Source organism: Nelumbo nucifera, chromosome 3 (genome assembly GCF_055504915.1).
Source record: "Nelumbo nucifera cultivar China Antique chromosome 3, China Antique-T2T, whole genome shotgun sequence".
Lineage (NCBI taxonomy): Eukaryota > Viridiplantae > Streptophyta > Magnoliopsida > Proteales > Nelumbonaceae > Nelumbo > Nelumbo nucifera.
The window spans coordinates 23,823,909-23,895,136 of NC_142651.1; the positions used below are offsets into that span (position 1 = coordinate 23,823,909).

Here is a 71,228-nt window from a genome sequence, read left to right on the forward strand (position 1 = left end):
TTGAAAAATATTTGTGGACCCCATAGTGATGGATATGCATATGCAGACTTAATGTTGGGCCCATTTATGGTAAGTGCACGAGGGGCCCACAACTATGAAATGCATGTTGACCTGTATGTGGGTCCCACATGTGTTAAATGAATGATTTGTTAGCTCACACATGAGACATTCATATATACATAACACATATTTTCATGGAGTTACCAAACGATCTTCCAGCTTTTATGGTCTTTTCGAAGATCTATTAAAAATGTTCCAACCAAACAGTCTTTGGTCTTCTAAGATCTACTTGCAAAAGCTCATCTGGCCTTTTAACCATCAGATCTTGCAATAGATCTTTTGAAAAAGACTTGCCAAATAGGTACTTAATCTTTTTAGTGTATCTTTTTTTTTTTTCCTGTTCATTTATCAAAAAAAAATGTAAGATTTAAATAGAGGGAATTGAATGGGGTGAAAAGTAATAGTTCAATTTACAATTTAAACATCATAATTAAATAGGGACTAAATTCAAAAATGAGTATTTTAGTCAAAAGAAAGTTCCACAATCTTATTCATATTTTTAATAGTGGTGTAAATATAGAATTATAGATGTGTTTAATTTTTTTCTATAACTTTTTTTTGTATTTTTGTGTGTACAAATAATTCTACTATGTCACATATTATATAGATAGATAGATAGATAGATGATGCTAGAAAATATATGATATCAAAAAAGGATTTGACCAATAAACCCACTTATTAGTTACCACTTTTATGATGTCAATTAATTGGTTATGAATTTTTTCACTATCATGTTTTTTTTTACATTATAATTGAATCCATATATCATATATTATGCCACACATAATATTATTAGTATCATGAGCCATCCTTTCACATGTGATATCAAAAAGTGATGTAAGGGAGTGATGTGTGGCAGTATACAAATTCTATAAATGCATTGTATGGTAAGTGTTAATGGCATATATTTTAGGTATATGCAATAAGGGTGATCATTTCTAACGTAGGATACGGGTAAGCCTAGGCTATGCCCCTTATCATAGGTGAATCATACATGCTAAAAGCAGTCCAGCCGAGCCTATGTGCTCACCCCCCCCCCCTAATTTTTGTCATACATAATAGCAAAATTTCTATCCATTTTTTTACATTTTTTTATGTTTTTGTATATAAAAATAATTCTTAGTTATCATATTTTTTAAACATGGATTTTCTTTTATTGTAAGTGCTTGATATAAATCTAATTAATAGTGTGTGCTTATATATAAGAAAAAAGAAACCTTAAATATAAAACTTAATGAGAAAAATATCATAATGTATAATGAAAAGAATCTCTCTTTCTTTTTTTAATGCCGCATTCATCCTCCTCATGCACTATCTTGTTGTAGTAATAACAATAACTCAGTAGCTTTTCAAGAATGGTTCTTTGCCAAAATTTATCTCTGCCATTCCAATCCTAAGTCTTTTTGGATTCTCTTTTAATAAATCCACCTCAACACAAGCTCTTATAAACACAGTACATATTAACTTCATTGTAGTAGTGTCAATTTTTAAGGCCTTTTGCTACCACTTAAGCTATTAAACAAATGGATGACAATTTCATCATACAAGTTTACAATTAATTAGAGAAAGAGTTCAACCAGGTTCATTCACTAATATTGGTTGCACGTTAACTCTAAATCCCAACTAATCAAGTTAAAATTAGCTTAATTTTTATTTGTTCACATTTCACAAGTGTACTTTCATATTTAACAAGGCGTACATACTATTGCATTCAACACAATCTAAAATAATAATCACACAAAACAAGATTCATGTAGCTAACTCCATATAATTGGGATAAGGCATGGATGATGATGATGATGATGATATTACATGGATTCAAAGAAGTAATAACAATACTCCTTTATAGTTGAAAAGTTTTGGTTAAGAAGTCTTTGATGGGGAGCATGATCGCACTTCTTTATTTGAACAAAATGTAGCGGCTGGAAAGGACTTTTAAATCTCTTATTCTAAGAACAATGCAGTAGGCTTCCCACCCACCGTAGAGGATTTCTCCACAATCTCCACCATGCTATGCACTATCGGAGTAATAGAAGACCATCTAAACATTGCAATAGGAAGGTTTGAATTAATGGATTCCACGAGGATCAATGATCCAAAGAAGAGAAAAAATTGCATTAATCAATTAGTAAGATTGCAATTTGAGCATTACGGCTATCAATGGGTTCTAAAGTCTGAACTCAATTCAACATCCAATCCAATTATCTTGGATTCAAATGATTAATCTACATAATTGAATTGAATCAGATTTTACAATTTGCATATGATTAATAATCAGTTCGGATGTAAATTTAATCTTATGTGATCCAATCAAAATCCAAGTCCATTTATATACAATTATAAATATAAAAATATACACTTTTATATGTTATACTATATATAAATATAAATTTAAGTTAAAAAGCAATTAGTTTTTTTTTATATTTTTATTCCTTTTTATTTCAAGAATATGAAGTGGAGTCGAATTAAATCTGAATCCAATCCAAGTACAACAGGTTTCATATCTAATCCAAGATTTCAAATCCAATTAAACTCAGATGTTGATGAACGCAATCTGAATCTGACCCAATTGTAGCCCTATTGAGTGCATTTATATCATTATTATCATTGTCGTCGCCGTCATCATCACCATCACCATCATGATTCATCAATACCTTATCCCAACAATATGGGGTTGGCTACATGAATCGTGTTTCATCAATCTGTTATATTTAAAGTCATGCCAACTATTAAATTATTAGTGCTTAAATCATTTATTACTACTTATACATGTGTCATTTTTTGTCTTTCCCAAGCTTTTCTAGCTCCTTCAATGTGTAACAAATCACTTATTCAAAATGGCAGAGTTGGTGGTATTCTATGCATGTGACCAAACCATCTTAGTTTACTCTCTCTCATTTTATCACCTATTGGAGTTACTTCTAGGTTCCTATGGATTGATTTCATTCATTTCCATTTTTTTTTAATTCATCAATCTTAGCATCTCCATGCAACATAGTTGGCCTTGCAGTTGTTTTTATAGAATTTTCCTTTTAATCTAAGTAGTATTTGCTTATCACTTAAAAGTCCAAATGCATACCTTCATTTTATCCATCATGCTCTAATTCTTTAGGTGACATCCTCCTCAACATCTTATTTGAATCAAGGTATCAGAAAATGGATAAATTGAATTATCTCCCAATCTCCAATCCTAAGTGTATTTTCGTCTATACTCATATTATTACTAAATTACATGTCATATACTTTGTTTTAGTCTTATTTTAGGACCTGTTATTTGTAAGACATTTGTCCATAAGCTTAATTTTGCATTTAATCATTCATTAATTCCATCAATTAAAACAATGACATCCACAAATAGCATGCACCATGAATTTCCTCTAGAATATGTTTGGTCAATTCATCTATGATCAGTGCAACTAGATAAAAAGCTAAGTGCTAAACTTTGATGAAGACCCATAGTAACTATAAAATCTGAAGTCCCTCTTAATGGTGTTCTAAAATTGGTTGTTTCCTTCTCATACATATCCTTAATTAGGTTCATATACCTACTTTGAACCCATTTATTTTCCATCATAAAAATAGCTTCCATGATTGATTTCCCTTGCATAAAGTCAAATTGTTCTTCTGATACTATATCTATAATAATATAGTAATGCTATATAGCATCATATACCATTGATATATGCTTTGATTTTCATGTAGGTCATAAAAATTAAATAAAAGTATCTTAAGATATCATATCATAGCATATGATGGTACTCATTGGGTGAATTGGTTAAGCATTTAGCTAGTTGAAGTAGAAGCTTGGGATCAAATCCCATTATCGCCAAGGTTCCAGGGATTATGGGTGTCACCAAGGTTGCATGGATTATGGGCAATGGGGCAAGGGAATGGGCTACACCCAATTATTTAGCCTAAAAAATGCATAAAATCATTTAAGATTAGTACTTTTTTTTTGAAAACAAATTTAAGATTACTACTAATGTAAGTTGTCCAAATTTTTATATTTAACTACAATCACTAAGTTAATATATTTAAAAGAGTACAATTATTATTTTTCATTAATGCATTAGGGTAAGTTTGGTTTCATATAGGAATTGGAATCAAAATCAGTTAAAATGAATTCTCATTTCGGAAGGAGGGGAAGGTAATGACTATTCCCTCAGATATGAGAATACCATTTCACCAAGAATGAGAATGGATTTTTTATTCTACCCAACCAAATGGTTGGAATGAAAGTGAACATTCCAAACCCCAATTCCTGCAAACCAAACGTACCCTTAATTCTTGAAATCGGGTGGTCTATTTATACCCTCATGCTTTATGACAAAAATTGCATGGAAACTAAAATAAGATCTCATCCACAACTTCCAAAATGCCCACCTTAATGTCCATAAACTGATAAAAGACCTATTTAGTGCGGGCCCCAAAACCATCATCCAAAACTAGAAAATGTGGGCCGCATGAGGCCCACCCAAACATTGTCAGAAGAAGATCCAGGCCCCTACATGGCCAAGGAGGCAAGGAACCAACGATAATGAAAGGGGGGCAAAAGGATTTCTAGATAAGCCACGAATATCCTCCTCTATATCTCCCACCTTTATTTATGACCACTTAAAAAGGATGACACGGCCAAATCCATCTGACCATGCGCTCGATTCGTCAAAGCACATATAGACCCGATCCACGTACTTAAAAACCCAATTAAATTGAACAACCCGGTTTAGCTCCGACTCTGGACCTGCTTCGCCTCACAAGTCACAAATTTCATCCTCCATCAGTCTTATCCGGGTTTGATTTCTAGATTCTTTCTCATTGCGTTAAGATCCGGCCCGAGTTGTTGCACTGCACCAACAGATTAGGAACTACATGCAGGGTCATTTATGGAATTAAAAATAAGATATCCATCCAAAATCTATAACAGGGAAGGGAGGAATTTATTGTGTTGCGATACTGGGAGTCGGATAGACAATGGCCACCGCACCAAAGGTTACCTTTTGTTCTTCGAGCCTTCATCATCTGTGCAGGAAGGCACCACCTTCTCTCGCACCGAGATCTCTGTCGACCAATTCCTCGACGTGCTTCCAGTTCAGAACCTTAACGTCTGTCTCTGATAGCCGTCGTTTTTTCATTGCGTGCCGGCGGTTTACAGTTCGGGCGGAGTCTGAAAACGGCGCGGAGCCTCGACACTACGATTTCGACCTTTTTACGATTGGTGCCGGGAGCGGTGGTGTGCGGGCGTCGCGTTTCTCTGCAAGTTATGGTGCTTCTGTTGCGATCTGCGAGCTTCCGTTTGCTACTATTTCTTCCGATAAAGCTGGTGGTGTCGGCGGAACGTAAGTTGCATGGATTTGTTTACTCCTTTTCATTTTTGGGATTTTGAGTTGCCACTGCTTTAATCTGGTTTTGGGTTTTGTTTTATTGTTGTTGAGCTATGTGGTTTCTAGTTGCATGGATGCTTTAGTTTTAGATAAGGTGGACGAATTTCATCTCTTATTTGTTTATTTATTTCTCTTGGGGAGGTAGCGTTTATGGTGGGTTAGAAGGGGAAATGATTCCTCTTTTCTTTTTTTCCAGGCTTTAGAAATTTATGTTTACCCTCGGAGGTAATATCATTAGAATCGTAGTATCCCGTGTGGATCAGATGGGAATTCCAAAAATTTTAGTTAGAGAAGTAGACGTCAAAACTGAGAAGTTTGGTTGTGATAGGTGAAGAATCCATTACACTGATCAGGCTCTCTTTCCAATAATTTAGTGCTGAATAGTCAGTATTAAATTACTAAGGCTCAGTTTGGAAGCAGTACAAATACAAATATGTAGAGTGCAAAGTCTTGTATTTTGTATTATTTTCTATGTATTTGTACTGTACATATTTGTATTTGTACTATTTCCAAACTGAGCCTAAACTACAGTGTATATTGTTCTTACTAGCTAATCATCTTATGTTGAAAGTAGTGTTTGATCAAGGTGGAACTTCATCCAGGGGATGGCTGCATGTTTTATTCTGATAGAACAGCAATGAAGTAAAAGTAATAACTGTTAGCAGATATTATTCTAGTTTCTATACTGATGTTTGAAGAAGATTAGCATCATGCTGATAAATAGTTTAAATGCAAGTTGTTATAGGAAAATATGCAAGACAAATTGAATTAATACCAGCTTAACCCAGGACAATATGCTCTTCAAAGGAGGAGATGCTTTTGATCTTTGTATACCAGGAATTCTTTTTCGAATATCATCTATTTGCCACTCTGCTATATGTATGTTTATCAGTTTGTGTCTGTGGGATTTCATATTACCTATTGGCTATTGGCTAACATGAAAGGATCTTCTGTCAATTAGCTAGGAAGTTTCAAAGAAATCCCCAACCTTATTTTTCTTTCCTTTTTTTTTTCAATAAGTAACACAAGAATACACAACAATACAATTTTATTAATAATGGGGAAAGTAAGAGTAAGTCAGATAGAGCCCCTGCCCCTGTGCAGTTGTCAAGAGCAGAGGATACCAAACTGACAAAGATGATTCAACTCGAAGTAAAGTGTATACAATTAACAACCAATTAAAAATACTTAGTTTTAAAGGCACTAAGGTGTGGTTAGGCATCAAGGGGGGGGGGCCTTTTCGCCTAGGCAATGGGTTTTTTTTTAATTATCTATAATCTTCATATAACATGGTATAAATTTTATATTAAAACATAGAAATTTAACATATGCATGAGCAGAAAAAGAAGAAAGAAAAGAATATTCAGGAAATATGGGGCCAACCCCCTGTTTTTGTATTAGGAAAGAAGAAGAAAAATGTTTTGATTGGACAAAATTTTAAGTTTTCCTTGCTTATCAGTTCAAGTTTTAAAGTCTTTGAGGGTTTAAGACAGGCAATGGATTTTTTTTAAATTATCTATAATCTTCATAAAACATAGTATAAATTTTATATTAAAACATATAAATTTAACATATGCATGAGCAGAAAAAGAAGAAAGAAAAGAATATTCAGGAAATATGGGGCCAACCCCCTGTTTTTGTACTAGGAAAGAAGAAGAAAACTGTTTTGATTGGACAGAATTTTAAGTTTTTCCTTGCTTATCAGTTCAAGTTTTAAAGTCTTTGAGGGTTTAAGACAGCATACACCAATATGCATATTGATAACAAACAAGAAAATAATGAAAAGAAACTGGTATATAAACCCACAAAATGAAAAATTTAGTTTAATAATGTCTATTTTATTATTATAATCTCAAAAGTAAATAATATAAGTATATTTCAAGAGCCATGTATAAAATAGCTAGGTGTTTAATCAAGGTAACCCTCCATGGGTGTCTTATTGCCAAGGTGTGTTGCCTTGACAACTATGCACACTTGCACAGTACTCACTTGAAGGAGCTTTTGAGGCTCAAGGCTGGTCCTTTTACTTCTCTTAGTTGATGTCTCAAGGGCCATGGGATTTTGATGTTATCTCACTTCCAACTAATTATCACACATTCAGACTACAATCTATAAGTTGTTCTAATCTAAGGAGTGAGTGATCTTGAGTCCTTGTAACAGGGAAAGCAGTACAATCCTGAAGGAATTCCCTTCTCCTATGAGCCTTAAATAACTCACAACAATAGTTCCATGGCTATTTGTAGATACATGTCCTAAACCAGTTGATCCTGGATTGCCTGAATTAATCAGCTACCATTTAAGTTTAGTTCTTCTTAAATTGTTCCCAGGCCTGAACTATATGCTTTCTTTGTGGTGTGCATAAGCAGCCTCTTGGTGCATATGCCACTCTGTTTCATGATATTCTATCGATTGCATATACATATTTTCTTGGGTGCCATTAGTGACTTAAGGAAATACTTTTTGGTTCTTAAATATTCATTAGTTATATAGTATCTCCTTTTGTTTATGTATTTTATCTTATTGTAAGTGTGGCAACTCATCCTTTTTTTTTCAGAAAAATGAAACAAGTATCTATTTTTCTTTTCTAATGCAGATGTGTACTTCGGGGATGTGTTCCAAAAAAATTACTTGTTTTTGCATCCAAATGCTCCCATGATTTTGAAGAGAGCTGTAACTTTGGATGGAAATATGAGGCCAACCCTACTCATGATTGGAGCACCTTGGTTGCTAACAAGAATGCTGAGTTGCAACGCCTTACCGGAATCTACAAGAATGTTCTGAAAAATGCAGGTGTAGCATTAATTGAAGGTCGTGGAAAGGTTGGCTAACATTCTCATAAAAAGATAAGTTTTAAACATAGTCATGATGATCCTATTCATTGAGTAGATCTTAATGCTTTCCGCAGGTTGTAGACCCACACACTGTAGATGTGGATGGGAAACTATACTCAGCAAGACACATACTAATAGCAGTTGGTGGACGGCCGTTCATTCCTGATATTCCTGGAAGTGAGTATGCTATAGACTCTGATGTGGCCCTTGATTTACCCTCAAAACCTGAGAAGATTGCAATAATTGGGGGTGGGTACATTGCTTTGGAGTTTGCTGGCATTTTCAATGGTTTGAAAAGTGAGGTGCATGTGTTTATCCGGCAAAAGAAAGTTTTAAGAGGCTTTGATGAGGAGGTGAGAAAATCAGAGAAAGATTAGTTTTATTTGGTTAATGCTTATGGGGATGTCTATTTATATTTATTGGATTGATGATTATATGGTTTATGGGGAGATGGTTAATGTTGGCCCTTCAAGCATTTGTTGGTATAATGGTATCTAAATTCATTAATAATGAATTAATAATAATATGCAATTTAAAAACATGCATGCTATATTTTACAATCCGTGATGCATTCCAATATGCTAACTAATGGATAAAGTATTAGTTGCTAAAGAATGCATTGATGAAATAATGAACTTAAATATCTGAAATGGACAATACCAAGGGGTGTTGATTAGTCACTACCAGAACCTGGCAAGCTAAAATTTAATTATGGTTGTAATTTAGGTAATCCTGGTGATTTTGGTGTGGGAGGGGTGGTAAAGGATGATGAAGGAAGAACGATATTGAGCTTTTCTGGGGCTTTCAGTTTCATAATCTCTAAGATCTGAGATGTTTCCTGTCATCCAAGGTCTGAAACCAATAGCACAGCAGAACCGAAAGATATGATACCATGAAACTTTCAAGTAGTTATATCTTGGTTGACATCAATGGAGGAACCCCCATGGTGGTTTAAGATCCCTTGTTAGGGGAGCCAAAGCAATTGGAAGAAAACTGAACTACTCACTCAGGTGAATTCCCAGTTGGCAATGCTTTAGCAGACAGACTAGAAAAAGCAGGGGTAGGTGGGCAAGGGTGTATTTGGGGGTTACTGGGACCTGGAATTGAACTGTAATTTCCCAGTTTTTATCTCTAACTTCTGTATGCCAGCTAAATTTGGCATTTTTTATTGTTTCTGCTGTCTTTATTGGATAATAAGGGTTGTGTTTTTTATGACAATGAATATAATACATATTTGCTTCTCTGTTAATTATCAAAAAAAAGATAAGATAAAAGTTTCAAATGTAAAAATGTGCTATGAAACCCTAATACATCTTTCAGGCATTGCCTAAATTCAAGTTGTACATAAGTCTAAGACTTTTGCCCCTTGTACTCTTAATTTATGCAGATCAGAGATTTTGTTGCAGAACAGATGTCTGTAAGAGGAATTGAGTTCCACACAGAGGAATCACCCCAGGCAATTCTAAAATCAGTAGATGGTTCACTATCTCTGAAGACCAATAAAGGAACTGTTGATGGTTTCTCACATGTCATGTTTGCAACAGGGCGGAGACCAAACACAAAGGTCTGATATATATTTTTTATTGAATTGTGAGATTTCCACTCAAATAATGGGTAAACCTGTCTAAAGTTGCCAGTTACTTATTGCATTCCAGAACTTAGGACTGGATATGGTTGGGGTGAGAATGACCAACAGTGGAGCAGTAGAGGTAAGTTCTGATTTGATGCTTTTTCTTATATTCCTTGATATTAGGATTATAATTTGGGCATTCCCTCTTTTTAACTTATAATTTTCTTAGGTTGATGAATACTCCCAAACATCAGTTCCTTCAATTTGGGCGGTAGGTGATGCTACTGATAGGATAAATTTAACTCCAGTTGCATTGATGGAGGGGGTAGCATTTGCAAAAACTGCTTTTTGCAATGAACCAACAAAACCAAACTATAGGTAATCTCTCTTCTTGTCAGTTGATATTTGAATGATCAATGGAGAGAACATATGGTACCAGTTACATTGAAACACAACTGGAAAATGCTGGAGCATGCTCCACAACAGCCATTGGCCCTTTGAGCACAAAAAGGAAATACATATTCAGGAGCCTATTCATAAATACCCCCTGAACAATGTATTACTGGGGAACACTTGATTGTGTTTCCCTGATTTTGTGCTTAAAAGATTCTTGGCCATCATAGCCCATGGAGCTAGCATTTCTCAGAGAAAACTGTACCTTAAATTGGTGCTAGAGTTAAGGTTTTTCCCTTTTGGAGTTAGAATTCTGTTGAACATTGAGACCCCTTTTGGACTTTACTCCTTTGTAAATACATGCTTTGCAGTGTGCATGAACTCTTGGAGCCAGTTATCCAAAACCAAGGTATCATGAACTCTTGGAGCTAGAATGAAGGTTTTGGATTTGGAGTGTTCTAGAACATTAGGAGCTCTTTTGGATTGAACTCCCTTGTAGTGTGCATGTTTTTAGGTAATTGGCATTTGCATTGTCACATATCTTACATCTCATGGAGTTTTATTGGCTCCTGTAGAGTCAGCTGCTTGACTATGACTATCATTTGGCTTGGATTTGGTCAGAAAGAAAGAAATTTCTATGGTAAACTTTTAATTTGTGACTACCTTTTCTGTCAGAGCTGTACCATCTGCTGTTTTTTCCCAGCCACCTATTGGACAAGTTGGACTTACCGAGGAACAGGTAAACTGAATTGTCTGTTGTCTTTGAAAATGTTGGTATCTTCCTCTTATTATTTTTTAAATTATTTGCAGGCTATCCAACAATATGGTGATGTTGATGTCTTCACCTCCAACTTCAGGCCGCTGAAGGCAACCGTATCTGGACTTCCAGACCGGACCTTCATGAAACTTGTAGTCTGTGCAAAGACAAATAAAGTTCTAGGGCTTCACATGTGTGGAGAAGATGCACCAGAGATTGTGCAGGTTTCTTCCTTCCTCTTTTCCCAGTTTGGTGCTTTACTAAGGGCTCGTTTGGCACGTCTTTTTGGGAAGATCTTCTGGTAGCTCTGACAGTCAAAAGACGCATTAAGCTTTTGTATGAAGATCTGAGCAGCCTGAAGCATGTTTGGCAGATGCACGTCTTTCCATGTGTCTTTCCGTATCTTCTTGCATGAGAATAAAATGCGAAAGACAATGAAGCTTCCCGAAATCAGCCCAAAATGGGCTTTTCGCGTCTTTTTGGCGTTCCATCTTTTGGCGGCTAATTCTTCCGCGTGCCAAATGGAAATAGATCGAAATTTGGTCTGCCCGGCTTGTAAACAGCCGAAAGACCGCACGGAAAGACATGCCAAACGGGCCCTAAATTTATGTTTTATGTGATCTTAAGTCATATCTTCCCAAAATTATAGGGGTTTGCAGTTGCAGTAAAAGCTGGATTAACTAAGGCAGACTTTGATGCCACAGTGGGTATTCACCCCACAGCAGCTGAGGAATTTGTTACAATGAGGACGCCTACTCGAAGGATCCGAAAGGACCTTCCATCAGAGGTTTGTCTATGATGCTTAAATGAGTTGGTCTTAACATTATAGATCTAGTTTTGTGATCTTTCGCCTTGTTGGTTAACCCATATCAGTATTTTCTATCATGGTTATTATGAGGATATTTCTGTTAATTATCAACCAATTGCTGCAACATATTTTCAAAACTAACTTCTTTTATAATTAGTCAGGATATTATTAATTAACTTTTCATCATTTATTGAAGAATTTTTTGTTTCTTTTTTTTCAAAATTTTCTGCAGGGAAAGATTGATGCAAAGGTCAAAGCCAAAGCGAAAGTTTAGCATGTATGTATTTACTATCATGGTGATTATGTATGTATTTATTTCATATTCCTATTGATTTATATCTGGAAGTCAAGGTACTTGGCTTTTGGCCAATTTGGGCTAACAAATGGACAAAAATCTCATGCTCATGACATTTCTAGCCAAAAAAAAAAAATTTCAAGTTTGTATGGTTTACTTTGCCTTTCTATTAAATACCTGACCCCCCCCCCCCCTCCAACCAATAAAAGAATAAATAGAAAATAACTAAGGAAAATACATAAAAACTAAAACACCAGTTATTCCCAATGTTTTTAAGACTGAACCAGGTCAAACTGTTAAAACAGGAGATCCAACAACCTCTGAAGAATCTGGTTCTGTTCAAACTGGTTCGGCCCAATTTTAAAACATTGGACTACCCCACGAGCAATGCTCCCATGGTAAATCATCTATGCTAAGAACCTACTCAGTAAGATTATATCTGGTACAATTTTTTTTTCTCGTGTATTTTTTTTGTCATCCTTTATGACTCAAAGTTAGATCAATATAATATAGATCAAAGAGGAACTTTCTTCCAGCCAGATTTGTCTTTCAGCATTTATGTCGGACCAATCAAATAATTTCAACTGCAGCCTTGGAAAATTTCTGCATATAGATGTATGCTGATGATTTACCTGGCAATTACTTTGCATTTCTTCTTGCATAAGTGCAATTTCCTGGCTTTCTGGGGTTACTATATTCCTTGGATAAATTGCCCAACAGTATAAGGCACATGTATAATATTCTTAACTATTTTTATTTTAGTTAAACTGTAATCTCTTGCAGACAAGATGTGGAACAGAAAGAAAGATATGGATTCTTGATATTTGTCTTGATTAAAATTTCTGAGGCCTACAGTGTTTGCAGACATATTCTTTGTTGTGGATTAAAGATACTTGTAAAATTGCTCTGATTATGGGCCTTGCACTTTTAGATAGAGCATCATCCTGGAAATTCCTAGATGGACTCGAGCAAAAGAGATTCTTGAGGGAAGACTTGGATACCATCTTGTACAGGAAGGGAGATGTCTTGGAGGAGTGATGAGATGCAAGTTTTACTGCAGAGTGAGAAACACTACCTTCTATGACATTGCAGAGTAAATTTTATTTACTAGTTCCACTTTGCCATTGCACAAGTTGGCCTGGTGATGATATTCCATGAAACAGAACTGCTGAGATGTAAAGCAGCCAATCCACAGTAATTTATAAAATTATACTCCAATAATCATGTATTTCTGATATGATTTATATTATTCCTGATAGAACCAATTATCTGCATTCTCCATTTTGTTGGATTTCAGAACAATGAATTCCAAGTAGCTCTACATGCAATCAACTGTTTGAAAGGTTTCAAATGCCCAAATACCCCAAGGCTTACCTCACATCTCCTCTCTCTCATGAATATCATTGGCATACCAGTATTTTTCTATAGTAAATATGGAAGCGCAAAATAACTGTTTTGCCATATAGCAGAGGTCCATTCAGCGAAGGCTTGCTTAGAATTGTCATTGATCCAAATTCAAAAATTGCACATTTGCACCTGGGATTTGCTTTAAAAAATGCTGTAAGCAAGTGTCGTCTCTCAATGGCCGGTGGCTGTTTGGATTCGGTGGGAATTTGTTGCCTGATGCTCGTGTTTAAATGTATGACAGCTTCTGATAGGCAACACAGCGCTGTCTTAACATCATTTGTCCACAGAATATTGTACCAAGATTATAGACTGGCATTGTCTTAACACCAAACTCCAAACTAATCCAAGCCCAGCCACCACATTTCATTCTCACTCTTTCTGGTGACGCGAGGCATGCTGGTTATTATTGAGTTTATGCACCTTACTCGTATTTTTCACCTATAGATAAGTTGGGACCAGTGAAAAGTTATGTCCAACTTTGTCTGGAAGTATTTCATTTCTGATGATTCTCACAATCTCCAATGTAAACCAAAGGGTCGTTTGATTCGTGGTAATAGTGGTCTAGAATTGTAATCGGAATAGGCCATTTTCGATTCCAATTGTTTGGTTGGGCGGAATTGAAATCCTATTCCCATTCCTGATGGCATTCTCTCGTTTGACTCTTATTCCCCTCCCCTCTTTTGGGAATAAAATCTCAACCTAGTTGATTCTAATTTTCATTCCAATTTCTGTCTGAACTCTGAATCCCAAGTGTTGCATAAAATCTTATTATTATTAGTATATCCTGATTTAGGCTATGACACTGTTGAACAAAGCAGCACGAGGAAGGCCTTTTCTGTTGTTATGTAGGCTTCATTTACTCGTCAAAAAGGCGTTTCTCTTGAGTCCAGTTTTGCTGTTGGGAATAAATGGGTTCAGCATATTCAACAAATGGGTCCAACTGAACTCAAATCTCTTGAAACCATGAACGATTTTTTTTAGTTTGTTTTCATTTATGTATTTCCTTGAAGCTGTTGCTGCTACAAGAAGGCCTTGCATCCGGAAGAAGAAAAAAGTAAAATTTAATTAAAAAATAAAAATGTACAAAATGGATCCACTCTGGGCTCAATTCTCAAAGATGTTTGATTGTTTCCTAATTCAAGTTTGAAGTTCAGCACATTAACTATAATAGAAAAACCAACATAGAGGCTTTTTATTAAGGGAAAATTGCAGGGTAGTATACTGTACTTTGGGCTTAGTTTCACTTTGGTTTTCGAATTTTAAAATGTGTCAATTTAGTATGTAGACTTTCAAAGCGTGTCGATTTAGTATCTACCATTAGTCAATCGTTAATAGTGACACGTGAAAAGGCACAAATGCCCTTTGGGTTTCATCTAATTTGGGTCACAGAGCATTGTTTCAGTGATAGATTTTCATATTGATGTATGCATTTGGTTTCTTATGGCTTCACGCATTACTTAATGCAACTGTACATTGAAGACAATGAACAGTTTGAAAGGTAGTTTTAATATTTTAAAAGTTTTAAATCGCATATGCCATCATGTGACACAGATAATTAACGGATTACTAATGACAGGTACTAAATCGACACGTTTTGAAGTTCGAGGACCAAAGTGAGATTAGACCCAAATTACAAGATACTAATCTGCAATTTTCCCTTTCGTTAAAGAAGTAAAAGAAGAAAGACAAATGTGCAGGAGGAATAATCTTTTGGATCAAATTGATTAATCATTTATTTTAAGAACAATCAGTTTTCTTAAACAAAATGGTTTTAATTTATTTTTAGAACTGCAATATGAAAAATAATTCACATTGTAGAACATCCCTTTTAGGCTTGGAAAGAGTACAAAGACATACAAAAAAATACAAAATAGTACAAAATACAAAGCTTTGCGCTCTACATATTTATTTTTTACACCTCTTCCAAATGGAGCCTAAGAGAGCAAATCTGATTTATGTCCAAATGGAACCTAACAGGAGCAGTAGAGATATCTATTCATTGTTCTTTCTCTGTCGTAGTTCGAATTGTTTTACAGTGGAAGGAGGAACGGCTAGAGAATGCGAGGAAGAATAAGAAGAAGAAACAGTTTATGCATTGGAGCCGCTACCAGCAGTTGACAATGATGACGCTGTAAGGGAGTTGCCCGAGTCTCCATTGGATTTGAGCAACGAAGATGACTGTGTGGATCGAAGAGCAGAGATGTTCATTAAGAGGTTTTATGAAGAGATGAGATTGCAGAGGCAAGAATACAGAAATGCTGGACAGGGGTTGCTATCAATTCTGGATTGAGCTTTTGGTCTTTCTTCATCTTTTCTCTACAGGAGTTTTTAGACTGTGGAGAGGGTCTTTACTCTGTTCATTAAGAAGTTACTTTTATTATTATTATTAATTTTGTACTTTGGTCTGTTTCATCGTTCTATTTGCCAATTCGCCGTTGAATCTTCAACTGGTTATGTTTTGTACTTGTGTCTTTGCATGTTGGTATTCTGCATTTTCTACTGATTTCCAAAAAAAAAAAAATTCTGCATTTTCTACTCTAATTTAAACTCGTATTTGGACCCCACGTGTGTGGAGTTGATGTGGTGAATTGTGATAGGTTCAACATTACAGGTTGCAAATAAGTCGGATCAGATCCGGGTTAAATGAGAATTCGGTCCAGTTAGAGCCAAATTTGGATACCCCTTACCCGAATAAATCGAATACAATCGGAAGTCAATCGATTTTAATGTCTCTCATGCCCATATTAATTACTTAGAATTTTCCTAATTCCAACTTTAAATATGTTATGAATTATGATATTTTTTTTTTTGTGAAAGTTTTTAAGGGTTTATTGCGCAAATTATAAAGACCCCTTTTTACTTATGGGACAAATACTCCCTCAACTTTTATTTTGCAACAAATACTCGTTGAAATGCATTAAATTACCAAAATTTACACCTAAAGTTTCCTTATTTTCCTTTTCTCGCCCATCTTAAACTTTAATGGACCATAAATACCTCCATTTTTCCCAAATGAAACAAATAAAATAAGAATCATTTCGTTGGCATAGTTTTTTTTTTTAATTCTTCATTTATTTTACTCACATGAACATCTTTCCTCATCTTAAAATATAAAAATTATTCACTCCTTTTTTCAATAAAGAAAAAAAAACTAAATAAAACAAAAAAATTGTATTTATCAAAAAGAAACCTCTATGGTTTCGTTTGAATATTGAATACGCCAGAAATCAATAAAGATTTGTTGGACCAACCAAAAAAGGCTTCAATGTGCATATTCACTAGTGTTTAGGAACTCGAATTGAACCAACTAATCAAATCAGTTAAATTATGATCCGTGCTTATGCCCGGTTCGAATCTCCCCATTAATAAGGGAGATATTTTCAATACATAGGGTGTAAACGGATCAGATCAGATTTAAATCAGGATATATACGACCCTAATTAACATTAAATCCGATCCAAAGATCTAATCGAATCTTACAAAAACATTGATTTGAATTCAAATCCAATGAAAAAGTTGGATATTTGAATCTGATATGATCCGATTTACTTAAAATGAGAATATTAGAGTCTGACAAAATAGAATCGACTTTCGGATCAGATCAGATCAGATCAGAAACCATGCTGTGTTAGACGGATCTTGGAGAGAGAACGTTTTGTCTCTCTTGCAGTTTTTTCTCTTAATATAAGGGCAAAAGGGATATTTTACCATTTCCATTATGATTTAACGACGATGGCAATTGTCATAAAAAATAGGGGTGGTTTAAGACAATATGTAAACAGTAGGTAGAGTTAGTCAATTAGCTAAATAGTAAATGTAATTTAAGAAATTTGCCCTTAAATGTATTCTAAATTTTTAACTGTCTTTCTCTATAATTTGTTATATTTTGCCAGAGGAAGCAACAACAAGCATCATCGGTTCATTCCCTTGTTTCATTGGAGATAGAAGTCAAAAAGGTTCTAAGTATTGTTGGACTGATGCCATCTTCAACTTATTCTAAGGTAAAATGGTTATATGCACGATATATTTCATGGTTAGTGATGAGGGCGGATTTGGCCCTCCAAGGATATTGTGACACATGGCATCTCGGAACAACTAGATGACACCCGGAACCACTTAGGCAACAATTTGCCTTAGCCAAGGTGATGGTGTCCCAACTGGTGGCCTGGCACAGGCGCCGACCTAGCGACCTGCGAGACGTGCTCGCCGACAAATTCGGCATGCATATCCTAACACTCCCACGATCCTTGGAAGTTGACCCACATGCCAAACGATCCGAATGGTGGTCAACGTGCATGGCGGTTGCCTCAGGGAATCTCGAACCACTTAAACGATTTCTCGGAAATCTCGGATGCGGTGCATGAAGCCCACACCAAACTATGCCTATATAAAGGCACCAACCCCAATGGCATAGGGGGGCAAGTAAGCATATTCTAGCTCTCATACTTTATGATTTTTATCTCACAGTCTACTATGAGAGTACTGACTTAAGTTTCAGAGCGACCTCGCCGGATTAGCCACCTCGGGTCCTTTGACATTGATTCCTTGCAGGTCTCTAAAGAGCTACGAAGCTCAATAATCAATCCAGCTCACCACCGGGCAGCTCGGCACCTGGTCAGCTCAGTACCTAATAGGCAGCTCGACACTTTGGTCAGCTCAGCACCTAATCTGCCCCCAACTTAGCCTGGTCAACCCGGCATCCAAGTCCTCATCCTACAAAAGTTCTCTACTTCGGCCTCTGAGTCATCGGCCACTTGGAAGCAGACCAAATGACAAGGTACTTAGCACAAAAAATTGATACTTCACAAAAAATTGATTCATCAATTAGAAAGTAATCTTGGATTGGGCTTCATACACCAATTGCCTTTTCAACTGGCAGGTTCTGCAGCAATTGAAGGATAAATCCTTGAAAGAGTGGGATTGACAGAGGATGACGTGTTAAAGCTGTTAGAGGAAAGAACTCTAGCAAGGAAAAACAAGGATTTCACTTAGGGTGACCAGATTCAGGGAGAATCTGGCTATCAAAGGCATTGCTCTTATGGACATTGGCAAAGAAACAATATGGAGACCTTGTGTCTCAGTTGCACAAGAGGTACCCCCTTCAACTTAGTGTTCACAAAGAGATCCCGCGCCTTACATTCCAATGGCTTAGTGGTCTATGAAATTGGATTGATTACCATTAACTTGAAGATAAAAGTCTGTGTAAGTTTTTGATTTATGGGGTCAAGATCTGTGGCATCCCCCATCACACCCCTTCTCTTTTATTTATCCTCTTCCTACCATACCACCTTGCAAATGCAAGATTTTGTTTTTACTAGGTTAAACTAGACAACATAACTTAAGGTTAAAATTACAGGAGGTATAAGATGCTCACTAATCACTACCCATCAGCCATGACCTGGAAGTGAAGTAAATGAGCAAAGGGTTTTGCAGTTTGGGAAAAGGAATTCCCCCGGATGCATGTTCTGGTAGGTTTGTAGAATACTGAAATGTATTCGAAGACTGTAATGTAAGATTTCATTGGATATACACATTGTCTATTTTTTGTGAAGAGAAATTGTTACAAAATGTCATTGATTCAATGCTCCCAAGTCCCATCCACCCAATTGAAAATTTCTTGGTTGTCAGTCGAACTTATGTAGGCATGATGCACCCCCATACATTTAAGGCCATGTTCTTTTTTGGAAACACATTTACCTGGGTAAATGCACTTACCCATGTTCTTTTTTTGTTTGATTTACCCAGGTAAATGAAGTTTCTTATTTTCCCATGTTCTTTTGCAACACCCACTTTCCTGGGTAAATTTTTTTTTCATCTCTTTCCAATTTTACCCTTTGGACATGGATTTGAAAACCCTGTCACAAAGTCTTAAATGCCCCTAAAATTTTTGGAAATAAACCATGCTGCCTCTTCTTTTAAACCCAATTTAAGTCTAATTCAAGTTTTTCCTCTTGAACGATAGAAGAAAACACCATCTGCCATTATTTTGGGCTCAAATTTTGGGCATTTAAGACTGTTGTCATAATTTCTGGTTTTCTTTATGAAAATCAAACTAGTTCTGGTTATTTAATGAACCATTGAATTTTCACAACTAACAAATAGCAGAGGAGAGTTTAAAATGTCAATGCTTATAAGATCATGTCAATCCTTTGACCTTCAAAATCACAATTATGAAATTCACAAATGGGCATATACAACAAATGAAGAAAAGACTAATGTGAGCACCCGAAGCACTTGCAACGTAAGTTTCTCTGCTACTTCCTGTAATGAAAGAAGTGAAGTGTTATTAACAGAGATCCCCCACCTCATCCTACCAAAATAAAAAAATATATACTAGCAAGTGAGAATCTGTTGGAAGTTCAAGAGTCCATTTCTTGTTCACTTTGCCATAAACCTCCCCACTCCCCAGATATTCGTAATTCTTCAAGCAGATTCCTTCAGCAAGCCCTGTGAGATTCCACAAATGCATTACCCATGAGGCCATGATTATAGTGACTGCTATATGAGTTATCCCATCCAAATGGAAGCAACCGTAATAAAAGGTTCAACCTAGGCCTATAAGCAAGAGTAAAATATAAGAAAACTTACCCCTGATCCTTTGCACTGTGTAATCAGCTCGGACACTGCTCTGCGGTAACAAACCTTTAACCCATTCTCCTTTCATTAGAGCATGACGCCTTTGGTGTTCAGTTATAGCATCAATGCACTCCTGTATGGCAGGGACAAATGGATGTTGATGAGGCTGTTGTTGCAGATTGGGTAAAGGCAACTTTGCTGCAAACAGAAGATCCACATGAAAACATCTAAATATAGGCATGACAAACAATAACTAGTAATAGAAAAACAAAAGAGGCTAATAACAGTGTATGAGCAACTGTCATGCAGCAGTATCAAGAGACTGCATAAGAGCAGCACGTAACTGATGAAGGAGCCCATCTTCGTCCAAAGTAAATGTTGGTTGCCATTCTTTAGACCCATCAATTGGAGAGACAGTAGTAGGAGCTCCAGTGTTTGGGGAATCACTTCCTACTTTATTGACAGTAATTGAGATACCAAGTTTGCTAGCTGCTTGCATTACCTGAAAAGTGGATGCTCCATTGATATTCCAAGGCCAAGTTAAATATCTGGATTTCAAATTTAAAACAAACTAATTGAAAGAGCTCTTGCTCTTCCTAATTAATACCAGCATACCCAATAAGCTACTAAAGGAGTAGAACTGCAACTTAAAACTGAATTTATTTTCAAGGTCAAAAGCCAGGAATTGAAACTCAAAAAAGAGGTCCAAGCAAAACTGGGGAAAAAAGGCAAGTGCATAGCATAAACCTATTAAGCACTAAGTGAGTCCATTTAAAGAGACCAGTGCATCTGATTATTAGAAGAATCATACGCCCTTGAGCTCCCAAGTTCCATGTATTGCCTGCTTCCTTGCTGAGAAAATTCAAGCTCACCGGAGAACTGACCGTCAACAGACTGAGAATTGTCTAATGCCTAAATCATGAGGAATCTCGTGCGAACTGCTACTACATTCATTTCCCTTGAAAGCCCATGAATTGCTTGTTAAGTTGTTTGGTATAGCACCATGAGGTGCTGATGATAATTATGGCCATTCCTGAAGAAGATGATAATAAGCTAGAGACTTTTTTGGGAAAGTTAGACCTGTTAGTCTCTATAAATGCATGTACAAAACTACAAATTTCAAGGGAGAATGGTGATTTTGTGCCAGGGAGGAGCATCACAGAGAATGATACCTTGGGGCATGAATGAATTTAAGTACATAATAAGAGAAAGAGAATGCTATATTTTTATATTGAATACTGTTAAATTTTATTGAGGTTGTTCCATACTGGGTTCCTAAGGATACACTCAATTTTAAGTGTATCTTTTTTATTTGAAAGGCTAGAAATATAGAAAAGGAATCAATTCATAGAAGATAAACATATCACAATTCAAGTGAATGAATTTAAAAGAGAGGGGAAGGCCAACAAGGAGAGTGATTGTAGTAGCAGAAACTGAACTGGGGACTTACAATCCATTAATTAAGAGGATAAGGCCCTAGAGTGGAATTGCAAAAAAAAGTTTGCATTGAAAGCATATTTTGAATCCCATGCATGTTCTAACTATATAAATGGAAATAAAACTAATCAACTTCAACATGAATCTGATAAGGGATGGTCAATCCATTAATTAAGAGGATAAGGCCCTAGAGTGGAATTGCAAAAAAAAAGTTTGCATTGAAAGCATATTTTGAATCCCATGCATGTTCTAACTATATAAATGGAAATAAAACTAATCAACTTCAACATGAATCTGATAAGGGATGGTCCCCAGTTTAACTTTTGATTGATAATGGAAACTTCTTTAGCTAAAAGAAAGAGATACAAGCAGCAAGCCTTACCAAAAACTACAAAGCAATGTTGCATGGACATAGTCACAAGAATCAGAATCCAACACATGTTCAGGAATCTGACTTAGCAAGATGAAAAACCAAAGATTCATGGACACATCTATGAATTATTAAATACTAATTATTTTAATAATTCCGATTTCCAACTGCCAACCAAAATGAGTCCTTACTAATAGTAAAAGATTTTGGTTCCTTAGGCTCCATTTGAAAAGAACGCAGATACAAATATGTTTAGTGAACTGCATGTGCAATAAATGTTATTTATAAACCTTATTTTTGCACTGTACATATTGCAATTGTACACTCTTCCCAAACTGAGCCTTATGGCATATTTAATTGATGTGAAATGGAATCATTTCAATAATTTCCTGAAACCATGAAATGACCTCAATTTTGAGTCTACCCTTAGCAGTTGGAAATTAATTGCTCCAGTTCAAACTTGAGATGGTAATTTCTGCTATATATGAACCAGGTAAGAAGAAGGTAGCACCTAAAACGTATTGCTACTATCAACAAACATTGTCTTCATTCTCGACAGGCTTGCTGATGGATCAACTATCAAAATTTAACTGACCACACCATGAGCATGAAGATCCATTTTTGCATAGTGCTCTGCCTCTACTAGTCTGAATGCCATAGCAGATAGTCTCCCTACTTCAGAAATCAGTAGTTTTTTTTTTTTTTTTTTTTTAATGGAGCAATATCTCCATTCCCATGCATCGTTTGGTAGGAGAAACTGCTTCTCCATATTTTGTATATTTTTTTGCTTTCTGGATGTAATATAACTCTTAACTTTTCTTAGAAAAGGCAATCCCCAAAATGATAGAACATTTGAGATACGTCAACTCTTACCTTTTGTTATCTTTTAAGTTTACCAGATATTTTTGGACCCCTAAAGCGGCAAGTCCCATGGTATTTTTTTAGCAAATTAAAACTTGGGACAACTGCATACCATGGGTGGCTATCATCATCATTGTCATCACCTAAGCTTTGTCCCAACTATATGAGGTTGGACCAGTCAACTACATGAATCCTGTTCTGCCACACCATTCTATTCAGTGCCATATCCATTATAAAAATATGGGCTGTGAAATCATTTCTCACTACCTCAATCCATATATGTCCTTTTTATCATATTCAGCAACAAATAAGCATCAACATGAAGTAAGTAGTAACATCCAAACCTGATTTGAGTTAAAAATAAAATCGCTCATGCTTAAGGCAATAGAAACTACAAAGAAATTATTCATTTTATTCATCACAAGGAGTTATTTGAACATAAAATCTAACCACTAATGACCTGACCTTATGCATATGCAACTAAGCCATCACAAATTCAAAATCAGCAAGGGTAGCAAATCCTCATAATTACCCATTTATTAGAATCCAAACCGAGATGATTTAATCACAGAAATCAAGACAGCTATCCATCCTAGGAATTCAATCCAGACCCATACTAATAAAACTAGGAATGCTTCAACTAAAAACAAACTCAGAACAAGCTGCAAAAAAAGTGTAAACAAGAGGGACTTTAAATTTTATAGAAAACAAACTGTTGTCTGGGAACCGAAATTGATTGCCACAGCTGGAACCAGCAAGGGAAATGGCACACTTTTCCCAGGGTCTCCCTAGTGGAGTCGCCCGTCTGTGGGCACCAGAAAGTGATAATGAATGCATATTTTATATTACAATAAATTTTATGTCACATTATTCAACCATCCACAATACAATCTCAACCAGATTTCATTCTTCCTTATTTGTAGTGTAATGTGATACAGTGTATCTTATCTCTTTACTACCTATAGGATGAGTTTGGATAGGTGCATCTGAGGTAATATTGTCAGACAGGCCCTTGATGCTTCTCTAGTTTTATAGCTTTCCTCATATTAGAGTCTTACTGAGATTTCTTACATCCAAGAGGTTTTTCTCTAGGCAAATTACATATGCAATTTTATTTTTTTATTTTTCTGCTTTTTGTTGTACCGATTAGTATTTCTTTCCTGGAAAATCACATAATTTTGCTCTCTACTTTTATTACCACAGGACCCAAGTTTCTGAGCATCAGGGTCACACCATAGTTCTGACTCAGCCGATAGTTCCACAGACAAGATGGACATTTCCCCTGGAAACAACTTGAGTGGCGATGCATATGATCCAACTAAAATAAAAGATTCAACTAGTTCCCAAAGTAGTTTCCCTCGTGGTGTATCTCCTATTTCTGATAATTCTCAATATGATCTTTTATCATTTAATTCAAGGGCTTCAGATTCAGACACCAAAGGCTTGCTTGAAGCTTCCGAAGAAACAATTAATGAGCTCCGTGCAGATTTTCAGTCCTGCATTGTTCTTCCTCTAGTGCCTAACAATATTCAGCCACCAAAGGTTCTCAATATGATCTTTTAACATGTTTTTAGTGCCTAACATCTTCCTCTAGTGCCTAACAAATTCATGAAATAGAAAACAAGACAATGTTATCTAAAAATTCAAAATTAATCAACTACTTACAGTGATTTACCGAGTAGATCTTCTACAACAAGAATTGTTTCTGTTCTGATTCTGAAAACTCTAGGTATCACAATTGATCTAAAAAACCAAAATACTAGATCCAAGAAATCTGGAAACAAAAAATCAAAATAAAAAAAGGAAATCAATGAAATAATAATAAAAGAGAAACAATAAGATGAGAAGCAACATTTTTTGAATAAGATGAAAAAAAAAGATGCATTACAGAGGAATGGTGGATCAACGACAAGTGAAATAGTGATTCTTACTGTTTAAATGGAGGAAAAAATGAACAGCGACGGCAACTAGATGGAGCGGCGACAACAACTGGGATGATCAATGGTGCCGACCACAGAGGGAGGCCAGCGACGACAACTCTTCATCATTTGCGGTGAGTTGATATAGCAGCAGCGAAGGCAGAGAAGCAGAACTCCGAGATACGGAGGTGATTTTCGGAGGAGAAATGCAGAGATATGCATAGGTGATTTTCGGAGGAGAAACGCAGAGATACACAGAGAATCAGAACTCAAAGACACGCATCAGCGATAGAAGAACTCAGCATTTTCTGTCTGAAAGAATTAATGGCATAGAAGAAGAAAGGAGTGGAGGAGAAACACAGAGCTGATTTTCAGAGAAGTAGAACCAAGTGAAGGAGGGAAACACAGAGGTGATTTTTCGGAAAGGTAGGGTCTCGAACTTTTATATCTTGTGGGGGCAATATTGTGGGACCGTGGGTCCCATAATTTTGAAATCCGAACACGGGTAAATTGGTTTCCCCCTTTCACTTCACGAAAAACGAACATGGCCTAAGTACTTAATAGATTCATTTCAACCAGCCACAGCCAGGCTAGCATGTGAGGTGGAGAGATTTTCATCGTGGCCCATTATCTTTTTTGGCTGCAATAACTGACGGGCGAAAGTGAACTTGCACTGTGTTCAGTGTTGACCTGATTCCTGAGAGGGATTGGAGGAGTTCTTTCCAAGTAGTTTGCATCTTTCTCCGTTCTAACCCGTGAACTGTTTTTCCAGGACCCGGGCAGCAGGGACCAGCAGCATTGGTTAATGGATTCTTTTTAATTAACAAATTGGAACGTGAAGAAGTCTCAAGTGATGGCTAAGTGCTTCCTTCCAAAGGGAGTGCCTACTGTCTCGTATCTGTATGCACTCGTTAGCTCGATTCAAGGTTTACAAATAATGGTTTTCTAGTTCTAGAGCAAAACATTCCATCCAGATTGGTCTTTGTGCAGGGTCTGGTACCCGCAAAACGCAGAACCACTCGGTCCACTCCTGGGACACTAAAAACACTCTAGGCTGGTCCCAGGTCCCAGCATCCAAGCCATCCCCACTTTACCTACTTTGCGTTGCAGATGTTTGGCGGTTGGCGCAACGATTTTGATTCTTGAGGCGTGTTTGGCGGTTTTTGTGTTAGGGATGACTCATTAATTCCATACTGAGGGTGTCAATGGTTTGGGTTTGGTGCGGGTCCATGTTCTCCAAACACAGACCTTAGTATACTACTATACTCGTCTGTTCCGAGTATCATCATCTGCTTAATTTAATACCTGTGTATGATACTTGATGTAACCGTTTCCGACCACGTACCAATTTTTGTGGTGTATCAATTTTTTTTGGCTAAGTACCTTGTCATTTGCCCCGATGGTGAAGTGCCTTGGTGATGAGCTACTTTGTGGCGAACTCCCTGGTGGAGAACTGCCTGGTGGCGAGCTCCCTGGTGGAGAGCTGCCTAGTGGCAAACTCCCTAGTGGAGGACTGCCTGGTGGCGAACTCCCTGGTGGAGAGCTGCTTGGTGGCGAACTCCCTGGTGGAGAACTGCCTGGTGGCGAACTCCCTTGTGAGCTGGCGAGCTCCTTGGAGAGCTGTCGAGCTCCTTGGAGAGCTGTCGAGCTCCTTGGAGAGTTGCCGAGCTCCTTGGTGAGCTGCCGCCTAGTTGTCACGAGGTGCCACGTGTCACAATTTCACTGGAGGGCCAAATCTGCCCTCATCATTTGCCCCCCACTCCCGAGCTGAGAGTAACTCAGTGAAGGGAGTATCCTTCTTTTGGCCTGTAAGTCGACGAGTTAGTAGGTGCCGATCCAATTCCTTAGGCCTTGGGAGTCGTCTGTATGTGGCGAGTTGTCTGCAAGTAGCGAGCTGCCTATAAGGTGAGGAGGTCTCCGCCAATTCAGTAGTGTAGCCCTTAGGCTCTGGGGGCAATTTATAGTTCACTTTTGCTGATTTTACTCATGCTGAGGAAGCGACTGGATATTCAGCAATAGTGTGGCCCGTAGGATTTGGGAGCGACTCATAATCCACTCTTCTTGACTTTGCCCATGCCGAAGAGGTGACTAGGTCTTAAGCAGTAATGTGGCCCGTAGGCTTTGGGAGCGACTTGTAGTCCACTCTTCTTTGACTTTGCCCGTGCCGAAGAGGCGATTGGGTCTTAAGTAGTAATGTGGCTCGTAGGCTTTTGAAGTGACTCGTAGTCCACTCTTTTTTGACTTTGTCCGTGCCGAAGAGGCGACTGGGTCTTTAGTAGTAATGTGGCCCGTAGGCTTTGCCTGTGAGGTGCCGAACTGACCAGGCGCTGAGCTACCAGTGAGGTGCCAAGCTGACCAGGTGTTGAGCTGCCTGCGAGGTGCCGATCTTACCAGGTGCCAAGCGACTTGTAAGGTGCCGAGCTACCTGTAAGGTGCCGAGTTACCTGTAAGGTGTCGAGCTGACCAGGTGGGTGCCTTAGAGCTATGATTGCGCTGCATCAGCTTCGTAATGCCGGTCACCCACTCCTACAAGAAGCTACTAGGAGCTCGACCTTCGGGGGCAGCACTACTAGCTTTAGGTCGCCGGCTCACACGGGAGCCGTGGAAGGCTCGACCGGTAAGGGCGCCTATGTAGTCTGTTGGCCGCCAACTCCTGTGGAAGCCACGAAGAGCTCATCTTTGTAGGGGGGGACCTTGCGAAGAGGACTGATGAGGCTTTATCCGAATTGAAAGTAAAGTTACTTAGTCTGTTAGCTCCCTGCATAGTCTTTGAGTTCATAAAAAATGTAAACTATAGAGTGAGAGCTTCAATTTCTAAAAAGTGAGGACTTAGCTTTCTAGGAGAAGAGCACTTAACTTTTGTAAGATGAGAACTTGGCTTTTGTAGGATGAGAACTTAGCTTTCTGTAGCGTGTTCCCACAGACGGCGCCAATTGATGGAGCGCAATCTGGTCAGTCCTAGCTGTCAACGATCTTGCCTCTGACTGGAGCAAAAGGTGCCTGAAACGGGGAAGAAAGCGAGTAGTCTCCGGGGAGGAACTCGGTGAGAGTGCTACGAAGCTCAAGTTAGTATTTTCTCAAAGGCAAGATAAAAAACCAGATGGCGCAAAGTTATCACGTACCTTTCTTCTTGGGGGAAGAGGGCCTTTTATAACCACTTCGCACACTCACTCCCAAGCTCTTGTCAGGTTGGGTATCATTACCTCTGCACTTCTGCCAGTTCGGGTGTCATCACCTCTACTGGGGCAAACAACCGCCACTGCTCTCTTTGTCGGAGTCGTCTCTGTAACTGGAGGTGGCGGTGGCAGGTGGCCGTTGAAGTGCGGCTGTCAAGCGTCAAATCCTAAGTCAGTCAGGTGCGCCGCCTCAGGATACGAACTCCTTTGGTGTTAGGTACGCTTGTTCAGTTCGGCGGCCTGGAGACGAAGCGTTGGAGTGGTGTGCGAGGTGAAGTCTTGAGTTCGAATAAAAGTGTGGCCCGAACTTCCCTGGGGTGGGCTAGTTCGGGTTGTTGCCCTTTGCGCTCTTCGTAAGGCTCGGGGTCAAAGGGAGAGTTCGGGCTCCTTTAGGGGAGCTCGGACCGCTGGTTCCTCCTCTTGGAGCTCACGCCTTGAGCGCACTGCCGTGCCGAGCTGTTGCTTCTGTCAGGTCACCCTCGGTTGCTTCCATGTGTTGGGTGGTCAAGAGGTCGGGCCAAATCTTCCTCCATCAATACTATTTTAGAAATAGACCTAAGATCTATTGTATTCATTGGTTTTAAGTTTCAACCCCACGGTCGGTTTAATCCACCAAATTTTCATTTTTTGGAGCTCAGATAGAAAGAGAGAGAGATAATAATTCAAAAAAAAAAAAAAGCTCGGATGGGCTTGAACATGTTTATAGGCCGCCGCGGGCTTAAACTCGAGCCAAAAAGCCCGGCCCGCAATAAATTCGAGCGGGGCTTGGGTTTTGTCAAAATAGCTCGGCCCGACCCGACCTAAAATTAGACTTAAAATTGGTTATGTGATTATGTCCATTTGAATTAGGGGTGTTCACGGGTTGGGTTGGGTCGGTTTATTGGGGTTTTCCCAACCGACCCGACCTGGTCGGGTTACCTGAGGTGGAAACCGAAACTGACCCACTGATAGGCCAAACCAACCTGGTCGGTTTGAGTCAGTTTGGGTCGGTTTCGGTTTTGCTCCTGTACAAAAGGACACCTAATTGAATTCTAATTGTAATTACCTAATGGGTTACCTATTTGGTGTAAAAGATTATAGAAAGTTAGAAACTATGATATATTGCCTATTCTAATTGTAATTGTCTAATGGGCCTTCTAGTTCTAGTAGAAGACTAGTTATAGTTAAGTAGGAAACTATTCAACTAGTTCGGTTCGGGTCGGGTTGGTTTCGGTTTTCACAAAGAAAACAAAAAATGACCCGATATATTGGTTTATATATTTGCCCAACCCAAACCGACCGACTCGGGTTGGGTCGGTCCGGGTTGGTCGGTTTGGTCGGGTTGGACATTCTTATGAACAACCCTAATTTGAATAAATTTTTTGATTTAAGAATGTAAAACTGTGTTTTAAAATGTAAAAGAAAGGGAAAAAAACCATATTGTAGGCCCATTGTTCATTTAAATAGGAAAAAAAACCATCTGAATTTTTAATTCTAATTTGAAAAGGGAAAATTGTAATTTTTTTATTAGGTCAGGCTTTGGGCTCGGGCTTTTTATCAAGGCCGGGCTTGGGCCTAGCGTATTTCCATTAATGATGAGTAAAAGCCCGGCCTGAGCCCGGCCCATGATAGATCTAGTTGGACCCAATTGCTAGCTGCTGGGCCTTTAAATTAATAGAACCCGAGATGGGCCCCACTAGAATTAATTTAATGGTGAGGGACCAAAATTTGTGGACCCAAACCCTATTATTAATCGGGACCGGACTGGATATGTGTAGGGTATCCCGTATCCGACCCGGGTAATCAGGTCCCCACTGCTCCCTTTATTCCACACGGTACCCTAGATGTGCAGTGTTCTATCCTCCATGCCTCCGTCCTCCCTGTTAGTCTCGAAGATGAAGACGAAAACTGACTCTCGCTTCTGCACGGGCACAGCCAACGGGCCAAGGGAAAGGGAATTCTGTTCTGTTGGCCCTTAGTCTCTCTCTCTCTCTCTCTATTTGCCTCAGAAATTTGCAGGTCCAGCTCCAGTTTGTTCCCATCTCTCAACTGGAAGCTCATCTCATGGACATGATACCTCCGCGTCGTCTTCCCTCCACTAGCGACTCTTCAACCTCTTATCCTCTCAGATTCTCTCAAAACTAGCAACAGCCAAAAGATGTGAGAGCCCTTTTCCCGCTATTTGCTACGTGGAAAACGATGATGTGGACAATCTGGTGGGCCCAGATTCCACGTATTGGAATCAGAGTCTTTTTCGCCCAGAAGAAAAGCTGCATAAGCCATCTCATGTTGCCCATGTAAAAACCCTAAAAAGGTGAAGCCTGACGGGACACCTCTGAGCTCTCACGAACACGATGTGTCGACTCACGACTCACGGTTCCCCCGCCCGACGACGGTCGTTGCCGCGTGTTCACCGCCGGTCACGTCACGCTCCACATAGGCCATAGTGGAATCCGGAAAGCTTCAAGCCTTTAATGTAAGGAGCTGTCAGATTGCTATTTGCTTGACAAACTACGATGTCCTCCGTTCAACACCCAAGAGGTGGGTCCCATTATCCCCACCGCTCCGTTCCCCTTTACCCTTTCCGTTTCCGCTGCTGATATTTTCATTAGTCAAAATAATCCGAAAACTAAACATGAATACTTTGACTAAGTGAAAATTCACAGCTCTTTGGAGCAGATCGGACGGTCTAGATTCAATAGAAAGAGAAACATCTATCTTGGGTTGTCAACGCCTTGTCGGTACCTAGGGACTTACGTGCCAATAAAATAATATAAAAGCCCTAATTTTTGAATTTTCAAATTTGATTCATCTCCACGTCGTGACAGGAGAGAGAAGATGAAGTCGCGTCTTTCTCAATATCGACGGAACAGACGTTCTGTTTGGAAAACTTTCGTCCTTGTTTGTATTCTACTGGCTCAGTCTTTTTTATTTTATTTTATTCCCTTTTTTAACCTAAGTTCAGTTTTCAGTCTTCAGAGAGGGAGTACGCTTGTCTTTCTCTGCTTAACTTGCGCATCTGGGCTCCCTCGGCTCCTATCCTACGCACACCTTCTCTCTGTGCGTCAACAGTGTACAGTGGACACTACATGTAAGTGAGAGAGAGAGAGTGGGTTCGAGCAGAGCTGCCTTTTTTTTTTTTCTGCCATTGCAGGAGGCAAAGCTGTAGTTTTCTAGGGTTTGAGTAAAGATCAAACATCGCTTTGCACCCAAGCAAAAAATTATCGCCATTTTTTGTTTGATTATTTTGCTTGGAAGGATAGTACTTGATCATTGCGTGAAGAGATGGAGAAAGTTTTTAGTTGCAGAGGTGGATTATTGCGTACTGTTTGGGTGGTCGTCTTTCTTCGGCTTTCGAGGATGCTCAGGGGTTAACAGGGTCACTTTAGGGTTTTCCTTCTATGGAATTTCTTTCGCTGTGAAGTGTACGGAGTTTTGTTGGAGATTGTCGTCTGGTGATGATTGGGGTATTTTCATGGGGTGATTTTGGTCACCGGAGCTGCATTGAGGAGGTTTTTTTCGATAAGACTAGACTCGTAGTTTTCTGATTGACGTTTCCACGGTTTTATGGAGAAATTTGTGTGGAGGAGGAGAGTTATTTTGCAGATATTAATGGCATTATGAAGGAGTTATGCTTGATGGTCCATGCATTTTCTCTGGTTGACAGAGCTTGTTATGAGAAGCTTGAGGCGCTTTCATGGATCCTTTTAGGGATTTGGAGGACGTCTTTTCCAGTTTGGTAGATCTTCCAAGGGAGCATTTTTAACGTATCTTAGGTCTTATTTGCAGAAGAATTTGTGAAGAATATTTGTTTAGGACTATATCTTTCTCCATTGGTCGGAGAAATGAACGATACCTCAGGAAAAACGTGTTCCACTTTGGCCATTGCAGAGAAGCGGCACCAGAGGCCTGGTGGTTGCGTAGGCATCTTCTTTCAGCTCTTCGACTGGAACCGGAGACTTGCCAAGAAGAAACTCTTTTCTAAAAAGCTGCTTCCACCAGGTTTGTTTTCTTTAATGAAATGAAACCGCGGCTCCCTTTATTTTACTTGTTTCCAGTCTATATTTTCTTCTCTCTTGATCATTCAATACAAAACCTTCAATTTCTTTTCTTGTATTGTCGTAGCCCGAGCAAAACGAGCTTCCAAGAAGTTCGGCGGAGATGAGAAGTTGCCAATGGCCAAGCTTCTTCTGGTATGCAGTTTGTTTTCTATTTCTATTGACGTTTTTTTTTTGTGAGGTTCTGAATCTCTGCCTTTTTGTTTTGCTAATTTCCCCCTCCTGTTATTTATAAATGGCAGATTGCTGATGAAAATCGTGGGGGTTTCCCAAATGCTAAGAAGTCCAACCATGATACCGTTGATTCTGAAAGGAATCATGATATGCGACAACCAGGTCTGGTCGCCAGGCTAATGGGTCTAGAATCCATGCCGACCGTCCGTCGAGATAAACCAAAAAAACCTTCACTTTCTGACTTTTCCCCCAACCAGGAGAAGAAGTATGTCAATGATCATGGTAGTAGAACTTCTGAGATCTTTAATTGTGATAATGATGATTTGGCTGTGGATAAGGGTCACATAAAGCTGGAGGCAAGGCCTCAGAAACTTCAAAAAACAGGATTGTTTGAGAGACGGCCAGTCACCAGGTTTGGAGCCGAGTCACTGCAATTCAAGGGAGTTTTGTCACGTTCAAGAAAGAATCACCAGAAGCTTGTTTCTCCTGTGAAGAGCCCAAGGATTCTTTCTGGGAAAAACGCAGCTAGGCTGATGGAAGCTGCTACCAAGATTTTGGAACCCGGATTACAATCTACTAGTAGAGCAAAATGCGCTCTTACTTATGCTCCTCATCTCTACGGTCCTCCAAAGGATGAGGTCATGACAGAGGGAATGACAGTTGTATCGTTGGATCATTCTAAGCAATCTAATTACTATACAAGTGCTACCAAGTCTTTGAAGGGGCAGTCTTCATGCAAAAATTGTGGTAATTTGCTAGATGTTGTGGATTTTAGATCAAGTATTGAGCAACATGAACCTTCTTTTGTCTCGTCTACCTTGGAGTTTGGAAATTCTCCTCCTCAAGGATCAGGAATGAGTAAAGCAAGATCACCTGTATCCTCTCTTGAGCAGGAGAGAGAGGTAATTTGTCTGAAAAGTCAGGACCAAGCAGTCACCGCTGCTACTCATGCCAAGGCCACTATACGGATACAGACTGAAAACATCTTGGACAGAAGACCTCCCTTTCAAGAAGCCCAGGATCGGCAATGTGTACCAAGCCAACGGTACAAGTCTCAGAAGGATGTAGATGTAGCTGCTAATGCTTTTGTCAAGCAGCGGACTCAGAGGCAAAATCAGGTGATGGCAATGAAGGATAGAGTACCACCCAGGCTGAAATCAAATAGTCTCCAGAGTAGAAGATGCATGTATGCTAGTGATGTCGCCAATAGGACCAAAGACATTGCTGCTTTGAATAGGAATCCAAACTGTCAATCCCGGTCGAGGATGCCTTCTAAAGTACCTGATAACTCTAAAGTTAACATGGAGGGAAGTGCTTATGACAGGCAAGATGGTTCCTCAGCCTCTATCCGTAAAAGGAGGCCACTGAGTGGTAGTAGCCAATTTAGAAGTACAGGTTCTGTCAGTTCCACTATGGTGAAACAAAGGAATTTTGGTAGCAATAATGGAAAAGGAGTGGGGATTAATGCTGGCTCCACGAATAGAAATCATATCAAGAGTGGATGTCCTGGCAAGGTAGGAGTTGGTACAACTGGTGGCAAAGACAATGATATTGTTTCTTTCATGTTTAGTTCTCCAATGAGGCACAACACTGGGTCTTCCTCCCCCACAGGAGTGGAGAAGAGAAGGGGTCAAGGTGAAGTTATGGGGAGCAGTATTTCTCAGCAGAAAAAGCAAACAACAGACACAAATAATGGAATTTCCTCTTCTCAAAAGCCGGCACCATCAAGACTAGATGCTCTAGGTGTTCTTTTGGAACAAAAATTGAAAGAACTGACTTGTCAAGATGGGGATGAGTTTGGTACAAGGGGTACTGCTTCAGGGAGAACTACTGCTTCCATTCTCCAAGAACTGATATCTGCCCTAACTGCAGACGGACCAATTTCTCAGGAATGTGCTGACAGCTCTGTTGGTTTTGATGAAAGAAATAGCTCATACTACAGTAGTCCGCAATCCTCTGATCACGCATCTGCACATTGTCAGGCATTCACCACAAATAGAAAGCTCCAGGTTAGTTGTTATTTTTTTTATTCCATGTCATAGGAGAGGAGATTGTGTTTGTGTGTTTTTATTTCATTTATGTTGAAAGATATGTGTAAATCAAGGATGGGTTTCTTGACAAGTCATGTAGCTAAATTATTCTTGTTGGACAGGACTTCTTAGATATTGCTGGTTACATGGTAGCCCAGTTTCATATATTTGTCATGTCATCGTACTCTATCTACCAGTTTCATTCCAATGGCCTCCTTTTATTATATGGACAAAGAAAGGCCTCTTTTTCTGTCTTTATGTGCTTTGGTTACAAGGGGAGGAATCAATTTGTGATAAGCGATTAGGGTTATGTGGATTGAGGCACTGTGCATGTGGCCAATCCAATTCCAGACATCAATTATATGAAGTCCATATCAATGTTTAAAAATGTGGAGGCATAAAGCAAGGTGTCAGGACCTTTAGATGTGCTTAAGTTTCAAGAGTTACTGATTATTAAGAAAAACATATAACTAATTTTAGGAAATGATGCAGATGTTGAAGCAGGAAAAGAATCTGCAGAGAATTAAATCAGTTTTCTTCTTTTTTTAAACCAATTTCAGAATTTTTGTTGATTAGCTTATTGGCGTTTTTTTTTTTAAAAATTTCTTAGTTTTCTGGTGTCTTAGAATAGGGTTCCATTTTTTTCTCTTAGAAGTTTACTGTTCTTGGTAAGAATTCAAAATTACTATTTATGACAACTTTGGATGTACTATCTACAGTAGTTCATGTAACTTTTATTTATTGTAAAATTGCAGTTTGGTATTCCAAGTAATTTTTGGTTTCTTTACATTAAATTGGTTATGGTAGGATTGAAAGGTATTTAAAGTTATTTAGGAGTTGGAAGGCTCAAGCTAGTTTGCTGATAAAGTCTCTAGCTGATTGTAGCAGAGACCTGGGATGGAGCCCTGTCTTCACCTGGGTTGGGGGGTCCAGGGGTTTGGTGGAGGGCCTGTTATGTAGCCCATTTTCTTAAAAAAAGATTATTTAGGAGTTAAAGGGTTGCTTGTAACTATTGTACATTACAGAATTTTATGGTTACTTGTACTCATAAAAAAAGTTATAGTTATTTATCAGAAAAAAATATTTAGGAGTTAAAGAGTCTTTTATTTAGTCTCTATGGTTTTCTTATCAGTTTATCTTGTTTTTAAGGTGATCAAAAGTTGTTTTGGATCAGTTTTCTTATGAGTTAAAGATCTGTTTCCTTATGTTGAGTCAATAAATAGAGTCATCATAATTGAACAAAAAAAAGAATAGTTGATTTGATGAATAAAAGTTAGGTTTAGTTAGTATTGGTTATTTCCAGGTATTTTTTTCTTCTTTTTTTGTCTCTTTCACTTGTTTCTCCTCTTAAGTGATCTATATCTTTGTTATTTACTCTAAACAGCAAGAGGTCTTTTCTCCTTCTTGATCTTCTGCTTATTCCTTGGCAAGATAGCAGACTGTCTATTCACTTCTCCACCTATATTTTCATCATTAATCACCCAAATGACTTATCTTCACCCTACAAAGTTCACCGACACATTTGAAATTTTTAGAACCCCCATCGGGAAAAGTATTAAAACATGCATAATAGGAGCATATAAAATTATTACATAAACACAGTATAAAAAACATATATTCTTATAGAATACAAACTGATAACTGTTATGAAGCTTAAATGTTAAATGATACCTCTAAATGTCTTCAAATATGTTGAAGCATTGATACAAAAGGCATCTCAAGGTGTAAGGAATGCCGTTTGTAATTTCAGTTGTGAGCCTTAAGGTTGAGCCTTGAGGCATTTTCCTCGAGCACCTCATAATCCTTCCAGTTGGCTAAAAGTAAGATGAGCCCTTAAAGGTCAACTCATCCTTGCCTAAGAAGACGTTTACATTTTAAAAGCAATTTATCATGTTAATGGTTTTAATATTAATAAATTTTATGATATCCATTGGACTTAGCATCAGAAATATGAAGTTCTTGATATTAATTTGGATTTATCAAGGGGCTTATATAATATCATCCTTAATGTAAAATTTCCCATTGATTTCTTGTTTTCCATGAGATTGAAGTTTTTATTTTTTTTTGAGAGTGGTGGTTCTATTTAAGCAGCTGCTTGGGGAAATGTGTGATATTGATAAACAAGAATTAAATTTCATTGCAAATTTGACATTCCGTTCCTGCCTTGGGGACAATCTGAGCAATATCTGTTAACTAGGAAAAATGTATTGGCAAGTATAAGAAATAGGGAGATAGGATTGAAATGGAGGTAAATTGAGTAGAATGATTAAAAGTGGAAAGGATAAATAAGTAGAAAGGATTTATCTCATATTTATGGCTATTCTAGAAAAATCTTGAAACCATTAGATCTTGATTTTTTTTTCCAAAAATTGGGGACAAATTTCAGTTTCAAACCAGGTTGAACATGACCCAAAATTAATACTTAAAAAATCATTTTGTGGAAATATGTCGCATCTTATACAGCTTGCTTGAAATAGGAATTAGAAGTTGAAGCACTTATGTTTTAAAGGAATTAGAAGTATTCATGGGGTTATTGGGTTGGTGTTTGGTGTTTGCTCAAGTGTATTAAGTGTTTTTTTAGGCATTTTGTCTATACTTCTTTTATGCATGATTTATCATTGTTTCATCGTTGGCTTAAATTTTTCTTCTTCTTTTTTTTTTTTGCTGCTTGCCCTGTAATGGTGTTTTCTGTACTCTACCGAATAGTAAGGATAAATGAAGCAGTGATCTACATGTTTATATAACCAATAGTGCACATGCAAATATCTTTACGTGACAGTTGTAGGTTTTGATTTCCAATGTCTCCAGGCAGCAGAAGTTAGTGGGATTCAATTTGGTGTACTGCATACAAAGGATGCTGATCATCCCAGCCCAGGATCAGTTCTTGAAGCTTCTTTTTCTAATGATAGTTGCTTCTCTAGTAGTCTTGATGACAGCCCAGGTAAGAAACTATAGTCATACCTTATTTTGATGTGTAAACCGAAACACTCTCATTTATAAAATGTTATGAGAGGGGAAAAAATTTAGATATAAATCTTTCTATGTCAAGTCCAAATGCGAGTTCCTATTAAATAAATCCCTTTACCTGTTCAAGTTCTCTTCCAATTTCATCTTAAATGCTTTTCTGATCCCAGGAAATAACCTGCATTCTGAGTCCATGGGTTGCTCATACGATCAATTGCAGCCATCAGGTGTTGATGCAGATCTATCAGATTCTGCAACCTCATTAAACATGGGGAGGGCTGGAAACCAGATAGTGACAAATTCCATGAACATTCTTTCTAGGATATTTCATGGCATTGATCTTGAGGATATTGGTTTAATTGGATGTGAGCTAAATCATGCCAGGGAGGTTATCTTGAATGCTGAGCTGCTGCTGTTTGGAGACACAGCCTTGAGCATTGTTGATGGCTTGGCACTGTCAGACTTCCTCAAAGGCCCTCTCCTTGACAAGTTGAATTCTCTCGCCCATAATTGTTGGATAAATTCCAACTGCATTCCAAGTTTGAAGGAAGAGAAAGAGGTTTTCCATCTAAGGGGTTTCCTTTTTGACTGCGTGATAGAGTGTTTAGACTTGAAATTTGGGCGGTACTGTAAATCAGGATATAAGACATGGGCAAAACTGCCATTGCAGAAGAGTAGAGAGGTGCTGGTACAAGAAGTCTACGAGGAGATAAGAAGGTGGTCAGATCTTGCTGGAAAAATCCCGGATGAGATAATAGAGTTGGAAATGAGTCATTGCCTTGGGAAATGGACGGACTTTGAGATTGAAGCATTCGAGACAGGTAACGAAGTGGAATTGGACATACTGGACACTTTGGTCGATGAAATTGTCGTGGAGTTGGCAGTAGTGTAGTCGTAGACCTGGTTTCTCTTGGATCCCGTAGAAAAAACCCTAGTCACTACATTCAGGGAACCCTTCTGTTGTACCTCCAATCTCCATGTGAATCCAAAACAAGGTAATTTTTTTTTTCTTTTTTTTGTACAAATAATTGAGCTTCATTGTGGCTGGTCTTTGTTGGCAAAAGTCCATTGTGCATTCAATTTTGTAGATGAATATTGTTTTTTCTGTGCTTGATTGCTTGTAACTATGCAACTTTTTCCGGATCAAGCCAAGCTATTCCAGACCCAGAGCTGTACAAGCTCATACGCAGCAGACGGTTCGGATTGAATTTGAATCAAACATTAGTACCCAAAGGTTCAAAGTATACTGGTCAGTTTTTGAATCCACCATCTTAGGTCATCTGAATACCCTTGCTAGAGGTGCCCTGGCATATAATTTGGGCAACATCTATAGTGCATGAACTGTATTGTGAGGCAAAAAATTTGAACCAGTCTTAATAATGTTCCAAGTTTTTACTTTTTAATGCTAAATAGACTATATAACATCCTTTGATTGGTTGAAATTTTGATTTAACATGCGTCCATGCGTCAAATATTTGAAATGTATCATGGTTGGACTTTAGAAGTTAAAAAATTAATTTAAGAGCAGCATCACACTTCGATTTGTGTAATATACTAATATGTAATTTCTACCAACTGTGCATATCGATAATTTGTACCTTGTCTGTATCTAAAAAACTGATAATCAGTCGAGCAATATGATCCCATTGGTGAATGGTGATCAATCGACTGGTATTATTCAAATTTAGGTAGGTTTCTGATTGGTTAAAGACTTAAAGTTGTTCGGGTACGATGCCTTTCCCGTCTCGTTAAAATTGCCACAAGTCCACCATAGATTTGAATTCAATCTGATTAATATATCAATATATTTGAATAAAATCAGTATAAATTTATAAAACCAAGTATGATATCAAATATATAATCAAATTGAATTTCGGATCAAGTATCTGAGTTTTATCTGATCAATGCTTTCAAAATCCCCAATTATTGCTCCTACCTAAACAAATTATTGAATTTGAATGGGATTAAACCCGATTTATTTGCAACTCTACAAACGCGTCTCATTGTCTACCAGAATGTTTTTTTTTTTTTTCTTTTTTCTTGAAAAAGAAACTATTTAAAACTTTTAGTTGTAACTTTCAAGCAAAAAATAAATGTAATTTGCCTCAAGTTTAATCAATGCTAGCAAAACACGTTGTAGTAAAAACAAAAAATTTAAAAAATGAAAATAAAATAACGACAGACCAGGAACTGGGTTGATGGCATCCCTTTTCCATCTATCAATTTGACAAGAACAATTGAAGCAAAACTTGATCAAAATTCTGGCAAAAGGAAAAAAAATCTTTCTTGAATTAAATCTCAATACATCTCCAGATCTTTCTTTATACATAGAGAAAGAGAAGAAATATTGTCAATCTAGAATTCCATAAAGAGAAAGAAAAAACAAAAACAAAAAGGAATATGGAAAATCCAATCCAATTTATAGAGACGCTGGATAATTTTGATCAGATGATCACAGTGAGTTAATATTGCCTGTAACCCAGAACAGTCTTGGTCATCCCCCTACTAGTCCTCCCTCTGTTTTCCCCATTAATAGCAGATGCAGCGGCCAAAGAGAACCCCTTCAGCTCCTCAACGGTGGCACAGCTCTTCCTCACCGTTAAACCTCCACCTCTCTTCTCCCCTGCATTAGCCGACCTGCTCCCTAATTTCGGCAAGACCCCGCCTTTCGTAGCCTTGGAAGGTGGTGGCGTCATCTCCAACATCGACATCGGCTTCCTATTCTCTTTCCTTAGTACAGCAGAGAAGTCCGGCACCGATCGGGCAACGACCGACGTGCCGTTGCGTGCGGTGACCGGCGCCATTCCCTGAAACGTGACCTTTTTCTTGGGCGGCGTCGCCGTAGTTGTTGATGCAGGTACATCGGGCTGTTGGTTACAGTGCTTCATCCTCAGCCTTGATTCTCTCAACTCCGCGTAAGCTTTGTACCTGAACCCTCGTTGCAGAGTAAGATTAGCTGGGGGGAAGTGTAACGGGGGCTTGTGTTGGACATGGACAGAGCTGGACCTGTTTGAGAGAATAAAGGATTTGGGGTCGAGGGCGGCAAAGAGTGATTCAAGAGTGGGATTCAGCTCATGAATTGGGTGCAGAGAAGCAGCAATCTCTGCCATGGTTTCGAGAATTCGAATTTCAGTTCCGTTCTTCCAAGTTTTCTCGGTGTTGGGAGATACGTTGGAGCGATGAAGTCTTCTTTCTTGTTACTCCTGCTTTGAGTTTACTTCTTCTATGTACTCGGCTGTTGCTTCGCACTGCAACGGTCTAATGAAAAGGGAAAGGGCAGTGGTACTGGTTCCCTTTTTTTCTCTAGTGCTCTGCTTGTCTCCCACGTCCTCCAAGCCCCCAACGGTCCACTTGAGGTGGGTCCCTTCCCTTCCCAAATCCCAAACGAGAAGTTCAGAAGTAGAGCAGACTCCCACCTACCGAAAGAAATCGTCATCGTCAATCTCAAAAAGAAAAACTGGAAAAGTGATAGAATTTTCATTGGATCCCCTTTTAACCGTCAGATTTCTATTTTTCGTTTGAAAAGTTAAGATTCTCTATTATCTGGTCCTACCTACCGATTCTGATCTGACGTACCTCTCACGTCACGTGCTTCGCATATCCACTTGGTCTTATTGGTAGGGAGCAAAGAGCAACCTACTACTCACCGGACCTGACGCAGTGGCGGCCGGCAAACCGGAGCGTCCATGCGTGTTGTAACAGCCAGAACCAGAAGCCCACCTTCCATCACCATTATATTATTATTATTAATTATATTGTGATGATGATGGGCTCAAGATAGCAATCATGGACTTCACTACATCAGCACGGGAAATGGTGGATTCTAGCTGAACATGGAGATCCAGTATTAGGTGGGTAATAGAAGAGACTGCGATCGACATGGACAGATAACCCTATGCACCCAATTGCCATTTGTTTGAATGATCAACAAAAACAAAATAAGAGTTGATTACTTATATTAATATATATCCTGCACATTTTTTTTTTTTAATTTGGCAAGGAATATAAACGATACGATTATTAGAGCCACAAGATTACATAGAGTTTTCAGATCTGCCCGTCTTCGAAACTATTACATTGTATTGTATACAAGCTTGATAGGCTAGAAACATGGGCAGCAGCTTTTGCATTTCTACTAATATGGGTTACATGTATAGTATCAAAAAAAGTTAATTTTGATCTGACTTCCTCTTGGATATGCATCACACTCCAGTCAACCATACCATCTTCCTTGCATCATAAAAGGTTAAGAGGTTCTTAATTCCCAGGTTAATAGCTTTCTTTAGGCCCACCATTCTACTTGAGTTGCGGAAGAGCCATCAACTTTTCTTCCTTCAGCATATATGACATTTAGATCTTTCGATAACACTATAAAACCAATACCTGCATGACCAGAAGTTGGAATGTACGATCCATCAACAAACAAGCATGATATGAGTTATCTGCTGATGATGATGACAAGATAGGATTTGTGTATTTTTAGCATTATTGAGACTTGGAATGCAATAAGAGTCGGCCATATCCACTAATTGGATTGAATCCAATATTTGTTTATTATGAGCTTTTTGATTCCTCGTATCTCATATAAGACAAAAGATTATAAAGAACTTTGCAACATAGCCCATTTGAACTTCCTTAGGCAGAGAGTTAAATGTTGTGCCAATCCATCTATAAACAAAAGAAAACAACTGAACACCATGAACTTCTGTTGGGCTGACACCGATTTGTTCTGCGAACCAAACTGCTCTAACATATTGGCATTCAAAGAATAAGTGTTGCTAAGTTTCCTCTTCAGATCCACAGATTGTGCAATATTTGTCTTGGATCTCAAGAAACCTCAGTTTATCATTTGTGTTCACACCGTGCCACCAAGCCTTCCACATGAAGACTTGTAATCTGTGAGGCACTTTGGCCTTCCAAATGATTCTCAATGGAGCAGTACAAAGTGAAGAAGAGGGGAGATGGCCTGTGAAAAATTTGTAACCAGAATTTACAGTATAATTACAATTCTTAGACTTCTTCCACCTCCACATATCAGGTAAGTCTTCTTGTGGTCTTTTAACTGTGTTTTTTGAGAATAAAGAAGATAGTAATTAGACATTCCAGCTTCCATCAGGATTCAACAGCTCCTTGACAGAACCATTTCTTTGAGTTTGTTGATGTCGGTTCCTTAACTCAGGAGCCCCCTCTCTTAAGGTTGGGATCCAAGGGTCCATGATGTGACAGGAATTGCCATTCTGAAATTTCCAAAACAAATTTCTTTTCATCTTGTCCAACGTGGAAACCACCTTCTTCCACCAACCTGAATCATTTGGTGAAGATTTCAGATTGAAAGTTGAATTGTTTTTGACCCATTTTTCTTTTAGTAACTTTATCCATAAGCCCTTCTCTGAGGAGAATAATCTCCAAACTTGTTTTGCAAATAGAACTTCGTTAAACTCCCCCATTCTTCTAAAGCCCAATCAACCCTGATGTTTAGGTCTGCATATTTTCTCCCAGGAGATTGAATGGAAGTGCAATTTTATTTGAATGAGTATAAATGCATGGAAGTGCAAATGAAAAGATTCAGACAAATAAGGTAAATTTTCTCCCAGGAGCATATTTTCTGCTCCGGGTTTTTTATTACTTCATTTGTATTGCATTCAAACAAATAAGGTAAATTTTGAAATAAAAATAAATTATAGTTCGCACCAAAATCATTTGCACTACCATGATTTTGTATCAGTGCAAATAAATTCCCATTGCAACCAAACACAGCATTTGATATGACCATTAATTTTTTACAATCCCATTTTTACCCCCTCATTTTCTCTCCTTTACTCTTCCCGGTGGAAGATTCAGAGAGGCGATAACTCCTTGCTCTCTCTCTCTCTCTCTCAAAATGAAGACTTCAAAAAAGAAAAGGATAAAATATATCCGAAAAGTAAGGACAGGCCCAATGCAGATTTCTGATTTCCACTGCAAAGCTATAAACATTCAAAATATCAACAACCCACACTCTATGCATCAATGCCCACCCGTGAATTGGTATCAATTCCGAACTGGCACCTACCCCAACAGTACTTTGGGCCTACAAATTCTGACCCTGGGCTGAACCATCATTCTCCCAAAATATATTGACTTTGTCTCTGTTTTCTGGTGGACTGGTTTGAGAAAACAGAAGATTCTAGTATTCTACCTTCCTCAATTCTCAGGCGAAGGTTGTAAAATCTGCAGAGCGATAACAACTTTGCTAGTTTTGAAAGAGTTCACATCTGCGCCCCACATGCATATATCTCAGCATGTATTGGAAAGATCTCCCGTATTTGTCATTGGGAGATGTTCCCAATACACGGCTGGGATGTGCTGTGGGGTGCTGATGCGAATTCGTTTTTTAAACTCTGCTTGCTTCCAATTTATTTTCTCTATTTCATGCCCTTCAATAACAGTAAAACCTATAATGCCAACATACGATGACCTCAACAGCAACCAGTTCCCTCTGTATCTCATCAAGTCCATCCTAGTTTTCATTTTTGTTTCCGACTTCACCATCCAGAAGTCTGCCTTTCCTGTTACTAGGGTGTCAATTGGACTGGATTTGGTCCAATCCGATCCAGTCCAATGTGAGTCCATTATAAATGGACTAGGTCCAATCCAATCCAATGAATGTTTTGGACCAATTTGGATCGGTCCAATTCAATGTCTAGACTGTCCAATCTGTTCAAATTCACTTTGATTTAGATTGGTTTCAATCCAAATCTGGTCCATTGATACATATACTTATCTTATATCAATGGACCAGATATTGGCTTAGTCCAACCCAATCCAATATAAATTTATTACAGATGGACCAGGTCCAATCCAACCTAACAAACATTTTAGACCGGATTGATCCAATCCAACATGTCTTGTTGGTTCGTCCAATCCATCCAAATTGATTTTGGACTGGATGGGGTCCAATCCAAAACCGGTCCATTGTCACCCTTAACTGTCACAAATACTTCCCCTATGGGTGAGGGCTGCAAGGCCTTGATAGGTTTCTTTTGCTCACTGAAGAAGAAGGCCTATCAAAGCTCCCCATTCATCTTGTTAGCCAATGGCAGACCAATTCTTTGCATCGAAGAAGAAAGAAAGAAAGAAATAATATAACACATTTCGAAAATTTAATGAATAGTCCACGATATTTTTGTTTTTTATATTTTATCTGTTAGATAAAATAAGTTATTTTTAAAAGTCAATTTCATCTACACAACAGATTCTGATTATAGAAATTGCCGCACTATTTTACATCCCTCTTCGTTTCATTTGGTTTTCAATTCAAACTTTATGGTACTTGTACTTCTGGCTCAGATTGAATCTAGTGATGCTATTATTGAAACCATTGAGCACCAGGGTCCTTACAGCCTCTAAACCTTGCTCAAGCGCAGCGTCCACCTAAACATGACCAAACCCAAATTACGTGTATATGTCAGCAACAGATCAACAGTTACAGAACAATCATAACAAGTTAGAGAACCGCAATGAATATCTAAAGGTGATTCAAACATCACACACTCAGATGCATATGATCTATTTATGTCTCATGCACACCGTTGAGCCTAGCAAGTTTAATGTCCAGAACCAGTTTGCACACAGGTGTAATAAAAACAACTTCATGGATACCTCAATTTGGTATATTTATGTTGACACTACATAACATTGACACTGTAACCAGATATAAGGTATCACAGAGATATTTTTGGGTTCAAAGTTATTATTTTCACAAATTATTCTCTTGCCTTCTAATGTTAAATTATACTGTTGACGAAGTATACAATAGTACATATTTAGCAACTTTCACTGTAAAATCTTCAGCGTGTATTTGAATTTTTGTTGCATCTTACATTACAGGATATCAGTGTTAAAGAAGACAACAAACTTTGAAAAAAACTCCTAAACTAAAAACATGATTTTAGCATATCAAATTGAGTATCTGCATCCATGTCAGTGCCCTGAAGTTGCACCCAGGATTTCACAAACCATATGAGCCCAAGCTTCCCCCCCTCCCTTGATACGTTATGATTCTAAGCTAATATAGGAACAACCATTACCATAATCACATCAAAGACAAGATAAGATCCAAACAGGGATTTCTTGCGTAATATGATTGATGTGCCTTAACCCATTTACAGTGTTGAAAGAGTACAAGTTCAATCTCGAGATGGCACAACAGAGGCCATCCAGCTAATCTGATACTCAAATGTTGTCCTCAAGAAGTGGCACAGAACAAAAATCCCATCTTATGTTAATTTGGATGGTGTTCATTGAAGAGGGTTCACTGAGACTTCCCATTTAGATTTTCCTTCTCAAAAATAAGCATGATCAATCCAAAGGTATAAAATCAGTCAAACATTGACGCAAGTTTACCTGTTTTCTCTCTTCTGGACTGAACTTTTGTAGCAGATATGCTCTCATGTCCATTGTTCCAGGAGGATTGCCAATACCTACAAGCATTATAGAAATGTCTCATACTGGGGGCCTGGGCGATTCAGTGAGTCAAGAACATAAACAATTAACAATGGTAACTGTACTTGAATAACCGACCTATGCATAACCGAGGAAATTCTCGGCATCCATCCAGGTGATCCATCACGCTCTTCACTCTGAAACAAGTGTAACTAATGGTCATAACAACAACAAGAAAAAGTTTCATTGCAAGTATCTAACATATGGGAACCACATCAGTATCTGAAAGTTGTGCAAGAACCTTGTTTGGTAACATTACTAAATACAAATATGAAATACCATTGAGTATTTGTGTACAAAAAAAAAACAAAAAAAAAAAAACAAATGTCCCAAGGTCTGAGAATACCCAAAATGGGTTTGGCAGTTGCTATTGCAGACTGCCCCTACATTTTAAAAAGCAATTTGTTACCATTAATGATGATCAAATAAATTTTATTAATAAAAAACAACCCCTGCTATTAGGAAAATAGTAGCAGGGAAAATAACCACAGCAGTACAATAAGCAAAAAAAGAAAATACAGCAAAATGCTGCCTGGCCCACTAGATCATATAAGCAAGATCAGATTTAAACCTGTATCCCTGGGCCTAGAGATCCCCATACAAGACCTTTTCTATGGTAGTAATTGTTTAACTTATGATGAGAAAAGGGGTTATTCATTGTTCTGTATTGTGGTAATGTTTTTTTTTTTGGATAAATGAACAGTGATTTTATTAATAATAAGAAAGGAAGTGTACATTCACCCTAAAAGGAGGCACAAGATGTTACCTACTTACCTCCCCTTAGAGGTGAGAGCATAAACAAACTCTTAACAGAATACACTCATAGAGTAGCAGAAAATAATTCAACCCTTGAGACCCCTTCTTTTGCCAAAGAATCAGCCATGGCATTTGCTAATCTGCTGCCCACTGATAGGTGACTGACATATTCCTTGTGAACCAATTAACTTTCCTAAGAAGATCCCTGTAGACCCATAGAACTGTTTCTGGACTTGACAACCAACCCACTACCACCTTAAAATCTCCCTCAATTATCAGATTTTCCACTCCTAGTTGGTTTGCAACCTGTATTCCTTGCACCGCAGCCAGTATCAGCCATTGTTGAATCGCCAACTCCCACTGATCCTGAAAATAGGGATAGGATGTTTCTATCCTTATCTCTTAAAATCCCTCCTATACCCGAAGGCCCTGGTTTTCCTAGACTGCTGCCATCAAAGTTCAGCTTTACCACACCCTCTGTAGGAGGTCTCCACTCTATCTGTAGTCTATTCTTTTTGGGGGCTGTATTGCGGTAATGTTGCTTAGCAACAGGGACAATCTTGTCTCTTCTTACTAAAACATTAAGGATGTAGAAGCAGCAGAATAAAAAGAGCACGGGAATAAGAACTTACACACAAGAACAGATTAGATATTCTTCAATATTTTTAGAATTATTTGAAAAATAGAAAAACAGAATCTTTATGAATTTAAGTCTGGTCTTACTGACATTGTCAATTGTCATAGACATAATTGAGTTGCTTTTAGAAGGTTAGGAAAACTAGGAAATGTCTACAGGGTTTTAACTTTTCCAATTTACAAATTGGTGTGAGCTTGTATGCTTCTATATAATAGTTCACATGCCATGAGAAAAGGAAATCCTAGGCTTTTTGAGAAGATAATGAGGAAGCTGAGACTAGATATTGAAAAGTGGAAGGACATTATTCCTATAATTAATATAATTATTATTCTTATCACAACAACCATTACAATCATTGACATCATAATTATGCAGCAAATCCAGATGACAAAGTGATGCATAGGTGAGAAAAGGTCAATTCTTTACTTAATTAAAAATGATTATCAAGAAAAACGAGTCATTATCTCCAGAAATAAATATGCATAGACAGATAGGTAAATGTTTATTGCATAATACATACATGCAGTAATGCCTACACACAGTACATACATTAGATCATATTTACGTAAAAGGAAGAGTCCTCGTGCTTTGAGATTCTTCGAGGTGTCCTCGTGCTTCCCAAAAGGTCTGTTGGAGTTACTTTGGAGCTGGAACCTAGCTGGCTTATCTAAAAAAGGAAGAGTCATCTGGGGAGTAATTCCACCAGTAGTGCTATGGACAATTTGGACAATGAGGAACAGGAGGCTTTTCGAGGACAAGTACAATTCAGATGATTCAGTACTAAAAGTTTTTTGGGGAAGAATTTACTCTTGGGTGGTTTCTCACAAATTATTCAAGAACACTCCGTACAATACTTTTTTTGACAACTGCAATATTTTTGTATCTAGCTGAACAGAAGCCCTTGGTATGTATAAAGTTTTCTTTGTTTTCCTGCTCAGTGTCTTACTGTGCAGGTCTCCTGTAATTACTTATCTTCTTTAATGAAATACTTTACCTTTTCTCAAAAAAAAAATCTATATTTGAGAAAGCTCCAATGTAAGAGGACCATTATAAAGATTTTTCTTTTCTAAATCCCTAAATATATATAAAAGAACAAAGGAAACTGTTTTCCTTAAGCATCTTACAAAAAGAGCTCTCGGTCCCTATGAGACTTGAATATGGCTAGGATATAGCTAGATGAGGTGTCTGAGATGAAATTTGTACAAAAATATCTGATACAATACAGAACTCATGCTCAGGTATCCAAAATCCAGAACTGTTGAGATGGAGCACAGAACCTGCACTTTTAAAGGCTACCCCAGGCCTTGCTAAGCACCAATTGCTAGTTGGGAAAAAAATAGTCATGATGTTCTTAAATTTCACGGAGTTGTAGCATTGAATCCCCAAACTAGGAGACTAACATGTGATAATTGGTGCCTTCAGCTTACCCCAAATTATCAACACAATATGACATGGATATGGGTTTTAGATGTGTATTGGTCCACCAGGTCTCTACCATTTTTTTTTTCAATTTCAAGTTTCATTTAATTGAGCATTGTTTCGAATGCAGCTACAGTAACCCGAACCAGGAGAGAAGGAAGAAGAAGATCAAGAAGAAGAAAAGAGAAAGAGAGAACAGGAGGGTTTAGTCAAAACTGATTCGTACACTGTTCATTCGACCCCCTAATGTTTATTAAGTTCTAATAACCTTTACAAAGACTAAACTGCCCTTACTTAAGTGTGGGCAGAGTATCTCTAATAAAACTGCCACATAAGCAAGGTACTTAACAAACATGAGATGACTAAACTACCCCTATTTGGCTCACTTTAACAAGCATATATCTGTATATTCACCTTCAGAGACACCTAAAACAAATTGGTGATTGATAACACTGCAAGGATGGCCTAGATGCACATATACTCCCCATACCCCATATGGGTTTTAGATGTGTATTGTTGGTCCACCAGGTCTCTACCTTTTTTTTTTTTTTTTCAATTTCAAGTTTCAATTAATTGAGCATATATCTGTATATTCACCTTCAGAGACACCTAAAACAAATTGCTGATTGATAACACTGCAAGGATGGCCTAGATGCACATATACTCCCCATACCCCATATACAAAAGAGTCCAAGAAATATAAAAAACTCCAGTTTTTCAGAAAAAAAAAATCCAAGAACAAACCTTGTCCTTGAGCAACTTTATTTTATTCTAAAGTAGATACTGGTGGTATAAAGGTTTGCAATATACACATGTAATGGTATAAGTTAAAGATAATTTATTCATATGGAAATAAAAGCGGTCTAAAGTCCCTGAATAGTCAAACCTTCTAAATGGTGAAAATAAAGTTCTCAAAAGCAAAGGTATGAATCAAGGCTCTAGGAATCCTAATTGCACGAGGCATAAGCCTCTATGCATGAGACTTTTGCCTCGTCAAATATTTGGTTTTAAACCAACAGTACAAGTATAAAAGCATTTAGAAAAGAATACATAGATGAACGATTTAAGATATAGAAAACTACTAAGTCTGATTTACTTTTGCTTTTATAATGATGTTTAGCCATTATGTTAAAAATATGACATTATGTTCACAAATATCTTCCATTACCTATTTAATAAGTTCTCAATGTAAAATAAAACCTCAAAATGATTTTGAAAAATCAAAGTTACTGTAAACTAATAAAAATGCAAAGCGAAAAGTTAATTTGAACTCATTGTTGTGATGGCAAATCTAATTCAGTCAATGCACCATAGCAACTTTCTTAAAACAAGGCAAAACAAGGTGAGAGGTTCAGCCACAAGGCATTTCATTATTATTGTTATTATTATGTTGAAAGAAGTTAGCTGATTTCAATAAAAGAAAGAGGGGGTACACAAGGCATTTTATTGAGCATTTATCTTAAGTGATCCTCTGAGGTATAAACCTCATGCCTTTTAAAACATTGTTACAGAGAATGCTACCATGCACATATCAAATCACATACCCATTATGATGACCATGACCTCCTCTTGGTTGAATCCTCATGACACCATTTGGTAAGCTCATCTCATCATAGACCTACATTAACCAAGTTCCAGAATCAGACATTACCTACAATATTTCACATGGCCATCATGTGAAAGGCATTCACTAAAATGTAACTTAGAAAATGCAGATACTGTAAAATGTACCAATAGTATATGGTGTAAAGGTACTTGATAGTATGCAGCAAGTGGTCCAACCTGCAGATAGATTAATCCTTTAGGAACTGATTTCTTAGGAAAGCAAAGGAGATAAAGATGAGTCCAGTCAGTTCTATATACTTTAGACATAACAACTGGAAAAGGTAAAATCCAACATCAATTTGTGAGTGCATAATCTACATTCCAACAAAGCACTAGATCATAGACATCTTGTGCAAGTATATAGCAATGCATTTTGGAACATAGATAAATTCTACTGAAACTATGTGGATGCCACAGTTAATAATTTTTTGTATTAATATTGTGAAAGAATTTACACAGTTCAACCCTTTCTTTAAGAAAGGCCTATCCAGTGAAGAAAACAAAGTTGCATGCTTTTCCACTCTGGCTGACAGCACTGTAATCAGTAATTTTAGGACATGCAACACATGTTGATCTAAATTCATGCAAAGTAGAAAAGATTGGTAGAAAAATATAAAAAGTAGAAATTCAAAATCTGGCATCCAGGATCCTCTAGCAGCCAACAATGGCCAACAGAGACAAATAATAACTTCTAAGATGGGAAACATCTAGCTTATATAACTAGTATCTTTAATATTATAGTCCATAGTTTTCAAGGTGCCAAAGCGAGGCTAGGTACAGGGAGGTGCCTTGTTGCCTAGGCATCACCTAGGTGATGGACTTTTTTTTTTAAGTAAAAAAGCATATATCCTAGGGTATCTCCCTAGGTTCCATAACCATATTTCCTTAATAATTATCCATAATTTTCATAAGAAAAGTATAAACTTCATGTTAAAGTATAGAAAGTCAACATATTCATGAGAAGAAAAAATATGAAAGAAAAGAAGATTCAAAATATATAGGGGCTGAACCCCTATTTTTGTTATAAGAAAAGAAGAAGAAAATGTGTTGATTAGACAAAACTGTAAGATCTTCCTTACTTACTGGTTCAGGTTTTTAAGTCTCTGAGGGTTCAATACATCATTTAGCAATGCCTATGTTGATTAAACCCTAACAAATAAGAAAATAATAAAAACAAATTAGTATATAAACACACAAAATGAATATTTTAGTTTAATAATGTCTATTTTATAATTATAATCTAAAAAAATTAAGAATATAAAAGTATTTTATAACACAATGTACAAAACTTCTTGGCAGTTAGGCAAGACAAGCCTCCAAGGGCTTGTCGCCTAGGCCTCGCCTTGACAACTATGTTATAGTCTGAAAAGTACAGATATTAATAGTAGCAAACTGGAGATACCATTAATGCAGAAACAGTTTTATGTATCATTTCATAAAATGCAGGGAGTGTCAATGCAGTGAGCCAATGGCTGGTCATTTTAGCCTCCCTAGGCTATGCTGTGGCTAGTCAATACCTAGACATTAACTAGTCAACAACAAAAAAAAAAATGTCTAATAACATATATAAGTCAATAGAGTCTTGCTTTACAGACAAGAAAGAAAGAAGTTTGGTTAGGTTGAGATAGGGAGTGACAGTCTTTGTTTTTCAAGGAAGGATTACATCTTTGACTATTTCATGTGGACTCCTTCTGCAGGTAATGCCATACCAGCAAACCACTGATTGGAAGAACTAGAAGAACTACTTCATTGTTCTTTCATCTTATGCCTTGTTTCTATTTTATATACCATCACCCAACCATGTTCCATCATAAATGCTTAGAGCAACCGGTATGCATATAATGAAATAAAACCATATATGAATCCAAGATAAAGAGAAGCAAATAAAACTTTAAAATTAATTTGTCCTTGACTATGTTGACTAGGACAACTAGCCATTAGTTGACTGCACCATTAGTATTGGCCAACTAATTAGTGATGCATTCATTTTGACCATCAACTGACTAGTTATTGGACTAGGCTTCTTGACCTGCCTTTTGGTCTGAACTGACTAGAAATAATTAATTGATCTCAACCCAAAATGGTCTTTGTTATGGGAGACCACAATGTGCACCTTTTAAAAAAAAGAAAAACTGACTGCCTAACACTCAGGGCCACAGATGGACACCAAAACCTGTATAGAACCTATAGATAAGGAACTATATAAATTACATGATTGATTTTGGTAAAGGAAAAAACAGTAGAATAACAATTTAGATATGGAAATGAGTAAATTCATGGGCCCCACTGTGAGAAGTGTGGGTCCCATGTATTTTATTACTGGCATGAAATATTATCATTGGTTCCACAGCCATCGCGTTCAGCTAATCTTTTCTCAAAAAAGGTAGAGAAATTAGAAATTCACATTTGGATTAGTGACTCATTTTTCCTACAAAACCATAAGAAAAGACCAAAGTAGATTCCGTGCATATAAGTGCATTTACAATTTGTCAACTACGTCAAAAATCAATTCAAAATATTGTAACATGGTTAATGCAATGAAGGTTCCTGTTTTCTGCTTCACATTTAAGTCTTTCAACAAATTTTTATCAACTTCTAAACAATTTAAGGAAGAAGCAAAGCATTCATGACCTTTAGAAGTGATGACATAATCACATAATATATGGGCATACTTGCTTAGAAGTGGTCTTGTTCTTTACAAGTACAAGAACATGCATGTGGACAACTGCAGAGAGGCATGTCAAATTAGAAGTACAATTCAAAACTAACCGATTCACCACTGAAATTCATGTAGGCCTGAGGTTTTGCCAGCAAAATTGGTACCTCCCCAATGGACCCTGCACTGATCAGATATTGAAATTGAATGGCCACCAACTCATAACTGAGCTCTAACAGTGCAAATTATGCATGAAATTGAAATAAAACGATGAACTATAATACAAAAGTTTTAGTAGATTTTACATGGTTGTCATCAAAAATGATACCCGTGTAACTGTAATTGTTTAGCATACTGATATTGGAAATATTAGTACCCGGTATTTTGGATACTGCATTGACACTCCTAGAGTATACTTTATAGCGTTAACACTTTTAAAATACACAAAATTGCATGCTTTGATAAATAAAACTATAATATATGCATATAACCATACATTAGTAGTTTAATAAAATTTGGTAAGATATATGCATTAGAAAATGACACTTAGCTAAAACTAGATATAAAAGGATGAAAGGAGTATAACAAATGGAAAACACATTCTCTTATTCATGTCTAAGATCTTTGGAAATGGAGAGTTATATCCCCATTTCCCTTATCCATGTCAGTATTAGTTTCTGTTTATGGGGCATCATAGGCCATCATAGCCAACAATGATGCATGCTGACTTAAAAGTATAGAAGACAATGTTAAAAGAACCATGCTTAATAAAAGAGGGGATAGAAAGAAACATTAAAAAATAAATAAACCTGAAGAGTTACCTATTCCTATTAAAGCCTTTGACTGTATTGTATTCAATAAAATTCCTTCTTTCTGAGAAATGCGATCAATCATCTCGAAACCAACCTGGGTTAGAGTGTCTAGCCAAAATATCAGAAGGAAAGTTGATAGATAATTCATATATTATCTCTTTGAGAACAGTAAAAGAAAGAGGATTAATCAATAAACTTAAAGAGAAAGAGTTCAAACAAATACTCTCAAAAATATGTACCCACATTGTGCCTAGTTCTGTGATACTTATTTCCAGGGTTTCCTAATCCAACAATCAACCACGGTGTATACTCTACTTTAACTCCACCCACATCTGGTAATGAGGCAGATATATGAAGCCTGGCAGGAACTACACATTTTCTGGGAAAAGTAGGAGTACTCCAGTAGTGTATAGAAGTGTTGGTGGCAGAAATTGCATGCAACATTGACCTGTGACAGAGATACGGGGTCAGTCTGTCAGTACAGGAGGTGTCCATACATGGAAAACACCACATTAGCATTTTCAACAGAAATATGGGACTAAAGAAGACAGTAAGAATCAAAACATAGAAAAGAAATGTATAGATCAATTGGTGTACACTATCCAATATCCATAAGGACCAATAATGGGGATGGCTGACAGAGATTACCTGTTAATGACTTAAAATGAACTCTATGAAGTCATTAACAAAAGGAATATTTCTTAGAAGGGAGTTATAGAAAATTAGCAACAGAGCTTTGCAGGCATTAAATGACACTAGGAGGGAAATAAAGACCATCCACCTCCTTTTAGTCTGGAGTTAATTTCCTTACTCCAAAAAGCGAATCAAATTAAACCTAGGCCCAAATGGTTAGACAACAGTCAACAGATTTTGAGCCTTGGGATTTCAAAATTCCAAAAGCTCAAAATTACACTTTTTTTTTTCATTTTAACACCATCCACTTTGAAAGCCAAAGAAAATGAAATCAGAAGTTCAAAATAGCCCTTATTGGAAAAGCTTCAATAAAAGATTCATCAACTTTTGGCTTGAGATCTCATAAAAAAACATGGAAATCTTCCAGGCTCATTTACAGTATGTACATTTGTCACGTAGAAACCAATGTTTAGAGCACCATTGATCATTGTTTAGAGAATGAAAACAAGTGATCACTGAACACCACAGAACTCTGCTGTCCAACTAGGTTACTAGTGGAGTGACAAAAGTATGATCTTCCTCATCCTTGTTCTAGGGTTTTGTTTAAATGGTACCTTGCAAGCACAACCTAAATGCTATGCCATTTTTCCACCTGGGCTTCCATTCTGTTAGTTGGCAGTGTCTTTATTGGTTTATTTTGATGGGTTTTCAGATTTTGCAATCAATTATTTAAAAAAATTAATATACCATACAATCTGAAAATTATGATATTGAAGCCACGAGAATTGGAGAAGAAACAACTGAAGCAAGACAAATTGTTATCACATACTATACAATCTGAAAATTAAGTAATTGTTGTTGCCTTTTCTTCCTTATTTATTAAATGCCTACAGAGCATGCGGTGGATCTTGTGGTTGGTTCAAATAGCAACACAGCTTCATAGCTTGGATTTTAAATATCAATTGTGACACAATAGCATAACCATGAAAGCTTGGTAAGCCAGACAGACATGTATCCAAAACAAAATCCTGCATGACTACTGGAAATTATCTCTAATTCTATAGTTACTTAGAAAAGATCACCAGGTTCGTCCAGAAATCTTCTACTTCTAGCGAAAATAACAATTTCCTCTTGTCCCTTCTAAAGTACACAATGATTTAAAACGTTTTTGCTCAATCAGAATTAGCGTCCAAATTGATTCTCTTTCATCCACAATCCCCACCAACCATATACTGTACTAAAAGTAGTGTAGTTGCTGAAATCACAGCAGCAATGGCCCATGAACTGCATACTTTTTTCTTTATTGTAGTTAAAGAATTGGCAATAATCCAAATAACAGCAAAACAAACCATCACAGCATAAATGGCCCATGAACTCACAAAAATAAAGTTAACCAAAAAAAAACTCTATAAAAAAAGAACCCTAAAGGAATAGATAAGAAATGGATCCACAAGCAAATTTAGAAGATGCATACGAGACCCATAACCGATAACTATTATGGTCTATCTTTTCATTTCTTCTGAATATATGTCCTTCCTCAAACCCAATAACACCACAGAGAGAGAGAGAGAGAGAGAGACGCAAAACAGAAGTCTTAGATCAAACTTTTCTGTGAAGTGCGTGCCTAGATTGAGAAAGGGAGGAAGTTCTGTTTCGAAGTAAACCTATCTTGCCTTGCCTCCGAAACCAAATCTCTGATACTTCTACATGTTATTCAGAGAGTGCAGTAATCCTAAATTGTGTTTTGTTTTCAGTCAAATTCCCGCAGAAAATATCTGGTTCCAATACTTCCCGCCACTCACCAGCGAGAAGACTAGAAGAGCAGAGCAGATTTTATTTCTAGTGGAAGATAGGGAAGAATCAATGTGCATGTGGAATGAACAATTTTATCCACAAGGACCACAACAGTATTTTCATTTTTTGGTAGAAAAGATAATTTAATTGAACGAAGAATAAAACAAACATCCAGAGAACACAGAGAAAAAAAAAACAACTAAAAGAAAAGGAAAAAGAAAACAAAGCAGATAAATTAACCAGAGAATCTAGCTTGACCAAAAGACTGTAAGTCCTCTAGAACTGCAGAAAGCCAACCAGGAGGCGAACCAAAATAAGAACAGTCAACGGAAAAACCCTTCTTAACAACGCAATGGGCTGCAGAGTTTCTTTTCTGCCCACAAAGCTGAATGAGAACTGATGATCTTTAGACAGCTTCAAGATATCACCCAGAACAAAATAGCACTCAAGATCACGACCCAACGAGGCAGAGAACCAGCATTTGGTCTCTTCACCAAAGAACAGCAATCGGTTTCGAAGATTACTCTGTTCCAACCTTCCTTCAAGACAAACAGCAGGCTTTCTCTGATTGCCAATGATTCAGCTTGTCGAGCAGATAAGGCAGTATTTTCATTATGCCATTGAATTTTTAATTTTTGGCGTATAGTCTTGTATTGTTTTACTTGGATATTCTTCATTTATATTTTGTTAGTCAAAGACCCATATCACACCGAATAAGCAGGATTACGCCGTATATATCAAACCTGGTCTAACCAACCACGCAGGACTGGACCTGTGATGATGGGCCAGACGTCTGGGCTAAAGCCCCCATAAATCACAATTCATTTAGTTTGAATATGATAATAGAAAAACTTATAACTGATCAAACATTATCGCTCTTAGAGGTGTAAAACAGGTCGTGTCGTGTTGTGCCACACTTTCTAGAGATAATTTAGGGTCGGTTGGCACAGTCCATGGCCTAAGCCCGTGCCATGCCGTGCTGCGGGCTTGGGCTGGGCAGACTATAGGTCATGCCATGGGCCTGGGCCACAGGCCATACCTTGGGTGTGGGTCGAATCGAGCCAGATTGATTTTTTTTTATTTTTTTACATTTTTTATTTTTTATTTCTTTACTTAGCAAAACTAAAATATTTAACTTTCCTTTGAGAATTATTTGAAAAACTAAAAATCTAACAAAGAAATGAAAAAAAAAATACTTAACCAAATAAGAAGTCAAAGAGGCAAAATTTCAAAGTGAATAACAAATTGAAAGAAAAATAAGAATTTTATTTCATTTAAATTTGAATGATACAAAGCATACAATGGTTGGATGAATGAAATATGAAAATTGGAAAATGAAATAAATTAATAAAATATAAAAATACAATATAGTTACAAATTGAAGATAAAGAATTGCGTTATTAAAAAATATCAAATAAATTAAATAAAATTAAAACAAAATTTACAATAATTTGAAAAAATGCTATATAACTATTAAGTATACAAAAAATATTGACTTCATCATTTTCTCCTATTGTTATTAACTTTGATCATCTGCTTCAGGTGAATCATAAGATGTAGTATCATGCCCTCCTTTGTTTTATAATCTATCTTCAACATCCAGCCAATCTTTAAAGCATATGCACATCTCTAGACTTTCATCATTCATACAACTTTTTTTGTTATCTAACACCCTAGTACCTGCATTAAAACAAGACTCTGATGGAATTGTAAATCCCAAAGGGGTTAGTAGATCACGTGCAATGGTGGCGAGAACTAGATAATTTTTTGCATGTTCACTCCACTAGGATAAAATATCAAAATTATGTGTTCCCTTCGAGGTGAAGGAAGAATCACCTAAAATAGAAAAATTTGTTTGTAAATAAAAATTGAGTTCAGTAAATGAACTTATTGTCAAGGCAATGGATTTTTGTCTCTTATTAAATAAAAAAGTTTTTCTCATCTACTATTAGACTCAAATTCAGAAGTAGAAGATGCAGTTGTACAAGTTGTAGAATTTTTATTATTCTCTTTTTATTCAAATTCATATAAACTATACATTTCAAATAATAAATTATTAATTTTTTTATTTACAATTTCAATATTTATATTTTCACAAATATGTTTCAAGTAAAATATCGAAACCATCTTTTCTAATCCTAGGATCTAATATTGTAGCTAAGCAATAAAGAGGAGAAACATTCTCCCAATATTTTTTAAATTTATTTTTCATTATTTTTACAATACTTTTAAATTGTGGATTCTTTCTATATTTTGCAAAACAATCACTAATCATCATTACTTGATAAGCTAAATTACATCTAATTGGATAATAAATACATGATAATTCATTAGTTGCATCATAAAATATATTTTAAAAAATCTCTTATACAAATTGACATTTCTAGTCTTCTTCAAATATAATATCAATAGGCATTTTTGCATTATAAAAATCACTAAGAATTTGTTTATGAGAAGTATACAACTTTCTAACATAGCATAGGTAGAATTCCATATCTATGTGCATCTAATATAAAATGTTTATATTTTAAACCATAATTTTATGATACAATTTCTAATTTCAGAAATATGAGTAGAAATAATATTTAAAGCATCATGAGTGCAGAAATTTAAGATGTTGCATGATCGTTTGATATGAAATAACTTATTATTTAAACATGATTTTAATTGAGATTTTAAAATATTTATTGTTGAATCATTATTACTCTCATTGTCAAAACTAATAGAAAATAGTTTATTGTCAATTCCATAAGCATGTAAAGTATTTAAAATACTTGCAACAATAGTTGGGCTAGTATGTGACCATTCAAGCCTAGTGAAATTTAAAATTCTTTTATTTAAAAGTCAATTTTCATCAATAAAATTACCGGTAACACAAATATAACTTATGTTAAATTTAGAAGTCCAAATATCAAAAGTAATTGCAACTTTAGAATTAAGATTTGATAACATATAAATTAAATTTTGTTTATACGAATAAAAAAGTTTTAAAGCATCTAATCTAATAGTAGTATTCCTATAAACTTTTTTAAATCGTGGATTTACAAAATTACGTAATCATTTTTCAAGTTTAGTATCTTCAGCTAACAAAAATGGTTGTTTAGCGTGTAAAATGTATTTTGTTAATTCTTGCCTCATTTTTTCTTGAGAATATTTAAAAGTACAAAAACCCCTGCTTAATTTGTGTTTGTATTGTTTCTCTCTCTTCTTCTTCTTCTTCTTCTTCTTCTTCTTCTTCTTCTTCTTCTTCTTCTTTTTCTTCTTCTTCTTCTTCTTCTTCTTCTTCTTTTTCATGGGTGAGCAAATGTCTGCCCAAATGGCAAATACCACCCTTCCTACAATAGCTAAAGTCTTTCCTACATTTTTGACAAACAACTCTTTTTTCCTTCCCCTGAACCTTCTATATTTTAAATATTTTCCAAACCGGGTTAATCAACTTAGTGGCCTTTTTTTTTCTTTCCCCTAGTATTGGTACTAGGGGTGTAAGTTTTGTCAGTATCAATAGCATCCATATTGGTGCTAATACTACTATGCTACGACTAAATATCATCGACATTGAACATGTTGGGGAATTGGTTTCTAGAGGAGCCGATCTTTTTTTTTTAATTCTAAAAAAATAAAAATTAGTTTAATTGCACTTACTTGAATTACTAGTTCAGAATCCCAACTTGATTTCAACTGTTGAAGCCTTTCAACTCCAAGAGTCCAAGTCTCCCAAATTGCTAACTTGAGAGTTGAGATCCTTAAGTTGTTGAGCAAGCCTTCTTGTTGTAACTTCAATAAAGTTGAGAATTGAAGAATCAAATAATATATGAGAGATTGAGACTTGAGAGAGTATGAGAACTAGATCAGAAATTGAGAATGGTGGAGGATAGAGCTATTTATAGGAGACCGGATCTGCTCCTCACACAAGGTGCCTCACATCGACCTCATAGGTACATTCCACCGTGTATTGGGAACATCTCCCATACTTATGTGTTATTATTTATGGGAGATGTTCTCAATGCACAGCGGGATGTGCCTATGAGGTCTTTGTGAGGAGCATATCCCAATTCTATTTATAGGAATTGAAAATAATTCAATTGGCTAAAATACCCCCAAAAACTAGCTATTTTTTTAGTTGTTGGAAAGGGTATTTTGGTCATTGTAAAGTTATTTATCATTTTACTGAAAATGCCCCCAAAATAACTATTGGGGGGCATTTGTGTCATTCTTTCTCCCCCCCCACAAAACCAAAATACATAAATACCTCCTATATAGTTGTTTATAGCTATTGGGGGGTATTTTTATAAAAAACCCCCCAAAAGTTGAAACTAGCTATTGAGGACCCCCCCAATGGCTAGTTCATCGGGTAGGCCGAGCACGGCCCACTACGGGTCCACAGGCCGTGCCACGTGCCGTGTCGGAACATGGGCCACGGGCTGCATGGCATGCACAACCCGGGAACCTAAAACCCCAGATCCATCACGGCCCGAACCATCATACTGGGACATGAACGACACAACCTGATTTACACCTCTAATCATTCTATCATAACCAGTAAAGAAAAAAGTATCATAGCCCATTATTAATCGGAACAAAACCATCTCAATTAATAATTGGAATAATCAGGTCAGACCTGATCTAGCTGATTATGCTGACAGCTATAATTATTTATATAACTTGATATTTGATAGTATAATCTTAATAAAAAAGATAATAAAATAGTAAATTTTCTGTATATATAAATCAAGTGTTTTTAACTAAAATTATCTTATATTATCTATCAAATTTATCATTTTAAAACATAAAATATAACAAACATTACAAAAGAGCTAGGAAACCTTTATATATTATTAACAAAATAATTGATTCAAGTCTGAATTGAAACGGAACAACCAAGAACCAGAACCAGACCCAAACAAAGTCACATAACCAGAACCTTATAATTGGTTCGGCCAAATTGGGTAGAACCAACCAATTGACAGGGGGTGATTGGTCAATAGATTTTCCCTTTTCCTATGCAATAACTATTAAAAAACCTGATTATCAAAAAAATAAATAAATAAAACTGCTACAAATACAATTCAGCCTATAGAAAATCTGCCTATCAATTAAAAAAACTGTTACAGATATATTAATATGATAAAGTTTGGAAAAATTACATAATATGTGTCAATTTTATATGAAAACCTGGCTGAATGGCTGATCTGAACTGGTTGAGGGCACCTTCTAAGATTCAACATATCTTGTTAACAAAAAAAAAATCCAATGTGGGGCAGGAACTATGGATTGAACAGCTTCGGGCAAAATATCTGAAAAGGATATGCTGAAACTCAGAGATAAAGTTAGACCAGTATCTCTGTTGGAGAGTTGGGGATGGGGAGAAAATAAATGCCATATCAGGCCCATGGATTCCATGGTCAACAAATAAGAGGCCTGTATTAAAAACAAGGTCTGATCAAACAGTAACAAGCTGTGAGTGGAAAGTCAAACAACCTTCTATTCATGAATGAGATCTTTGAAGAGAACTGTGTGCATCTAATTCAAAATATACCCATCAATCCGCAGAGGCAAGCTGATACCATACTTTGGAAAAAAACAAAGGATGGAATCTTCTCTGTCCGTTCAGTTTACAGATGTTTCATCTCAGATTCTGATGGATCATCCTCACATGCTCCAATTAGATGGTCTAGGCTTTGGAAAATCAAAGCCCCCAACAAATGTCTTCTCTTTGGTTGGAAGTTTTTAATGAATGCAGTTAGAACAAAGCAAACGATATGATTCTTAAGACATAGAAAGGAAACTTCCTGTTCATTTTGTCATCAGGTCACTGAAACACAACTCCATCTCTTTTTTGAGTGAAATCTAGCAAGAGCAGTTTGGCTAGTTGCACAAGTGATGGTTCAATCCAGAAGAGTTTGTCTCTTCATCGAATCATGACCTATTGGACCGGTGGTTAAAAAGATATACAGGCACCAAAGATTAAGAAAACTTGTTTATGGCAAGGATCCTGGTTATCTTGAGAAGCATTTGGGATCACAGAAATGATGTTGTCTTTAGAGGAAGAGTTTCCAATCCTTTTGACATCATCCACTTGGCCGAGAGATACATTCCATTAAGGCTCAGTTTGGAAAAAGTACAAATACAAATTTGGACAATGCAAATACATGCAAAATAATACAAAATCCACAGATTTGTACTCTGCATATTTGTATTTGTACTCCTTCCAAACTGACACCTCCTGTACCCGGGTATCACTTAACTCTACATATTGAATCCATTTCAATCTCCAATGACAAAAGACTCCCCCACCCCAAAAAAATGTAGCAGAAAACAAAACATTGAAATAAAAACCTCCCCCTGAGATTTTTACAATTATAAAAGTATCTCCTGATGTTTCATTTTTACAAAAACCTCTCCTGTAGTTTTGATAAAAAAAAAAAAACTGCAGTTGCCTCCCTTCCATCATTGTCCCACACAGAAAATGTTGGCCTAATGTATTAGTATTTTGAAAATCTCCATCTTATATCATTATGCATGTCAATTAATGTGGAGATTTATTAAAATACCCCCCAAAAGAACTTTTTACTTTTAGCTAAAAATGTTTCTTGGGTCAAGTAAAGTAATTTTACTCTACAAACTCATTAGGTAGAGAACGTAGAGTAAAGTTTAAAAGGGCAAATATGACATTTTGATTTATGTAGAAAGATGCCCTAACTAAGTAGTAAGGAAATTTCATAAATTCCAAGTCTTCCTTACTATAAGAATGACGGAACGTAGTAGATAACTGCAGTTTTTTTTTTTTTTTTTTTTCAAAACTATATGGGAGATTTTTTGCTAAAATGAAACCTTAAGGGAGATTTTAATAATCATCAGAAATCTTAGAGGAGGTTTTTATATTTTACCTTAGAAAAAACAGTACAAAGGGTGAAAATTTTTATTTTTACAATGAAATCTCATTGTGAAAATGCAGATTTAGTCTCAGACTCTCAGTAGTAGTTGTCCTTGTCCCTTGCTTAGGTTTTAAGTTTTTACCCCAAGGAATCAAAACTGAAAATTCAAATTTAGGCTACATTTGGCATTCCTCATTTTAAGGACTTTATCTCCTTTTTGCAATTAAAAATTCAGTGTTCATAGGAGCATTTTAACAGCCAAAAAGAGATAAGTCCTTAAAATAAGGAATACCAAATGCAGCCTTAGTCTCTACCCCAAGCTGAAAATGTCTCATGATCTCAGTCTCACACTCTGAGTAGTAGTTGTCCTTGTCCCTTGCTCTATTGCTCAGCCAAGAAAGAAATAATCTATGAGAAAACCTAGCTGAGATATATATTCTTCTGAACTTTCTCTATAGATTTCTCTAGAAATTAACTTTTTATGAGACTAATAAGTGTGCATGTGGAAATTTTTTATTATGAAAATGATAATAAATAATATGTTTTCAAAATTTTCTATATATTTTTTTTATATTTACATATCTATAAAATTTATTCTTATTTGTCACATTTATTTTTGTTTAATATGATGAATATATGATATTAGAGAAATGCCCAAATGTTTTCTACAAAGTTGTTTGTATTTTTTTATATTATTATTATTATTACTATTACTATTATTATTATTATTATTATTATTATTATTATTATTATGATTATTATTATTTAAGTATAACATCAAGGATTGACACATTTTACCCCAAAAGGTTGAATTGTTGACTTGCCACCAAATAGGAAAACAACTCCATTTTTTGGTTGGTTTTAAATTTATATTTTATTTTTATCATCAATAAATCAATCATTCTTTGTCACACTTATTTTTCTTTAAAATGGTTAATTAATTTGGGATTCAATGAAAAAAAAGGGAGTTAATACCCTAAATATAATGTTAATGAGAGTGAATTGAACAAAGATAAATGTAGTAGTTTAAATTAAATTTTGTGCACTCACAATTAAAAGGGATCGAATTCAAAAATATGGGTATTCTAGTCAAAATAAGGATTCAATAAATGTTAATGGAAGTTAATAATACCTTGAATATAAGACTTAATGAATGAGATTTGAATGAAGAGAAATGTGATTGTTCAAATTGCATTTTTTGTCATTACAACTAGAAAATGATCAAATTCAAAAATTAAAGTATTTTAGTCAAATAAAAGTTTCACATTCTTATTTACACTTTTAATAGTAGTATACATGAATCAATCAAGAGTTATTGGGCCTAAATCTGTGACTGGGCTGACCCACGAGCTTTCTTTGCTTTCTTGCTAGCTGGTTTGGTTCTTTATAAGTTGGCCCCGGTCTGAAGTACGTAGCTTTGTCATCCCAGCCCAAGCTTGACCATGCGCTTGCCCAGGTTATATGACTCGGAAGCTGAGCAATTTACATTTTTAGGTGACCCATTAGAGGGCTTATGGGCTTTCAGACATTGACTCTATGGACTTCAAATGTCGGGGGTGATTAATTGGGCCTACACGAACAAAAGGTGCGTTTGGACTTTGGAGCACTGAGATGGGTCTGGGGTCGTAAATTGCCACTTGTTCCATGTTCAAGGATCGGTAAAAATCATTATTTTTCACCATTCTTCTACTATTTCAAAAAACAGTGAAAGTGAAATTAGGAGGAGTAAAATCACTTTTCTGCTGCCTATGCTGATTTTTGTGTGAGTTCCGGGGTGTTGGCCAATATGAATGATTTTTTTTCTTAAAATAAATGTCACATCAACAAAAAATGCGTTATTTTTGTGGGCATGGAATTTGTGTTTTGTTTTAGTCATTCACATTGACGACCCACAATAGATTTCTTGCCCACATGACCCTACGTCCCCACCCACAAAACAAATGTGAGAACCTGGCTATATGTGACCAATCACGAGTGAACACGCAAGTCTATTCTAATTGCAGTGGACTTGCATGAACACTGGTATGTTCATTTGTGATTAATTATTTAGGTGGCGATTTGTTGAATAAAGTTTGAAGTATAAAAAGCAAAAAATAATAAAATAATAAAAATTGAAAAAAAAATACTTTGAAGATTTGTGATTATTGGCTTTGTTTGACTTTTGAATGTAGAGAATGTTGTTTTAAAAATTAAATGTTGAATTTTGAAAATGGATAATTTATCATTTTGTCCCATAATAATACAGAATATTAACAAAAAAAATAATAAAATATTAATATTTGAATATTATATTATTATTTTATTAAAAACAACAAGAATATGAATACTGATAATTATTATTATTATTATTATTATTATTTCATAATGTTTTATTATTATAATATTAATAAAGTATAATAAGAGTATGTGTTACTAATAATAAAGTATGAATAACTAAGATGCATGAAGAGCATTTTGGAGATAAAAAAATAAGAATGCTATCAGATCTAATGTCTGAACTAATGCAATAAGAGGTCATAAAAAGAACAATCTAAAGTCTAAAAAAATTTTACTTTTGGACTTTAGATGTGTAAAACAGACCAAAAGAACAAGACCTCAATTAGGTTCACACACTTCTATTCACACCAAATCCAAACCCAGGTTAGGTATGCCATATATGAGTCCTGATTCCTGAACACAATGACTGTATTGTGGGCTTTGTAACCAATTATAATTCTTACATCAGCCCATTGTTTTAAAAGGTTTACACCGTGAGGTGAGGTGTACAGATTTGTCTCAAGGCTTAATCCTCACAATCTTGATGTGAGGTTTAAGCTTTTATCTGGATGAGGCATAAGGCTCAAGTCTTAAGACGTGGGGTATAGCTTGAGGCATAAAAAAGCGTATGCCTCAAGTATCAATGATTATTTAGTGATTTAATGCAAAAAAATATATATATTTGATGCATTTTTATATATAATTCAAAATATATGGAAGAAGCATTTCAATAATTACGAGCCAAATAAACAAAAAGTAAAGATGAAAAACCAATAGGAAAAATCAAGTTCTATTAGTTTCTCGTAATGTTTTAGGAGAGTTCAATGCAAAAGGGGCCAATCAAATTCTTAGTTTCTATTGGATATATCAAGTGATTTTTCTTATTACTCTAAATCTAACATTCCAGATTTATTATTTTTCTGATTTCTTTTCCTAATGGATTTATTTCTTTCTTCTGAACTATTGAATGACCATAAATCAGATATGCAATTATATGGATGATTCCTCGTACATTTCTTTTCTTCTAAATTAGTCATTTGAATTATTTGAGAACTTTGCATTTTGGAATGTGAAATATAAAATATTTATAATTGTTAGCTGATTTATTATTATTTTATTTAATGCTTACTTATAAACTTTAATTTTATTTTATAGATATTTATACTTTCTATCATTTTAAATTGATACATTATATATTATTTTTATCAATTTATTAACTTTAATTAATTTTATTCTTACACCTCAAGTTTTTTTGGCCATTACACCTCAACTACACGTTTTAAAACCTTGCATCATCCATAAAATTAATATGCATGGCAACCACTCAATTTCTCATTTTGCATGTGCATAGCTGGCGTGGGGCATAGTTATTGGTTACAAATACAATATTAGACAACCCTCAACATGTCTTCTACCTTTACTTACCCAGTTGAAACTTCTCCACTGTTCTGCAAATCATCTTTCTTGAATCGCAAGAACAAAAACATATATAAAGTAAAAAAGAAAGAAAGAATATATGTAGAACACTTGAATGAGTGATTCTACCACTAATCAACAGGTAGCATATGAGATAAAAGATGCCAAACCAAGAATAGTAGTAGTTCTTGATATAAAGCATTATATATGATGAAAAGGTATGAAGCAAATAATTAAAAATAAAGCCAATTAGATGGCTACTACTTGGTGTAGAAAGTTGGCTGCAAACCAAACATAGAACAATCCTCCCCTGATGAAAATGAAAATAATGGTAGCTTTATTGACCATATTGCAATGTTGATAGTGATGATATAGTGCTATTTTATAACTTTAATTAATAAAAGTAAAGATTTTGAATCAAATCAGAACTCCGTCAATATTAAATATTAGATACCATTGGAAGATAGTGACAAGAACTTTATAATAAGATTAACATTTTCTTATTATATATTGATGATGACTTTTGGAAAGTCCTTTTTGATAAAGAAAAGTTTTCTGAATATATAAGAGAAAAATTTAGGAAGCAATATACACACATATTGTCTTTTCCTGTTAAAAGTTTTTCATTTGGAAGTTGTTTATTGGAAAGAGTTAATCATTAATTTCAGAGATTGAAGGATTAGAAGTAAATTTGTTTCAGAAGAGATCACGTTGTATCTAACAAACGCCTTTTAGAAAATTAAACGAAAGAAGGTTGCCATGAATAATGACAATATACGTAAATGACATTATTAACATCTTAAACCCCTTTGGGAGGGCTCAAACTTCTTAGGATCCGTTTGGTTCATAACTGGAATCAGAATTGAAATGGGAATGGCTTATTTCCATAGTCTGTTTGGTTCAGACAGAAATGGGAATGAGAATTAGAATTCACAGGAATGAGATTTCATTCTCAAGGGAGGGGCATGATTGAAATTTCCATTTCCTCAAATGGGGGAATGCCATTTCAACAGGAATGGAAATGGGATTCTGATTCCGCTCAACCAAGCAGTTGGAATCGGAATAGCCCATTCTGAATCCGATTCCAGACCCCTATTCCCGCAAACCAAATGGGGCCTTAGCTGAGCTGCTTGATGAAGCCGCAAAAGGAAGTTTCAGGGCCCGTTTGGGGATGGCTCAGCTGAAGATAAGTTTCGGTTCAGTTGCATAAAATAACAGAAACTATGTTTGTTGACAATTAACTTATACTGAAAAAAAAAGGATCCATTTAGTTTGCAGTCAAATGGAATTGGAAACATAATGAAATCCCTTGAAATTGGAATGGGAATGATTTATTCCCTTCACCTATTTGGTTCAGACAGAAATCAGAATTGACTAAAATAAGATTCTCATTTCCCAGGGTAGGAGAGAGAATGGGAATGACTATTCCTTCAAATGAGAGAACTAATACCATTTTACCAGAAATGGGAATTAGATTCTAGTTCCATCCAACCAAATGATCAAAATCAAAATGGACCATTGTGATGCAAATTCCAAACCCCTATTCCCAAAAACCAAACAAATCATGAATAACTCGTTAACCAGAAGACAAAGCAAAACAAGCTAATCTCATGGAGAACCCATGTACTACAATGTAATTATAATTATAAAAGGTGAAATGAAGTTGAAAAAAGAAAAAAAAAAAAAAACATAAAAAGCGATTGCTAGAAGAAGATAATAAATGGCTGTAACATCATGTCCGTCCTTTACAAAACATATATACCGTATGTATGAAGATAACCATACGATACATAATTAGAATAGGGCCAGCCAATCGACCTTCCCTGTAGCTCAATTAAATGGGGCTTTTGGGTAGTAATCCTCTGATGTTATGAGCCCCAACTAACGCTACCTACCAAAAGGAAAAGGAAATTGAGATGGATAGACATATGTGATTGATGATGACTAGCTGGTCTATTCCTGAGGGCTCTTGGAGAGAATTGTCTCCCATGGCTTTTCACATTCACTTAGGAGTTAGAATAGCGGTAGGTAGATGACAGATGAGGTCCCCATCGTATTTTATTATATAAAAGAAAATCAAACCTACTGCTTTGTGTTAAATGCTTTATGGTCCATCATCTTCCATGCCTCCGTTTATAAAGAATTCCAAAAACCCCCACACGAGCATTGCTTGACTTTCACTTCTTGTGGTGGTGGTGGTGGATTTTAACACATGGGATCTGCTGCGAATACATGTGCGAATCTGACTACATGATTAATCACGAGGGAATGCATATATGACACCCGCATGTAGGGTGGTTGGGCCCCACACTAATATGTTCACTTGTCATTGGTCGTCAGATAACCAGGTTTGGTTTGTACACTTGTCCTTCAACTAAAATCAAACTCGATCGAATATTAAAGCCACTTCATGGGAAAGTATAAAACTTTTCAGAACAAGGATGCGTGGCCTTATAATCTACCGTGAATAGCATCATTCTCTCTCTCTCTTTAAAGGAGCAACACATTTTCTATGAGTATCTGATTCTATCTTTCTTTTTATCACTCAATATTAGTTCATGCTTCAAAGCATCAATAGGTATGAAACACAAAAGCTATGATGTTTCATGATTAGGAATATTAAGAGGGTTTATATGAACTAGCTTTAATTCTTCTTCATTTAAAAATTAGATTATATTTAAAAAATCTAAAATATATAAATTAGTAAAGTTATTTTTTATTTAGTAAAAAGGGGTATAAATGTAAAATAACATTACATTAAAAGAACATAATTTAATAAAAATAAAATATATAAATTAGCTATGAAAGAAACAATATATTTGAAAAACATTTTAGTAAATTAAAAATAATTTTGATTTGTTGCATATAATAATAATAATAATAATAATAATAATAATAATAATAATAATAATAATAATAATAATAATAATAATAAACTATGAAATATGAAAAATTAAATAAATGGATAATCTTATTTAAGTACATTATTACCATAAAACATATGATTAATTTTAAGACAAAAAAGAATATAAACATAAAAATTGCTATAAAATAAATAAAGTGTACCCTTAATGCATGAAATATTGATAATTAGTATGTATGTATATTTTAATTAACATTTAGAAAAACAAAGTTATAAACATAAAATAAAATAGAAAATAAAATAAAAAGTAAGAGCCATATTATTATATTAAAAATAATATATATGTAATAAAAATGTGTAAATTGGCTTTAAAGCTTACGCCTCAAACTGCCTCGAGGCTTATGCCTCACCCCTTTGGCGCCCAACTGCTTCACCTTTGCCTTTAGCCTTTTAAAACCTTGAATCTAGGTGTATTTAGATTCAATTTGATTAAATATTTGCCATATCATTTTCATTGAAAAATTTTGAATTTTTTGAGTCTGGTTTGATATAATTGACATCTGGATCAATTTTGAATATGTCATACCTTAGCTAGCTAGCTAGAAGTACATTCTTAAGATTCAAAAATTCAACAAAACAAGGCACTTAAAAAACAATATTTTTGATGTATTAGAGCTACCATTAAGATCAAATCCAATCACAAAAGCTTCATGGACCCACTTCAATCGAATGGGATTTGATACCATTCATTGACAACCTTACCAAAAATGTCTAGGTTTGTCAATTGTAGAGTTGGAACTTGCCCAATGAACAAAGGGTGTTGACAATATCACATGAAACAGTTTTAGGTGTTGCCATATGCAAAACTTTTTGGGCCATCTAGACTTATGAATCGAGAATCACTTTATCATAGAAGGCAAGAATTGAATCTCCCGGTTATAAGGACACAAATATATGTAGCCATGCATCTGGCCAACTTGAGATAGGTGAGGAGCCAAGCATAGTAATGTATCCATTTGTGGACGCATGTATGAGTGAATAGCTATAGCCTAATCAGAATCACAATGGCCATGTAAGACCAAGTCACTTGAGGCATGTAAGAGGATGCCTTGACTTGGTGCAGGCCATGTGTGAACTAGTTGAGTGTAAGAATGTCTCCATGATGTATTTCATGTTGTGGGAGGAAACCCAAAGGGAGAGCACACCATTTCAATGTCTATATGGAATCATAATTGAGATGGAAGCATAGATTTTATTTTTTTATTTATTTTTTATTTTTTGTAATAGAAAGCCAGCAGTGCTGGCAAATTTATTTATACGAAGGGGAGACCGTCAATCTATTACATATGTAGCCAATATTAATATTAATTATATATACAAGACCAATAAGCAAAAAGATGAGGTATAGTGTTTCGTTCACGTCCGACATGTTCTATCTGAACCTCCTCAAAGGATCTTAGTAAAGTGTATATATGATCTAAAAGCATTGTTTTGATCCAGTTGCCACTGTATTCTTTAATTTCAATTTTTGTCACCACTTGCGCTGCATAAAAAAATATGACTTTTTTGAGTCCTTCCTTTTTAGCTGCTTCAAGTCTTTTGATTATGGCATGGAGCTCAACATCTTGGCATCTAGTTGCTTGACATGGAACTCCTTTTGCAGATATTAGATGGTTCTCTTTAGACACTATAGCATAAGCTACACTAACATGTAAGCATGAAGATTTAAATGAGCCATCAACATATATGCTAATAAAATTCGAAGGCCTAAGATGACTTGAGGAACAACTTTGCCGAGTGGAAGAGCTCCCAAAGTTTTCTTTGTATAACAAATTTAACTTTTCCAACACCTGTATAGGGGATGCAAGTGTATTTCAAAATTTCCTCGAGTTTTGCTCATCCCATATGAGCCTTAAGGTAATGCAGAATTTGGAAAAGTAGTGATCAAGTTCCTTCTTAATCATATTTAGTTTGAG

At 36.3% G+C, this 71,228-nt stretch overlaps 5 protein-coding genes across 17 annotated transcripts; 2 read left to right on the forward strand and 3 right to left on the reverse strand.

Annotated features, from left to right (window-relative positions):
- The first annotated feature begins 4,991 nt into the window (after positions 1-4,991).
- LOC104602393 (glutathione reductase, chloroplastic-like) lies at positions 4,992-13,369 on the forward strand. 4 transcript variants are annotated; one of them, XR_016084004.1, is made up of 12 exons: positions 4,992-5,396; positions 8,035-8,260; positions 8,347-8,625; positions 9,660-9,836; positions 9,928-9,981; positions 10,072-10,220; positions 10,911-10,974; positions 11,046-11,216; positions 11,642-11,779; positions 12,033-12,077; positions 12,401-12,493; positions 13,027-13,369. XR_016084004.1 is itself a non-coding variant. In XM_010266080.3 (11 exons), exons 1-10 carry the CDS (start codon positions 5,032-5,034, stop codon positions 12,072-12,074), a joined length of 1,665 nt encoding a protein of 554 aa, XP_010264382.1. In that variant the 5' UTR covers positions 4,992-5,031; the 3' UTR covers positions 12,075-12,077; positions 13,027-13,369. The 4 variants fall into 4 exon arrangements, 2 of the variants coding, with proteins under 2 accessions (XP_010264382.1, XP_010264389.1); XR_016084005.1 differs by having other exon boundaries at positions 13,031-13,369; XM_010266080.3 differs by lacking the exon at positions 12,401-12,493.
- Positions 13,370-19,609: 6,240 nt separating this feature from the next.
- On the reverse strand, positions 19,610-25,144 carry LOC148801036 (uncharacterized). Of its 8 annotated transcripts, none has more exons than XM_088899992.1 (6): positions 24,678-25,144; positions 24,412-24,520; positions 20,423-21,111; positions 20,091-20,211; positions 19,837-19,949; positions 19,610-19,763 (listed from the first exon to the last, which is right to left on the reverse strand). In XM_088899992.1, exons 3-6 carry the CDS (start codon positions 20,465-20,467, stop codon positions 19,680-19,682), a joined length of 363 nt encoding a protein of 120 aa, XP_088756118.1. In that variant the 5' UTR covers positions 20,468-21,111; positions 24,412-24,520; positions 24,678-25,144; the 3' UTR covers positions 19,610-19,679. The 8 variants fall into 8 exon arrangements, 7 of the variants coding, with proteins under 7 accessions (XP_088756118.1, XP_088756119.1, XP_088756117.1 ...); XM_088899993.1 differs by having other exon boundaries at positions 20,423-20,580; positions 24,422-24,520; positions 24,678-25,129; XM_088899991.1 differs by having other exon boundaries at positions 20,423-20,580; positions 24,678-25,116.
- Positions 25,145-30,797: 5,653 nt separating this feature from the next.
- On the forward strand, positions 30,798-38,109 carry LOC104602441 (uncharacterized). Its single transcript, XM_010266128.3, has 5 exons — positions 30,798-31,822; positions 31,946-32,013; positions 32,121-34,061; positions 36,891-37,023; positions 37,217-38,109. Exons 1-5 carry the CDS (start codon positions 31,666-31,668, stop codon positions 37,936-37,938), a joined length of 3,021 nt encoding a protein of 1,006 aa, XP_010264430.1. The 5' UTR covers positions 30,798-31,665; the 3' UTR covers positions 37,939-38,109.
- A 1,196-nt stretch (positions 38,110-39,305) lies between these two features.
- LOC104602447 (uncharacterized) lies at positions 39,306-40,335 on the reverse strand. The gene has a single exon (XM_010266135.3). The coding sequence runs from the start codon at positions 40,154-40,156 to the stop codon at positions 39,509-39,511; it is 648 nt and encodes a 215-aa protein (XP_010264437.1). The 5' UTR covers positions 40,157-40,335; the 3' UTR covers positions 39,306-39,508.
- Positions 40,336-44,158: 3,823 nt separating this feature from the next.
- LOC104602455 (chloroplastic group IIB intron splicing facilitator CRS2-B, chloroplastic-like) lies at positions 44,159-56,493 on the reverse strand. Of its 3 annotated transcripts, none has more exons than XM_010266165.3 (9): positions 56,152-56,493; positions 53,659-53,863; positions 53,425-53,509; positions 52,717-52,784; positions 50,074-50,124; positions 49,887-49,960; positions 45,609-45,667; positions 45,432-45,508; positions 44,159-44,459 (listed from the first exon to the last, which is right to left on the reverse strand). In XM_010266165.3, the coding sequence occupies exons 2-9, from the start codon at positions 53,857-53,859 to the stop codon at positions 44,343-44,345; spliced, it is 732 nt and encodes a 243-aa protein (XP_010264467.1). In that variant the 5' UTR covers positions 53,860-53,863; positions 56,152-56,493; the 3' UTR covers positions 44,159-44,342. The 3 variants fall into 3 exon arrangements, with proteins under 3 accessions (XP_010264467.1, XP_010264459.1, XP_010264449.1); XM_010266157.3 differs by having other exon boundaries at positions 56,101-56,493; XM_010266147.3 differs by having other exon boundaries at positions 56,083-56,492.
- Positions 56,494-71,228: the final 14,735 nt, after the last annotated feature.

What these genes read in the sequence shown, in the direction of transcription:
- LOC104602393 (XM_010266080.3), top strand. Translation starts at nt 5,032, where the DNA reads ATGGCCACCGCACCAAAGGTTACCTTTTGTTCTTCGAGCCTTCATCAT. An exon ending in TAATTGAAGGTCGTGGAAAG is followed by an intron (nt 8,261 to 8,346) that starts GTTGGCTAACAT and finishes TGCTTTCCGCAG; the next exon opens with GTTGTAGACCCACACACTGT. An exon ending in TAAGAGGCTTTGATGAGGAG is followed by an intron (nt 8,626 to 9,659) that starts GTGAGAAAATCA and finishes TAATTTATGCAG; the next exon opens with ATCAGAGATTTTGTTGCAGA.
- LOC104602447 (XM_010266135.3), bottom strand. Translation starts at nt 40,156, where the DNA reads ATGGCAGAGATTGCTGCTTCTCTGCACCCAATTCATGAGCTGAATCCC.
- LOC148801036 (XM_088899988.1), bottom strand. Translation starts at nt 20,480, where the DNA reads ATGGGTCTAAAGAATGGCAACCAACATTTACTTTGGACGAAGATGGGC. An exon ending in GAAGATGGGCTCCTTCATCA is followed by an intron (nt 20,277 to 20,422) that starts GTTACGTGCTGC and finishes TTCTGTTTGCAG; the next exon opens with CAAAGTTGCCTTTACCCAAT. An exon ending in CAACAGATTCTCACTTGCTA is followed by an intron (nt 19,764 to 19,836) that starts GTATATATTTTT and finishes CTTTCATTACAG; the next exon opens with GAAGTAGCAGAGAAACTTAC.
- LOC104602441 (XM_010266128.3), top strand. Translation starts at nt 31,666, where the DNA reads ATGAACGATACCTCAGGAAAAACGTGTTCCACTTTGGCCATTGCAGAG. An exon ending in TAAAAAGCTGCTTCCACCAG is followed by an intron (nt 31,823 to 31,945) that starts GTTTGTTTTCTT and finishes GTATTGTCGTAG; the next exon opens with CCCGAGCAAAACGAGCTTCC. An exon ending in CCACAAATAGAAAGCTCCAG is followed by an intron (nt 34,062 to 36,890) that starts GTTAGTTGTTAT and finishes CAATGTCTCCAG; the next exon opens with GCAGCAGAAGTTAGTGGGAT.
- LOC104602455 (XM_010266165.3), bottom strand. Translation starts at nt 53,859, where the DNA reads ATGTTGCATGCAATTTCTGCCACCAACACTTCTATACACTACTGGAGT. An exon ending in ATCACAGAACTAGGCACAAT is followed by an intron (nt 53,510 to 53,658) that starts GTGGGTACATAT and finishes ACTCTAACCCAG; the next exon opens with GTTGGTTTCGAGATGATTGA. An exon ending in GGTCATGGTCATCATAATGG is followed by an intron (nt 45,668 to 49,886) that starts GTATGTGATTTG and finishes CACTTGTTTCAG; the next exon opens with AGTGAAGAGCGTGATGGATC.